General features: G+C 40.1%; 5 protein-coding genes across 5 annotated transcripts; 4 read left to right on the top strand and 1 right to left on the bottom strand.

Moving 5' to 3' along the window:
• Positions 1-9,516: 9,516 nt before the first annotated feature.
• LOC127560166 (keratin-associated protein 4-4-like) lies at positions 9,517-42,526 on the bottom strand. Its single transcript, XM_051994519.1, has 2 exons — positions 42,242-42,526; positions 9,517-10,367 (listed from the first exon to the last, which is right to left on the bottom strand). Exons 1-2 carry the CDS (start codon positions 42,508-42,510, stop codon positions 9,965-9,967), a joined length of 672 nt encoding a protein of 223 aa, XP_051850479.1. The 5' UTR covers positions 42,511-42,526; the 3' UTR covers positions 9,517-9,964.
• Positions 17,267-18,554, top strand: LOC127560171 (keratin-associated protein 5-5-like). Its single transcript, XM_051994523.1, has one exon. The coding sequence runs from the start codon at positions 17,432-17,434 to the stop codon at positions 17,810-17,812; it is 381 nt and encodes a 126-aa protein (XP_051850483.1). The 5' UTR covers positions 17,267-17,431; the 3' UTR covers positions 17,813-18,554.
• On the top strand, positions 27,281-28,089 carry LOC127560170 (keratin-associated protein 5-5-like). Its single transcript, XM_051994522.1, has one exon. The coding sequence runs from the start codon at positions 27,281-27,283 to the stop codon at positions 27,722-27,724; it is 444 nt and encodes a 147-aa protein (XP_051850482.1). The 3' UTR covers positions 27,725-28,089.
• A 7,177-nt stretch (positions 42,527-49,703) lies between the features above and the next one.
• LOC127560167 (keratin-associated protein 4-3-like) lies at positions 49,704-50,674 on the top strand. The gene has a single exon (XM_051994520.1). The coding sequence runs from the start codon at positions 49,704-49,706 to the stop codon at positions 50,178-50,180; it is 477 nt and encodes a 158-aa protein (XP_051850480.1). The 3' UTR covers positions 50,181-50,674.
• A 4,674-nt stretch (positions 50,675-55,348) lies between these two features.
• Positions 55,349-56,440, top strand: LOC127558793 (keratin-associated protein 5-4-like). Its single transcript, XM_051992103.1, has one exon. The coding sequence runs from the start codon at positions 55,512-55,514 to the stop codon at positions 55,944-55,946; it is 435 nt and encodes a 144-aa protein (XP_051848063.1). The 5' UTR covers positions 55,349-55,511; the 3' UTR covers positions 55,947-56,440.
• The last annotated feature ends 15,483 nt before the right edge of the window (positions 56,441-71,923 follow it).

Here is a 71,923-nt window from a genome sequence, read left to right on the forward strand (position 1 = left end):
CTAATTGATCAATAATGAACAGAATCAGCTATGACACCCAGAGAAAGAACACTGGGAAATGAATGTGGACTACTTGCATTTTTGTTTCCCCCCCCCCCCAGGTTATTTTAACCTTCTAAATCCTATTGTTCTCATGCAACAAGAGAACAGGAGTGCCCATAAAATGGAGCCAGCGGAAGTTAGCTGTGGGAAAGAATCAGGAAATAAACAGGAAGACGAAGGAGGTGGATGTGATGAAAAAGGAAGAGGTAGTGAGGAAGAAGCAGGAAGTAGATATGATGGAATAGGAGGGGGCAGGGATAAGATGAGTAATGAGAAAGTACACAGAGAGACATATGACCTTGAGGAAAAGGACAGTGATAAGACAAGGGAGGAGAAAGCGAACAGAGGGAAGGTCATCTCCATTTCCAAGGCATGGACTTCTCTCTCATCCCCCACCCTCCCTAAGGAGATATGTCTCCCGTCCACTCTCTCTGCACCTCTTTGTGAAGGCTTTGAAAATTCCCAGACAAGTTTAGGACAAATAATACACAAAGCTGGAAAGTATAAAAGAAATGAGGATCAAATGCAATATGATGCAGCAGTATATGCAGCTATGTCCCAATGTGCTCAACAAGAATTTAACAAAATTCAGGCTTCTGGAAAGCAGAAGCTTTCAATGACTAGGTTTAAACAGGTCCCAGATGAACCTTTTCCTGATTTTGTGGTCTGCCTACAGGCAGCTATTGAGAGGTCAGTGGGCAGAGGAGAAGCCTCCAGCCTCCTTATACAGAAATTGGCAGGGGAGAATGCTAATACTAACTGCCAGAAGACCATGCTTACTGTAGATGGGGAGGCTGACCTGGAAGAGATGCTAAAGAGATGTGAGAATGTTGGCTCCGGTTCCTTTCAAATGGATGCCCTTGTGGCTGCTATATCTAAAGGGGTTACAGCAGAAGACCTGCCCTGGCAGTTTGCAGACAAACAGGGGGTATTCTGACTCCTGGTAGTCACAGGTCTCAGGTACAATCTATGGGGCAGGAACATATTGAAGGCTTGTGGGGCCTCAGTTTTTTACCACCTCCACAGGATTTTTAATTGGGGTTATTGGGGGTTTGGGCACCACCTTTCACATCACGCCCACACTATTAACATGGAAATCTAACTCCCCGGTTTGGGTGCCCCAGTGGCCTTCCTCAGTTTATAAAGCCCAACCCTTACATGACATTATGCAACAACAGTTTAAGGCCGGATATATAGAACCAATATCCAGTCCATGGAATAGCCCTATATTTATTATGAAGAAAAAATACGGGAAATCCAGAATTCCAGTGGACCTTAGGGCCATTAATGCTGCTATTGAACATATGGGAACTCTACAGCCTGACATGCCATCTCCTAAGCTAGTATCCACCAGCTGGCCAGTTACAGTAATAGACATGCAAGAGAGTTTCTTCTCCATCCCTCTGGCCCTAGAGGATAAGAAAAGATTTGCTTTTACCATTCCTTCTGTAAACAATGCGGGGTCTGATCTGTACTACCATTGGAAAGTTCTCCCCCAAGGGATATGTTGTAGTCCCACTTTGTGTCAGATGTACATAGAGCAAGTGATAGAATCAACTAGGAAGGTGTGGCTTTGTGCCATGATACTGCACTATATGGATGATATACTGTTATTAATGAGCAGTGGGAAAGATCTCTCTGCTCTGCTCAAAGAGACCATGAGTGTTCTTGCTCCACATGTACTGGTGGTAGCCCCAGAAAAGATCCAACATAACTATCCCATCATTTATCTGGGACTCCACAGGGGGACTTCTACAGTTACTAATCAGAAATTTACCTTACAATTAGACAAGGTGAATACGCTGAACCTCTTTCAAAAACTCTTTCAAAAAAATTGGACAAATTCAATAGTTAAGGGCTCATGCCCTTATTCCTATTTCTTTGATGCAGCCTTTATATAACATTTTAAAAGGATGTAAGAGATACCCAGAGCCCATTAACATCATATCAGACAGCTTATATGCTGTCCGAGTGCTCAGAAGCATTGAGGATGCTGTCCTACAGCCTCAGAATCCTTCAATTGCTGACCTCCTTGCTGACTTGCAGCTGATTTTACAGACTAGGAAACATCCCATTTACATCTTTCATGTATACTCTCACCAATGCTGTGCAGGAGGCATATTTACTGGCAATGAGGTGGCAGGCTGTGCTTTACAATGCTCCCTTCTCAGGGTCACCACACCCCCTGAACATGCCCATGATATTTTCCACTTAGCCGCTAATTTTCTATGTCCCCTTTAGGACCTCACCAGGGAACAAGCCCGACAGATAGTGAAGCAGTGTGTTCAGTTTTTCCCTCCTCCACCCAGTAAAGGCATTAATCTCCAGGGTTTATTCCCCAATGATTTGTGGCAAATGGATGTGACACACGTGGGCTATGTGGCCATCCACGTCTGTATTGACACATTTTCTAGATTCCTTTGGGCCACAGTGGCCTCCCGTGAGAACATTCCTTCAGTCATTAAACATTTGTACAGTTGCTTCTCCTCTCATGGAGTTCCTAATATCATAAAGATTGACAATGGTCTAGCTTATATCTCTAAGTAGATGGCCACCTTCCTCGCCACATTCGCCATTAAACATGTTACGGGAATTCTCTACAACTCACAGGGTCAGGCCCCAGTGGAATGGGCCCATCATACTCTGAAGGCCACCTCTTAAACAGAAAGGGGGAGGAAGTAGACAGAACCCCTAATGGCCCACACAGGTGGATGTGGATAAGACTTTGTATCTTTACAATTTTTTGTGCCTGGATAGGGATACCAGTCCTTTCCAGGAATAATACATTTGGCACAATCTTATAGATAGGACAGAAAACTAAGCTCCATGAAAACTGCGCTTCAAGCACTGGAGAACATTCAAAAGGTCCTTTGGAAGGATGTGGAAGGACATTGGCAAGGTCCATCCTTAGTACTTTGGAGAGGGCCAGGATATTTCTGTTTTGCTGATCCTGATGGGGAAGGCTGCTAGATTCCAGAAAGAAGGATGAGGAAAGTTGCCCTTATTAAGATAGGGACTGAAGAAGAAGAGAAAGAGATGACCTAAGAGACGCCTGAAACAGTGCCATAGCAGAGAGATGACTAACCTTGCCAGATTGGCTTAGTGATTGGATCCAACATACTTCCTTTCCCATCCCCTTCTATTGTATCCCATGGGCTCTATGTAGCTATTTTGTACTGTTGCTTCTTTTGCTTTTGCCTACTTTTCTAGGATGCTTTATACATATTCTTTAAAAAAATTCTTTAAAGGTGCTTATGGAAGAGCTTCTCATTCATCAATATGAGACCATGTGGTCTTATTAAAAAAAAGAGGGGGAGATGTAAAGGTTAAAAAGCCTCTAGAAGCAAGGAATGCAGCTCAAGGCATGTGGGAGGACGTGAGGTACCAGAGGTAGCAAGGCACAGGCGAGTCCTACGTGGAGGTGGGGCTTAGCATCAGGAGGTGGTGTCTGACCCCAGGTATCACGCCTCCCTCCTTAGCATCCTCAAAGCCTAGCATGCCTCCCTCCTTCTTCTCAGGCCAATCCCATTATGCCAGGTTCCTAGAGGACCTCCCTTTCCTCCAGAACCTCAGGGGGGTATAAATATGTGCTATCTAAGAATAAAGTTCTCTTTTGCTTCACCCCTACCTCCTGGTGCTCTGTCTCGGTGGGATCTGTGTTGGTGCCCGAAGATGGGTAAGTGTGGCCTAGCTGTGCTGTCAATGAATGGGCATTAAGAGTAGTTCAAAGCAAAAGGTTTGGCAATTGGACTTCCTGTTAAGATGGCGGAGAGGAGGCACATAGCTGTGTAGCTCCGCGCTTTCTCTCACTATCCATTTCATTACAAGCCTCTGAATTAATGCTTGACTGAAAAAAAAAAACCCACAAATAGTTACCAAGAGAAGCCATCCTTGAGATTCGCCAAGAAAGGTCTGTTTCTACTGGAGGGCTGGGACGGTTTTAGATCGGGCGCAGGCTGAGGGCAGCGGCAGTGAGAGCACGGGAGCAGAGCTGAGAGGGGGTGGGGAGTGATCGCAGCCATCTCTGCGGGGAGAGCTTCGCTACAGGACTGGATACTTTGCTCCGGCAGCAAGTCAGCAGCCCAGCAGAGAAGCTAAAAACACGGAGGGTGAAGAATACAACCCCAAACAGCTGGAGTCTCTCGGGACCTGGCCACTCCCCTCCCCCCCTCTCCCCCCACAGTGACTCAGCACGCTCTGGGATCTCAGAGCGCAGGCGCAGCACAGTAGGGCTAGTTCCTCACTGCTGCCCCCCCCCCCCCAGTCTGTAAAGGAAGCTCGGTAATACCACCCAGCCCCTCCCCCAAAGAAAGACTTCAGTTTTTTCTTCTTTTCTTTGCTAGTTTGTCTTTGATTATTAGACAGAATGAGCAAGAAACTGAAGAGGACTTTAACCCTTGACAGCTTCTATACAAATAGAGAGCAGACTCTAAATCCTGAGGAGACTAAAAACAGACAGTCTCCAGGTGAATCCCCAAAGGAGGAGATCATCTGTTCCTCAACACAGATGAATCTCATGGAGGAAATTTAAAAGGCTCTCACAAGGGAGCTAGAAGAAAAATGGCAAAAGAGCCTGGAGAAGTCAGTTAAAGAGAGAGTAGATAAAGAAATAAAATCCTTGAAAAATAGGATTGGTGAACTGGAAACAGAAAATAGCTCTCTAAAAAACAAAATTGGCGAAATGGAAAAAAATTCCACAGAACAAAAGAACTCAATGGGACAATTAGAAAAAGATTTTAAAAGAGTGAGTGAAGAAAATACTTCACTGAAAATCAGAATCGAACAATTGGAATTGAATGACTCGAGGAGACAAGAAGAATCAGTCAAGCAAAAGATTATTTTTTTCTAGGTCATTAAAATAGTTTCTTGGGAGTCTGCTGTTGGGAGTTATTGTAGTATTGTCATCTTTATTATATTCGCTCGGCCTATCCAAGAGCACTTAATATTTTTCCAGTTATTTAAATCTGACTTTTTTGTGTGTGGAAAGTGTTTTGTAGTTTTGCTCATACAATTCCTAACTTTCCTTTGGTAGATAGATTCCCAAATATTTTATGCTATCGACAGTTATTTTAAATGGAATTTCTCTTTGTATCTCTTGCTGTTGGATTTTGTTGGTGATGTATATAAATGCTAAGGATTTATGTGGATTTGTTTTGTATCCTGCAACTTTGCTAAAGTTGTGGATTATTTCTAATAGCTTTTTAGTAGAATCTCTGGAGTTCTGTAATCCCATATCATCTGCAAAGAATGATAATTTGGTTTCCTCATTACTTACTCTAATTCCTTTAATCTCTTTCTCAACTCTTATTGCCAAGGCTAGCATTTCTAATACAATATTGAATAGTAATGGTGATAGGGGTAATTTTGTTTCACTTCTGATGTTATTGGGAATGGTTCCAGTTTAATCCCCATTAAATATGATGCTAACTGATGGTTTTAAATAGATGCTTCTGACTATTTTAAGGAAAAATCCATTTATTCCTATACTCTCAAGTGTTTTTATGAGGAATGGATGTTGTATTTTTTATCAAATGCTTTTTCTGCATCTATTGAGATGATCATATGGTTTTTGTTAATTTGATTATTGATGTAATCAATTATGCTAATAGTTTTCCTAATATTGAACCAGCACTGTATTCCTCGTATATATCCTACTTGATCATGTTGTATTATCCTGGGGATGATTTTCTGTAATCTTTTTGCTAATATTTTATTTAAGATTTTCGCATCAATATTCATTAGGAAGATTGGTCTATAATTTCCTTTCTCTGTTTTCAACCTATCTGGTATAGGTATCAGTACCATGTCTGTGTCATAATAGGAATTTGGTAGGACTCTCTCATCCCCTATTTTTTCAAATAGTTTATATAGCATTGGAGTTAATTGTTCTTTAAATGTTTGGTAGAATTCACATGCAAATCCATCTGGTCCTGGGGATTTTTTCTTAAAGAGTTGATTAATAGCTTGTTCTATTTCTTTTTCTAAAATGGGACTGTTTAACCAATTTACTTCTTTCTCTGTTAATCTGGGCAAGCTACATTTTTGAAGGTATTCTTCCATTTCATTTAAGTTATCGAATTTATTGGCATAATGGGCAAAATAACTTCTAATTATTGCTCTAATTTCCTCTTCATTAGTGGCAAGTTCTCCGTTTTCATTTTTAAGACTAACAATTTGATTTTCCTCTTTCCTTTTTTAAATCAGATTTACTAAGGATTTATAATTTTTTTTTCATAAAACCAACTCTTAGTTTTTATTAATTTATTAGTTTATTTATTATTTATTAATTCAATAGGTTTTATTTTTTTAACTTTCAATTTTATTAATCTCTCCCTTTATTTTTAGAATTTCAAGTTTAGTGTTTGACTGGGGGGTTTTAATTTGTTCCTTTTCTAGCATTTTTAGTTGCAAGCCCAATTCATTGATCTTCTCTTTCTCTATTTTATGCAAGTAGGCCTCGAGAGATATAAAATTTCCCCTTATTACTGCTTTGGCTGCATCCCACACATTTTGGTATGATATCTCATTATTGTCATTTTCTTGGATAAAATTATTAATTATGTCTACGATTTGCTGTTTCACCCAATCATTCTTTAGGATGAGATTATTTAATTTCCAATTATTTTTGGGGTCTATTTTTCCCTGGATTTTTACTGAATGTAATTTTTATTGCATCATGATCTGAAAAGGATGCACTTACTATTTCTGCCTTTCTACATTTTAATTTGAGGTTTTTATGTGCTAACATAGCGTCAGTTTTTGTATAGGTTCCATGAATTGCTGAGAAGAAAGTGTACTCCTTTCTGTCTCCATTTAGTTTTCTCAAAAGATCTACCATACCTAACTTTTCTGGTATCCTATTTACCTCTTTGACTTCTTTCTTATTTGTTTTGTGGTTTGATTTATCTAATTTTGAGAGTGCAAGGTTGAGATCTCCCACTATCATAGTTTTGCTGTCTATTTCTTCTCACAGCTCTCTAAATTTCTCTTTTAAGAATTTAGATGCTACACCACTTGGTGCATATATGTCTAATATTCATATTGTTTCATTATTTATGCTACCCTTTAGCAAGATATAGCTTCCTTCCTTATCTTTTTTAATTAGATCAATTTTTGCTTTTGCTTGATCCGAGATAAGGATGGCTATCCCTGCAGAGTAAGATGGATTTCTATACCCCTATTGAGTATGTATGTTATTTCCTATTTGATCCAATTCTGATGAGAGTAAGGTTCACTCATTCCCCCTCTTCTCTCCCTCTTCTTTTCCACTGTAAAAGCTTTTTCTTGCCTCTTTTTTTAAATGACAGATAATTTGCACCATTCCACTTCTTCCTTTCCCTTTCCCCTAGTACATTCCTCTTTTATCCCTTAATTTCATTAAAAAAAATTATCCCTTCATATTCAACTCACTCATGCCCTCTGTCTAAATATACTCCTTCTAAATGCCATAATAATAAGAATGTTCTAATGAGTTACAAATATCATCTTTCCATGTAAGAATGTAAACAGGTAAGCCTTAAGACTATTATGCTATTATTTTCCTGATTATCTCCTTATGCTTCTCACAGTCCTGTATTTGCAAATCAAAATTTCCATTCAGCTCTGGTCTTTTCATCATAAACACTTGAAAATTCTTTGTTTCATTGAATGACCACCTTTTCCTCTGAAGGATTATAATCTGTTTTTCTGGCGTAGGTGATTTTTGTTTGCAAACCTAGTTCCATTGCTCTCTGGAATATCATATTACAAGCAAGCCCTTCAGTCCTTGAATTTAGAAGCTACTAAATCTTGTGTTATCCTGACTGTGGTTCCACTATACTTGAATTTTTTTTTCCTTTCTGATGCTTGCGATATTTTCTCTTTGATCTGGGAGTTCCAGAAATTGGCCATAATATTCCTGGGAGTTTTTATTTTGGTATCTTTTTCAGGAAGTGATTGGTATATTCTATTTTACCTCTGGTTCTAGAATGTCAGGACAGTTTTCTTTGACAAATCTCTTCTTTTTTTTTTCTTGAGGCAATTGGGGCTAAGTGCCTTGCCCAGGTCACAGAGCCAGGAAGTGTTAAATATTAAGACAAATTTCTTAAAAGATGATGTACATGTTCTTTTTTGCATCATGACTTTCAGGTAGACAAATAATTTTTAAATTATCTCTCCTGGATCGGTTTTTCTTTTTCTTTTTCTTTTTTGTTTTACTTTATTGTATCTTGATTTTTCATAGTCATTAGCTTCCATTTGCTCAATTCTATTTTTTTTCCCCTCAGTGAACTTTTGTACCTCCTTTCCCAATTAACCAATTTTGCTTTTGAAGGTATTCTTATCCTTATTAGCTTTTTGTATATTCTTTTGCACTTTTTCTCAATTCTTTCTTTAATCTTTCCTCTCTGTCTCTTAACTTCATTTTCAAAATCTCCTTTTAGCTCTTCGATTGCTGGAGCCAAATTTGTTGTTTTCCTGGAGGCTTTGCATGTAGGAGCCAAAGGTTATCATCTTCCGACAGTGTATTTTGATCTTCTTTTGTCAACATGTTAACTTTCAATGGTCAGAAACTTTTTTGACTTTCTGCTCATTTTCCTAGTTTATTACTCTGCTTTTAACTGTTTGTTAGAGTAGGCTTCTGTTTCCATGGTGGAAGGTGCACTGCACTTCAGGGGTTTTGTGCAGCTGTTTTCAAAAATCCTTCTAGGAATCGGACCACAAGCACTCCTTTCTGCCCTCTTGCTGGTAGGTATTACAGCCCACTGTAGCTGTAAGATCTAGTGTGCTGGCTGGGGTTGGAACTCCACTGGCCAGGGCTGGGGCTCCACTAACTGGGGTGGTGCTGAAACTGCACATCAGATCCCCACCTCATTGCCCTAGATCGTCTCCACTAACTTTGGACTTCCCTGGTGTTCCAGGCTCAGAGGTCCAGAAGCCTTCAGCACTGCTGCTGATTCAGAGGTCAGGACAGGACAGACTGGGGCTGTGCTGGGATTACACACTGGGCTGTGGTTCCTATTTTTACTGATCTTCCAGGGTCACTTTGGTGTCTCTAGCCTGAGAATTCTGGAAGCTACCAGTATTGCTGCTGATCCAGGCTAGGGCTGAGTTAGGGGCTGTACGAGTCTGTCCTGCCACAAGATACCCACCCTAGTATCACAGAGCTTTTCTGCTGAGCTTCTAAGTTGCCTTTGACTAGAAAATGTTCTACTCTATCTTTTGGGTAATCTGAAGTTCTAAAAATGTGTTTAAAAGTAATTATTTAAAGGAATTTGGAGCAGTTTGGTAAACTTGTACTTCACCATCTTGGCTCCACCTCCAAAACTTTATTTTTTAAAAGTGAAGGTCTTTGAGTAGAGGAATTAAATGGGTGCTAAGGATACTTTGAAATCTGAAGTCCCGTGACTATGTGAGTCTGTGAATTGCCCATGTACTAAGAAAGAACACAAAGTACAAAAGAATTAGCAAGGCCACTTTGCTTTTTTGTTTGCTTGTTTATTGCCAGGAGACCTGAGTTTTATTTAGAAATTGCCAAGCATGAAGGCAATGGAAAATCAGCATAAGAGGGAATCGAGGAAGGAAACATTTTTGGAATCTCAGTCCTAAAATCGTAGAGTGAGAGCAGTTAATTTTCTTCTCATAACAGCATAATCTGGTGAATTGAAGGCCAAGAAGAAAGACAGAAGGTTGGAGGATCAGATTAGAGTTTGACTTGGGAGGCTTAAAATTAAATTAAAAGCTGTTGATCATGCAAGAGGAAAAGAAGAACAGAGAGGTGATGGCTTGCACTGAAGAAGGAAACACTGATGGAGGTTTCCAAATGGATCTCTTGTGATCAGCTTATAATTGGCTGATTGTACAAACTTTACTCATACTGAGTCACATCAGTAAAGGAACTGATACCTCTCTGGAATGGGGTGAAAATAGTGAGCAATCCATACATTTAGCAGCAAGAGGAACCACAGCAGGCTGGGCGGCAGCAGGTAGTTCTACAGCAGGTGGTTTGGCAGCAAGTAGGGCGGCAGCAAGGCTGACAGCAGCTGGACCCACAGCAGCTGGACCCGCAGCAGGGCTGGCAGCAACTGGACCCGCAGCAGCTAGGGCGGCAGCAGGGCTGGCAGCAGCTGGAAATACAACAGCTAGGGCGGCAGCAGGGCTGGCAGCAGCTGGACCCACAGCAGGGCTGGCAGCAGCTGGACCCGCAGCAGCTGGGGCGGCAGCAGGGCTGGCAGCAGCTGGGGCGGCAGCAGGGCTGGCAGCAGCTGGATCCGCAGCAGCTGGGGCGGCAGCAGGTGGACACAATGCAGGTGGGCCTGTAGCAGGTGGTCCTGCAACAGGTGCTCTGGTAGCAGGGAGGCCGGAAGCAGCAGCAAGTTCGGCAGCAGCAGGGGGTACAGCAGCCAGAGCCACAGCTTTGGCCACAGCAGGTGGAGCCACAACAGGACATGGTGTTGGTGGATTGAGTGTCTGGTTTGTTTCCAGGTGAGTGAATGACTTGTTTTTAAGTCTCCTAACCCTACAGGGCTCTTTTATACTATCCTGAATGACAGTCATCATCACCAGTAATAGCTTATTTCCTCATTATTGTTTAGCAAGAAGGGGAAAATGAGCCTCAAATTGGCTAATTTCTTTAATGAGGGGAAAAATTATTTCCTCTAACCTGTTAGGATTCATCCACTTTTCTCTATATCAGTTTAAATCCATACCACTGGGTCACAGAGAATATTAGAATTGGACGTGACCTCACAGGCCATTCTCCCCATCTATTTCTGAACATGTGATGTGAGCTTTTCTTTTGAATCAAGTTAAGGCTATCACCTCTGTTTATTTTTTCCTGCCTCCAACTTCTAGTGCTCATGTGACAGACAGCCATAGGCCAGCCTTTGATGTCACTCTCTCCTGTCTATGTATCATCCTGTGACTCACAGACAGATATAGTTCATATTTGGTGAAGATACTTTTAGGAGGTGTTCCTGAAAACATGAAAATGTTCCTAGTAAGTTGTTCCTTGTTTCTAGAGCTAAATGGACTTGAGAAAAGTCTGGATTCCCCTAAATTCTAATGCCTACCCCTCTTGTCCCTTAATTCCAATTTACATATAGCTTGTTTTTGCATAATTGATTTATGTGGTGTCTCCATTATTTGTATCCCCAGGGCATAATATTGTACCTGGAACATAATAATCGCTTCATACATATATTGAGCAATTCACTGACATTTCACGTACAATTAAAGTAATGAATAGATATGGGGACAGTGGGCTTCCTGGCAATCCTTTCTGAGTCATTGATGATCATTGATGGACAATGGAGTTCAGCTTGACTGAGATTTCTATTGGTCATAGAAACAACTGACTGTGTGAGCTCCTTTCTGCTTTTCATGTTAAAAATAAACATTAGGGGGTGGCAGCAGCAGTGAATAAAACAGTTCCTCCAAGTCCCTTGCATGCCACAGAGTAAGCAGTGATGATGACTCCCTAGAACCTTCAAGGATCAGCAAAGTGGGACTGGAAAAAGACTGAACCAGCCATGTCAGAGGTGGTCTAAAACCTTTTTCAGCACTGAACACCAGCTCCAGAAGCAGTGCTGACATTGATTCCTGGAGTTTGCTGAGGGAGGTGATAGAATAGTAGCAGACATCAGCAAGACATCTTCAGAAAAATTCTCGGGCTGGACACAATAAATAGGAATTCGCAGAAGAGCAAAAGGAGATCACTGGTAAAGTTTCAACATGCTCAGAATTACAAAGGACAATTGTACAGTCCACACTGATTCAAGATGACTTAAAACAGGAGGACCTAAAAAGTCTGAAACCAATTCCAGAGAATATTTTCTTACTTTTAATTTTTAAAAAAATGTCCTTTGGTGGTCAGCATGTCCCATTCAGAGTAATTTTAATGCCTGCTGAAGAGGAGAATTTGAAATTTAAGGATGCTCATGAAGAGCATGGTGCTAGAACAGTCACCAGACTCCTTCTCTGCTAAAGTTCCAATAGGAAGGACACAGATTTAACCCTTTTTCAAGATACTCTTGTGGCTTTAAGGCGGGAGGATCCATCTATCCATGCATCCATCCATCCATTCAGTTACCCTCCCTACTTCTGTCCATCCATCCATCTATTCATGTATCATCTATCTATCTATCTTTTCAAACTAACTAGCTAGCTAGCTAATTATTCATCTATCTATCTACCTACCTGTCTACCTGCCTACCTATCTATTTCTATAGGAGAGATACAGATTTACTTAAGGTGAACTTTGAACCTTCAGGAAAAAAAAAAAAACATTTAAAATATGACCAAAGGTGTCATTATTTTCTTTGAATTCAAGCAGTCTAAGAAAAGTTTTCATGGTACCAAGTATTTTTCTTTCATGGAAATGGGTAAAATTAAACCTGGGCTAAGTGTAACAGTGTCATACTAGGAATTCAGTGACTTCAAAAGAAAGAGATTATAGTTGTTGACCAAGAAACCACTTAGTTGTCCCCTCCATTAATCTTTGTACAAAGAATGACTATATAGCACGTACATCCTGGAACTTTTGTGAACTGAACAAGTCACTACAATTCAAGTCATGGTAGCTCTGTGTTGCACATTTATCCTTGAATATGCAGGAAAACAGGCCTACTCATGCCAATAAATAAAAAGTGAGATCATTCCACATCTACTGCACAGAAATGTTCAGGGTCCAACACATTCATTCCTCCTTTTGAACACAGCTTGTTCCAGAGATTTTTTGAAGTCTTTGACTTGTGAATAAATTGTGTCCATGGTAGAGTTGGAGGTTTGAATTAACTTACTATCACAAATCATGCTGGAATAGCTAGTAAGTACTCATCTTTCAACTGGAAGCAGCAATAAGAATTCATATTAAGATTTACTTAGCCTATTCACTTCTGATTCCCCTCAATCCTTTGTGTACCAGTGCTTTTATTTCCAGGTACATCATGTCTGAAAGATTTGGCCAACTTGTACAATGCTTATCAGATTTGAGCTCACCAAAGGCAAGTTAAAAAGGCTTTCCAGGGATTCCTGAATCTTGGCAGAGAATTCCATGTATGGAAATGTCCATTTCATTACTTTTAAACTTCTTTTATTCATGATTTTGAGGTGATCCAGAATATATAAAGGTTATGCTAGTAGAGTTTCAAGCTTAGTAAGGTCTATCACTATGGTTGGGCCTTGTTGACCTTACCTGGACTTATTCTTTTTCTCACTGGCCAAAGTACCCAGGGAAGGAATAAGAAGTATACCACCTTGCCTCAAGTACTGAAGCAAATTCTTCCACTTGTTCAACTTTCATGGAAGCTAATGTCCTCAACATTAGAGTCCTTATACAGTCCTGTTTGCTGTATATCATTCTGCAACTTATGACATTCCTTTATTCACAATACATAAGGATTCTTTCAGAGCTAGAGTAGGAAATTCTAAACTGAAAGATATGCAGTACCCATAGAATAAGTGCCTAGATGCTAGGATGTGATCCCAAAAAGGAGAACAAAGCACAATGACTGTCTTCTATGAATCAGGACACAGTCTGCTTTCTTCCCAGAGCTGTTAGCTAGGAAAGAACAAAATGCCTCCTGAGGTTTAACAGTGCTGATCTACTCCATCTTCCTCTCAGGTGGAAAATACTACCCGAGGCAACAGAAAGCATCTCTAGGATTCCAGAATCCTCATCAAGAAGTCTCTGGGTTCCTATGCTTGCATCCCATATTTCTTGATGACTAATGGCAGGAACTTCAACCAAGGATGACTTGTTTATGTTTGCCTCCTGAAAAGATTTGTATGAATGGATCTTTCCACTGACCCATCAGTCAAACTATCAATTTTGAAAACTTACTCATTTATTTGAGGAAGGAATCAATGAAAATTACACTTCTGGAATTCCTTTGTTCTCATATCATCAGGGAGAGTGTGAACTCTCCCCAGATTTCCTCATCATATTATTTCCCAGGCAGAATCTCTACTAGTTGGACCCTCAGCCATACCATATGGCTGAATAGCACCTGAAAGAGTTTGGAAACGAGTGTGCAGTGCCAATTATTTCCCCAGATCAGAAAAAGACACTCAGAACTCAAGGCATGCCTCTTAGGGAAAGTGAAACTTTTTTTTCCCTCATATGTTTTTTTTAAATAACTTTTTATTGATAGAACTCATGCCAGGATAATTTTTTACAGCATTATCCCTTGCATACACTTCTGTTCTGATTTTTCCCCTCCCTCCCTCCACCCCCTCCCCCAGATGGCAAGCAATCCTTTACATGTTGAATAGGTTACAGTATATCCTAGATACAATATATGTGTGCAGAACTGAACAGTTCTCTTGTTGCACAGGGAGAATTGGATTCAGAAGGTATAAATGATCCGGGAAGAAAAACAAAAATACAAGCAGTTTATATTCATCTCCCAATGTTCTTTCTTTGGGTGTAGCTGCTTCTGCCCATCTTTGATCAATTGAAACTGAATTAGCTCTCTTTATCGAAGAGATCCACTTCCATCAGAATACATCCTCATACAATATCGTTGTCGAAGTGTATAATGATCTCCTGGTTCTGCTCATTTCACTTAGCATCAGTTCATGTAAATCTCGCCAGTCCTCTCTGTCTTCATCCTGCTGGTCATTCCTTACAGAACAATAATATTCCATAACGTTCATATACCACAATTTACTCAACCATTCTCCAATTGATGGGCATCCATTCATTTTCCAGCTTCTAGCCACTATAAATAGGGCTGCCACAAACATTTTGGCACATACAGGTCCCTTTCCCTTCTTTAGTCTCTCTTTGGGGTAAAAGCCCAGTGGAAACACTGCTGGATCAAAGGGTATGCACAGTTTGATAACTTTTTGAGCATAGTTCCAAATCGCTCTCCAGAATGGCTGGATGTGTTCACAATTCCACCAACAATGTATCAGTGTCCCTGTTTTCCCACATCCCCTCCAACATTCCACATTATCTTTCCCTGTCACTCTAGCCAATCTGACAGGTGTGTAGTGGAAGTGAAACTTTTTTTAAATTAACAATCACATAAGCTAGAGTATCCTAACAAAGTGATGATTTGGAGAAATGTAGAATTTTCTCTTTCATAGATTGTCTTGGTTTGTTGTCAAATGCTGGGAGGAAGGTTTCTGAGCTTCTCCATTGCGACTTCACTCTAACTTTGTAATGCTAGTCAGAGGTCACAGATATCTGTAAGTGGGCTCCAGGAGGAGGAGAAAGAGGTGCATTCAATCTTTGGAGCTCTTCCATGGCCTGAGACCAATGAAAAGCTTTTCTGCTGAGACTTTGAAAGTTACCGTTTTGATTTGGTTGTCTTCTTCTGAGTTTGGATCTTGCCTGTTACCCTAGTAACTTTCTACTTAGGTTCCTTTTCTGTGTTTGCTCATTTCTCCATCCTATCCCTCAGCTTTTAACCCTAGGCTAATGTGGGACTCTGCCAGCAGAGTGGAAGGAGCAACCTTCTAATTTTCAGGATTTGTGGGTGACATTTTTCTGAGGCACTTACTGGCTCAGTTTGAGTGTTTGGTTCTTCCAGAATGGTATGATTTCAGGAAAGCCATGTTTATTGCTCTTAGGGACTATGCTCTGGACTATGAGTTGCTGCAAACATCGTCACATATCCTACAACTAACTATGTGCAGCACCCAGCTCCCCTGATGGCACACGTTATACTACACCAATCCTCCGCATTGTCCTGAGCCTGAGGTCTAAGAGTGAGACCCAGATCCAAGGATTGACGCTAGTCCTACACTAGGAGTCAGCAAATGGTCCCCTGTCATCACCTTCTACCCACTTGTCTGGATCCTTTTCCCTCTTTGCCTTAGAAGTCCAGGAACCATCACTTCTACCAGAGATTCAGTTGCTCCCAAGGACAACAGCAAGCTTTCTAGGACATAGCCAGTCCTGAATTGTAGTTCTCTTTTACTTAAGTAATTAGACTTTTCTTCTCAACCTGCAAAATTGTCTTGGGTAGGAAATTGTGTTTTTTCCCTTTTTTTGGTATGTTCCGCCATTTCTCAGTTTGTGTGGCAACATTACTGGAAACTGATTGCAATGAGGTAGGGCAGAGTTCAGGGTGCACCTTGCATTGTCTCTAGAAACATGCCAGAACTTAAAAGTTTACAATTTGACTTGCTATCTCTTGAATCAACATCACTCATAAAAGGACTTCCCTCTTTCTGTATATATAATTGGAAATCTCAAAGAATAAAAATCAAGAGAAAAAAGACAGTGGTCATCAAAATTAGGAAACCGTAGATCAGAGTCATACCCATTTTCCACCATATCTACCATGAGGCAAGGGAGGTGGATTTTTGTCTTCTCTTTGCTATCCTTTTCTTACCTTTATCACTCTTCCCTCTACTCCCCTCATCTATTCCAAATTCTTATTTATTCCCTCACAATCCTTCCCCTTCCCAGCAAATCCCCTCCCTTCCATTTCCTAATCTTTTGACGCCTTTCTTTTCAGTTCTGTCAGCTCCCTTTCTCACATTTCCTGCTTTTCTGTGGTCTTCCTTGAACTTCCTATGTCCTCTCCTATGCTCTGCTCTTCTGTACTTTTGTCTGCTCTTTTCTTCTTTGCTCTCATATAGCTCCCTCTATTTTGGCATATCTTAAGACCACAACCAGTTGTTGGACAGTTATCTCAGTCACTTCCCTGATATTGACTTCGAAGCAAGTTCCAGATCAATTATGTTCATCTCAATTTATAACCAGCAAAGCACTAGTTATTCTTTCCGAGTCTATTCAGGTCCATTTCCTTGGTTGGAGCACACAACCTCTCTATCATCAACCACTTGTGTCCTTACTAGGAAGTTTTCCTGTACTTTATCCAATGAGAAAAATCTTCCTCAATTGGTCAGCCTTCTTGTGGGCATCAACCCAAAAACAAAAGAAGGAGAGAAATGTTTTCATCAATTTCTTTACCCAAGATAAGGCATTGATGGTCCCTGAGAAATCTTTATGATGCTTAAGCCAACTGCCATGCTAAGGCCGGGAAGCAGGTTTGTTCTCCCTGGCCGCAGAGGACAAAACCAGGGTGATGAGCATGAAAAAAGCATCTTTAAGCTTCAGAGAAGGAAAAAGCTTTCACATGAGAGCTGTCCGAATAAGGATCAAATGCTTTAAGGCAAACATCACAGAGGAGGGGGTGATACAGCAATAAATCATACATTGGAAAATCATAACGGGAAAAGTCATTACAATAAAAACATTTCAACTAAAAATTGGCACTGACTAATTTGGTCATCATGTTTTCCTCGAGAAAAAAATTAAGGAAATAAACAGGACCTGGCACCAGCAACTGCTGAAGAAGTGGGTATAAAAGAGGTCTCTGAGATCAGGGGACATCCAAACTCAAGAACCTCCCCTCACCTGCCAACCAACCCAGAACCTCAAACCACCAACACCATGGTCAGTTCCTGTTGTGGCTCCACCTGCGGTGGCCAAGGCTGTGGCTCTGGCTGTTGTGGCTCCCGCTGCTGCTGCCAGCCATGCTGCCGCCCCTGCTGCTGCATTTCTAGCTGTTGCCAACCCTGCTGCTGCCGCCCCAGCTGCTGTTCTAGCTGCTGCCGCCCCTGCTGCTGCCGCCCCAGCTGCTGTACTTCTAGCTGCTGCCAGCCCTGCTGCCGCCCCTGCTGCTGCCAGCCCTGCTGCCGCCCCTGCTGCTGCCAGCCCTGCTGCTGCCGCCCCAGCTGCTGCCGCCCCTGCTGCTGCCGCCCCATCTGCTGCCAGACCACTTGCTGCAGAACCACCTGCTGCCGCCCAACCTGCTGTGGCTCTTGCTGCTGAGCTCCGCTGACCTCTGTCTGCATATGCCCACCTTCCCCATGTTCTCTCAGACTGGCAGCATATCATTTCTTCCACTGATTTAATTCAAAACCACCTTCTTCAGGGCTAACAGTATCTCACATTCATCCACGTGAGACCGTTTCCAATGAACACTACCTACTCAGCATCCCAATGCCATCGTTTTCTTGCCTTCATTCTCTTACTTGGACACCAAATTCTTATTTAATATATATCCATGCAATACAATTCTTCACAATTCCCCCACATCCTCACTGTCACTGACGAAGACAATATCGACCATGTGTTTAGCTCATAATCACCTTTTATTACTCAGCTTGCAATGAGGTTTCTTTCTCAATTTACCCATCATGTGGATTTGCCTTTGTCTTAGTTTTTATCCAATTCCAAATAAAGCTTCCTGGAAATCAATGGAATCCAAAGCCTTGGTGAATTCTCTCTATTTTTGTCTTCTTTGTCAATGATAGAGCACCTCTCACAATCACAGAATTGCCCATTTCAAAGGGTCTCCAATGGCCTATCAATTTAACCAAGATCCCAACAGAATATTCACTATCATAGATTTCATAAATGCTCATCCTGTCTTTGCATCCTATCATGTGTTTTGTATAAGGAAACCAAAATGCAAAAAAAAAAAAATTTCTCTTCTCCCCTACTCATTCCAAAACAAAGAAATCTTATTCAGATACATATTATGATTCTTCTCAGGAAGAGAGCTAGCCAAGTGATTGAATGACTTACGGTCTTCTGTGGACCATTTTCTCATGTCTTTGTGTCAGTCAGTCAGGGACAAACTTAGTGAATGTTCATTGGGGATTGCTATGATCAAAAAGGAAAGAGGATCATTTCAGAATGACAAAATTCTGATGTGTGTAGGACAGAAAAAAATAAGTTATTCTGCTTCACATAAGACCACTGGATGAGAGTCTGGCTCAAACAGAGTATGGAGAATCGGGGAATCAGAATTCACAGGACATTCCAAGTTGGCTTGATTGATAATTCCCTGTATTGCTTGCCTTTGAGAATGTTGTCATGAAATCACTATGGCTTCAGAATAGGGCTTAGACCCTGTGTAGAGGCCACAAATGAGCTCCTAAAATACATCATTTAGGTTGGATGTGAGAATATCAAGTCACATAACTTTAAGAGTAGACAAGTTCACCCTTCCTGCCAGGCAGATATTTGCTGGGTGACAATCACTTTTCTATTTTTCTTTCTTTTTTTTTAATCAAAGCTTTTTTATTTAAAAAATATATGCATGAGTAATTTTTTAACAGTGATTCCTGCAAAGCTTTTGGTTTCAAATTATCCCCTCCTTCTCCTTCGCCCTCCTCTAGATGGCAGTTAGTCTAATACATGTAAAGTATGTTAAAATATATGTTATAGCCAATATACATATACATATTAATACAGTTATCTTGTTGCAAAAGAAAACACAAATCAAGCAGGAAAAATGGGAAAGAAAACAAATAGAAGGAAACAACAACAGAAAGAGTGAGAATGCTATATTATGATCCACACTCAATTCCCATCATCCCCTTTCTGTGTGTAGATGGCTCTCTTCATCACTGAACAATTGGAACTGGTTTGAATCATCTCATTGTTGAGGAGAGCCATGTCCATCAGAATTGATCATCATAGACTTGTTGTAACTGTGTATAATGATCTCCTGGTTCTGCTCGTTTCAGTTAACACAAGTTCACTTAAGTCTCCACGGGCGTCTCTGAAATCATCCTGCTGGTTGTTTTTTATAGAACAATAATATTCCTTAACCTTCATATATCATAATTTATTCAGCTATTCTCCTGTTTTTTATTTTTATTAAAGATATTTATTTACAAAGCATATGCATGAGTAATTTTTACAACATTAACCCTTTTGTTCCAAATTTTTCCCTATTTCCCTCATCCCATCCCCTAGCTAGCAGGTAGTCCATTACATGTTAAATATGTTGAAATACATGGTAGATCCAATATATGTACACATATTCATACAGTTATATTGTTGCACAAGAAAAATCAGATCAAGAAAGAAAAAGAAAAACAGAAAGACAACAAAATGCAAGGAAATAACAACAGAGAAAGTGAGAGTGCTATTTTGTGTTCCACACTCTTCATCACTGAACAAGTGGAACTGGTTTGAATCATTTCAATGTTTAAGAGAGCCACGTTCACCAGAATTGATGATCATATAGTCTTCTTGTAGCCGTGTATGATGATCTCCTGGTTCTGCTCATTTCACTTAACATCAGTTCATGTAGGTCTCTCCAAGCCTCTCTGAAATCATCTTGCAGGTCGTTTCTTACAGAACAATAGTATTGTTCATATACCATATATTTATTCAGCCATTCTCCAGTTGATGGGATCCACTCAGTTTCCAGTTTCTTGCCACTACAAAAAGGACTGCCACAAACATTTTTGCACATGTGGATCCCTTTCCCTTTTTTAAGATCTCTTTGCAATGTGATCCCAGTAGAAACACTGCTGGATCAAAGGGTATGCACAGTTTGATAACTTTTTGAGCATCGTTTCAAACTGCTCTCCAGAATGATTGGATCCATTCACAGTTCCGCCAGCAATGTATCGGTGTCCCAATCTTTCCACATCTCCTCCAACATTCGTCATTATCTTTTCCTATCATGTTAGTCAATCTGACAGGTGTGTAGTTGTAGAGGGCAGAAACTCTGAAAAAGTGTACTTGAATCTGAGACAGCAGAGCACTTAAGGCTAATTACGTATTTGATGTGAGATAATGGTTCTATATACATATATTTAGATGAGATGGTGATGTGATGGCTCTCCTCACCATTGGTGCTTGCTGAATGTGTGGTAGGGAGGTAATCATAGGCAAGGATTGGAGAGCTGAGGGAGAGAGGTTTAGGAAGAGAGAGACTTTAGGCTCTGGACTCCAGAGTCCAGACTTCATCTTTGGCAAGCCACGTAGCAGCTTGCCTGCCTGCTTAAACTTCTCTCCCTAACACCAAGGACTTTGATTGATCCTGACCCTGACTGATCCTGAGGCCCTCCAGAGAGCTAGCCTGGACATTAAATGTAGTCATATTTCCGAGTTGTCTTAATTTGCATTTCTCTGATCAATAGTGATTTGGAGCACCTTTTCATATGGCTACAAATAGTTTCAATTTCATCCTCTGAAAATTGTCTGTTCATATCCTTTGACCATTTATCAATTGGAGAACAGCTTGAATTATTATAAGTTTGAGTCCATTCTCTATTTATTTTACATATGAGGCCTTTATAAGATCCTTTGGCTGTAAAAATGTTTTCCCAGTTTATTGCTTCCCTTCTAATCTTGTCTGCATTAGTTTTATTTGTATAAAAACTTTTTAACTTAATATAGTCAAAATTATCTATTTTATGATCAATAACGATCTCTAGTAGTTCATTGGTCACAAATGGCTTCCTTCTCCACAAATCTGAGAGGTAAATTATCCTATGTTCTTCTAATTTGTTTATAGTATAATTCTTTATGTCTAGATCATGAACTCATTTTGATCTTTTCTTGGTGTACAGTATTAGGTGTGGATCTATGCCTACTTTCTGCCATACTACTTTCTAATTTTCCCAATAGTTTTTGTCAAATACTGAATTCTTATTCCAAAAGGTGGGGCCTTTGGGTTTGTCAAATACTAGATTGCTATAGTCATCAACAATCTTATTCTGTGAACTTAAGTTATTCCACTGATTAACTTTTCTTTTTCTTAGCCAGGACCAAATAGTTTTGATGACTGTTGCTTCATAATCTAGTTTTAGATTTGGTATAGCTAGGCCACCTTCATTTGCTTTTCTCTTCATTAATTCTTTTGAAATTCTTGACATTTTTTCTTCCAGATGAAATTTGTTGTTATTTTTTCTAGGTCAGTAAAAAAGTTTCTTGGGAGTTTGATTGGTATAGCACTAAATAAATAGATTAGTTTAGGGAGTGTTGTCATTGTTATTATATTTGTTCAATCCATGAGCACTTGCTATTTTTCCAATTGCTTAGATCTGACTTCATTTGTGTGGAAAGTGTTTTTTAGTTTTGCTTATATAGATCCTAACTTTCCCTTGGCAGATAAATTACCAAATATTTCATATTATCAACAGTTATTTTAAATGGAATTTCTCTTTTATCTCTTGCTGTTGGATTTTGTTAATGATGTATAAGAATGCTGATGATTTATGTGGATTTATTTTGTATCCTGCAACTTTCCTAAAGTTATGGATTATTTTTAATAGCTTTTTAATTGATTCTCTGGGGTTATCTAAGTATGCCATCATTTCATTTTCAATGAGTGATCATTTGGTTTCCTCTTTACCTACTCTAATTCCTTTAATCTCTTTTTCTTCTCTTATTGCCAAGACTAGCATTTCTAATACAATATTGAATAGCAATTGTGATCGTGGGCAACCTTTTTTCACCCCCCCCCCCATCTTAGTGAGAATAGTTCTAGTTTGTTTGTCACTATTGCATATGATGCTTGCTGATGCTTTTAAATAGATGATACTGACAAGTTTAAGGAAAAGTTCATTTATTCCTATACTCTCTAATGTTTTTAACAGGAATGGGTTTGGGATTTTATCAAATGCTTTTTCTTCATCTATAGAGATAATCATATGACTTTTGTTAATTTGGTTATTGATAAGTCAATTATGCTAATATTTTTTCCTAATATTGAACCCACCCTGCAATCCTGGCATAAATCCTACTAGGTCATGGTGTATTATCCTGGGGGTGATTATCTGCAATCTCTTTGCTAATATTTTATTTAAGATTTTTCCATCAATGTTAATTAGGGAGATTGGTTTATAATTTTCTTTCTCTGTTTTCATCCTACCTGGTTTAGTTATTAGTACAATGTGTGTGTCATAAAAAGAATGTGGTAGGAGTACTTCATTGCCTATTTTTTCAAATAGTTTATATAGTATTGGAGATAATTGTTCTTTAAATATTAGGTAGAATTCACATGTAAATCCATCTGGTCCTGGGGATTTCTTTTTTCAGGGCATTAATTAATAGCTTGTTCTATTTCTTTTTCTAAAATGGGACTATTTGAGTAATTTATTTCCTCTTCTGTTAATTTGGGCAATCTATATTTGTGTATGTATTCCTCCATTTCACGTAGGATGTCAAATTTATTGGCATAAAGTTGGGCAAAGTAACTCTTGATAATTGCTCTAGTTTTCTCTTCAGTGGTGGATAGTTCATTTTTGAGAATAACAAATAAACAATAACATGATTTGGTTTTCCACTTTCCTTTTTCTAATCAAATTAACTAAAGATTTAACTATTTTGTTGATTTTTTTCATAAAACCAACTCTTAGTTTTATTTAATAATTCAATATATTTTTTGCTTTCAATTTTATTTTTAAAATTTCAAGTTTGGTATTTGGTTTGGGGTTTTTTAATGTGTTCTTTTTCTAGCTTTTTTAGGTGCAATCCCAATGTATTTATCTTCTCCCTCTCTATTTTATGCATGCAAGCATCTAGAGATACAAAATTTCCTATTATTACTGCTTTGGCTGCATCCCACAAATTTTGCTATGTTGTCCCATTGTTGTCATTCTCTTGGAGGAAATTATTGATTGTGCCTATGATTTGCTGCTTCACCCATTCATTCTTTAGGATAAGATTACTTAGATTCCAATTACTTCTTGGTCTATTTCCCCCTAGCCCTTTATTGGATGTAATTTTTATTGCACAAATGATCTAGAAAAAAATGCCTTTTCTATTTCTGCCTTTCTGCATTTGATTTTGAGGGGATTTTTTAATCCCCTAACACATGGTTTACTTTTGTATAAGTTCCATGAACTGCTGAGAAAAAAGTAACCTCCTTTCTGTCTTCATTTAATTTTCTCCAAATATATAGCATACTTAACTTGTCTAACATTTTGTGTACCTCCTTAATTTCTTTCTTATTTATCTTGTGGTTTAATTTATCTAGTTCTGAGAGAGGAAGGTTGAGATCCCCCACTAGTATTTTTTTTGCTGTCTATTTTTTTCTTGCAGCTCTCTTAACTTCTCCTCTAGCAATTTCCATGCTATACCACTTGGTGCATGTATGTTTAGTATTGATATTGCTTCATTTTGTATGGTACCCTTTAGTAAGATATAGTTTTCTTCCTTATCTCTTTTAATTAGATCTATCTTTGGTTTTATTTGATCTGAGATCAAGATTGCTACCCCTGCTTTTTTTCTTCACCTGAAGAATAATATATTCTACTGTAGCCCCTTACCTTCACTCTGTATGTATCACAATGCTTTAAATGTGTTTCTTGTAAACAACATATTGTAGGATTCTAGCTTTTAATCCAATCTGTTATCTGCTTCCATTTTATGGGGGAGTTCATCCCATTCACATTCATAATTAAAATAACTAATTCTGTATTTCCTGCCATCTTATTTACCCTAGGTTAAGCTTTTCTCTTTCCTATCTCCCTTCCTTTTCCCCAAGTATTTTGTTTTTGATGACCATCTTCCTCAAACAGTCCTCCCCGTTTAGAGTCCCCCTGCCTTGTTTACATCTTTCCCCAATTCTTCTGTTTTTCCTTCTATTAGTCTTTTCCCTTCTTTGCCTCCTTTCACTCCTACTTCTCTATAAAGTGAAATAAATATTTTTGTGATACCAAATATGTCTGATATTCTTTCTTAGAGCTAAATCTGATGAGAGTAAGATTCACACACTGTTCACCCCCCTCCCTTCTTTCCCTCAATTACCATAGATTTTCTTTGCCTCTTTGTGAGATGTAATTTCCCTTATTTTACCTTCTTTTTCCTCTTCTTCCAATATGATCTCCTTTCCACCTCTAGTTTCTTCTTCATATCATCACAATAAAATTAAATTATACCCCCATTCTCTAAGTATATCCATAACAGAAATATAGTTCTCAAGAGTTTTTTTTTCCTTTTTATTTTTATTTTTTATGCTTCTCTTGAGTTCTGTGTTTGGAGATCTAATTATTATTTTTTTGGTTCAGTACTGGTCTTTTCATTAGAAATAGATGAAATTCACCTATCTCATTGAATGTTCAACTTTTTCCCTGAAAAATAATGCTCATTGTAGCTAGATAGCTTATTCTTGGCTGTAATCCCAGTATCTTTGCTTTTCAGAATATCAGATTCCACGCCCTTTAATCCTTTAAGGTGGAAGCTGTTAGGTCCCGGGTAATTCTTATTGTGGTTCCTCAGTATTTTAATTGTTTCTTTCTGGCTGCTTGCAATATCTTTTCCTTGGTAGGATAGCTCTGAAATATAGCAACCCTATTCCTTGGAGATTTAACTTTGGGTCTCGTTCAGGAGGTGATTGGTGCATTCTTTTGATTTCTATTTTACTTTCTGATTCTAAAATATCAGGGCATTTAAAAAAATATTTCCTGAAGATAATATCTAGGTTCTTTTCTTCATCATGGGTTTCAGGAAGCCCAATAATCCTTAGATTATCTGTCCTAGATCTATTTTCCAGGTGAGTTGTTTTTCCTAAGAGATATTTCCTATTTTTTATTTTTTGTTTTTGTTTGACTGATTCTTGATGTCTTATTGAGCCATTCACTTCCATTTGTTCCATTCTAATTTTTAGTGTATTATTTCCTTCAGTTTCCTTTTTTAGCTCCTTTTGCAATTGGCCGATTAAATTTTTTTGTTCCTTGCAGTCATTTTCCATTTTTTTCCCTTCCTTCTTGAAATGATCTTATTTCATTTCCCCATTTTTCTTCAAACTCTCTTTTAAGATCCTTTATGCAATCTTCGAAGAAAACCGTGTGAAAAGAGAACTAGGTCATGTCTCTTTTTAGGACTTCTTCTATAGTTGATTTGTCTTTAGAAACTTCAGAATTTGGGGTCTGTTCTCTCTCTTTCTCTCCATAAAAGCTGTCACGGTAAGATTCTTTTTTGTTTTTTATTCATTCTTTGAAGGCTTGACATCTGTTTAATGACAAAGGAGTAACAGCTGTTTTAATATTCCTGAGGCAGTTCTGCTCATTGATTTCAAGTGCTGGGTAATGGCCGGTTATGTCCCTCTGGGGCTCAGTGGTTTACAATTTGTCTTTGACAAAAGGTAAACCTGACAAACCACCTGCTTGCCCCTAGGACAGAGTGGCCTAAGAGGCTCACAAAAGTTTTCCAGGTGCATTGAAGCTACAACATTCTGACTCCCAGCCCCAGCTTCTTGCCCTGACCACCCTATGCTGTGGTTTGAGTTTGGCAGGCTATCCCCCTGCCCAATTGAAAAAGACCAACTCTGAAGTTCTTCCAAGGTATCTTTTTCTAGAAATGTGTTGTACTCCAAATATTTGTTGATTCTTTGACTTCAAAACCAGTTTAGAAGCTTAATCTGCTGTCATTTTGAGAGAAGGTTAGAGGAGGTTACAGAGAGTCTTGTCTGCTCTCTGCCATCTGGGCTTGGCCCCTGAAAGAGCCCAACTTCTTATTTCTTCCCTCACATATCTTTTCCTTCCCTGCAAATCTTCTCCCTTCCATTATCTAATCTTCTTTTTACTTCTTTGCTTTCAGTGCTGTCAGCCCCGTTTCCCTCATTTCCAGCTGTTCCCCTGTCTTCCTTGACCTCTCTATCTCCTCTCCTCTGCTCTGCTTGGCTCTTCTGTTCTTTCATCTGCTCTTCTCTTTTCTTTTCTCTCATACAACTCCCTCTATTTTGGCCTATCTTAAGACCATAATCAGTCTTTGGACAATTATCTCTCTCACTTCCCTGATATTGACTACAAACTAAGGTGCAAACCAATTATGTTCAACTCAGTTTGTAACCAGGAACCACTATTCATTCATTCTGGGCCTTCAAGCCATTTCCTTGGTTGGAGCACAAAACTTCTCTGTCATCAACCACTTGTGCCCCTATTAGGAACTTTTCCTGGTCTTCATTCAATGAGAAAAATCTTCCTCAATTGGTCAGCCTTCTTGTGGGCATCAATCCAAAAACACAAAAAGGAGAGAAATGTTTCCATCAATTTCATTACCCAAGAGAAAGCATTGATGATCTATGAGAAAACTCTTCGATGCTAAAGCCAACTGATAGGCTGAGGCTGGGAAATATATTTGTTCTCCCTGGACCCAGAGGACAAAAACAGGGAGATGAGCATGAAAAAAAGCACATTTAGACTTCAGAGAAGGAAAAAGCTTTCACATGAGAGCTGTCCAAATAAGGGTCAAATGCTTTAAGGTGAACATCATAGAGGAGGGGTGACTCAGCAATAAAACATACATTGGAAAATCATAATGGGAAAAGTCATTACAATAAAAAACATTTCAATTAAAAATTGGCGCTGACTAATTTGGTGATCACATTTTCCTTGAGAAAAAAATTAAGGAAATAAACAGGACCTGGCACCACCAACTGCTGAAGAGGTGGGTATAAAAGAGGTCTCTGAGACCAGGGGACATCCAAACTCAAGAACCTCCCCTCACCTGCCAACCAACCCAGAATCTCAATCCACTAACACCATGGTCAGCTCCTGTTGTGGCTCCACCTGCGGTGGCCAAGGCTGTGGCTCTGGCTGTTGTGGCTCCCGCTGCTGCTGCCAGCCTTGCTGCCGCCCCTCTTGCTGCATTTCTAGCTGCTGTCAGCCCTGCTGCTGCCGCCCCAGCTGCTGTACTAGCTGCTGCCGCCCCTGCTGCTGCCACCCCAGCTGCTGTACTAGCTGCTGCCGCCCCTGCTGCTGCCGCCCCAGCTGCTGTACTAGCTGCTGCCGTCCCTGCTGCTGCCGCCCCAGCTGTTGTTCTAGCTGCTGCCGTCCCTGCTGCTGCCGCCCCAGCTGCTGTTCTAGTTGCTGCCAACCCTGCTGCCGCCCCTGCTGCTGCCAGCCATGCTGCCGCCCCATCTGCTGCCAGACCACTTGCTGTAGAACCACCTGCTGCCGCCCAACCTGCTGTGGCTCTTGCTGCTGAGCTCAGCTGACCTCTCACACCGATCTGCAAATGCCCATCTTCCCCATGCTCTCTCAGACAGCTAGCACAGCTTTTCTTCCACTGATTCCCTTCAAAAAGCCCTTCTTCAGGGCAAACAGAATCACACTGTCAGCCAGGAGTGACCATTTCCAGTGATCACTATCTACTCAACACCCCACTGCCATCTTTCTCTTGTCTTCATCCTCTTACATGGACACCAAATTCTCAATTAATTTATATCTATGTAACACGATTCTTCACAATTCCCCCACATCCTCATTGTCATGGAGGAAGACAATATCAACCATATGTTTAGTTCTCAATCAGCTTTTATTACTCAGCTTGCAATGAAGTTTCTTTCCCAATTTGCCCATCATCCGGATTTGTCTTTATCTTAGTGTTTGTTCAATTCCAAATAAAACTTCCTGGATATGAATGGAATCCAATACCTTGGTGAATTCTCTATCTTTTGTCTTCTTTGTCAATGTTACAATACCTCTCACAAGCACAGAATTGCCCATTTCAAAGGGTCTCCAATGGCCTATCAGTTTAACCACTACCCCTACAGAGCATTCTCTTATCTTAGATTTCATAAGTGGTCATACTGCCTTTGCATCCTATTATATGTTTTGTATAAGAACACCAAAATTCAATTTTTTTCTGTTCTCCCCTACTCATTCCAACACAGGAATCTTCTTCAGACATCCATTATTATTATTCACAGGCACAGAGCTATCCAGGTGATTGAGTGACTTACAGTCTTCCATGGACCATTCCCTCATGTCTTTGTGTCATTCACGGATAGACTTAGTGAATGTTCATTGTGGATTGAAGAACCTTGCTATGATCAAAAGGGAAGGAGATCATTTCAGAATAACAAAATTCTGATGTGTGTAAGACAGAAAAGAATAGGTTATTCTGCTTCACTTAGGAATATTTGAGGAGAGTCTAGCTCCAATAGAGCTAGGGAATCAGGGAATCAGAATTAACAGGATATTCCATGTTGACATGATTGCTAATTCTCTGCAATGCTTGCCTTGAAAATGTCATCAAGGAATCACTATTGCTTCAGAACACGGCTTAGATCCTGTGTAGAGAAAACAAGGGATCTCCTAAAGCACAAGATTTAGGTCGGGTTTGTGAGAATATCAATTCACATAATTTTAAGAGTAGACAATGTCACCCTTCATGCCATGCAGATATTTCTTGGGTAACAAGTACTTTTCACAGGCTGCCTTTGGGATTCGGGAGAGAGATGGACAGAGACAGGATCTGAGCCAGGAAGGGAAATGTAATTGATCAGAAATTCTGCATCTGTTGATGCAAATTGAATTGATGCAGAGGTTTCTGTGACTTATGTTTGCTTACCATCAGAAACATTAGGATGGTCAATGAGATTTCCCCCACTTCCAAAAGAACACTGAAAATGTTATAGCATTGGCAGCAGTAGAAATAATTTCATTTATACCCAGTGAATCATTAATCATTGCCATGACTTCACCCCCAAATTCACCTCTACCCTAAAGCAATTGCATATTTCTCTCCTGATACATGGATTGTTCTGTGTCCTCAGGTACCTGTGGGTTGCCATGAGCATAATGCAAAAATTGCCCATAACCACCCATCAGAGGATTATTAGATTACATGAAAATCCACCAGAAGATAGCTCCATTGAGCGCACTCCTAGTGGCTGCATCCCAGTTGAGTTCCTCCCCATTCCAACTCTACCTGGCTCTTTTTCTCCCTACCACTATGCCTAATTCTCCTTAGAAATAGTTTCTTCCAATCTCTTGACTCCACCCAAAAGGGGAAAGTGTCTAAAGATTTTCTTCTTTTTGGCAACAGTTTCCACATAGTCTTGTCCTGTGGTCTTGAGGGCATACATGTTACTCACCCTAGGGGAACAGATGCTCACAAATATGAGGTTGGCTCTATATTTGCAAGGCATTTTCTCAATGCAGAGAAGGTACACATGTACTCAATCTATAATTGTGAGTATAGTTCACAGGTTAGGCAGTAAATCAGTAACAGAGCCCATTGCCTTCAGGGAAGAAACACATTTTCACCTTTTTCTTCTGTATGAGTATTATGTCTTTGCAGATCAATGTATTTCAGCAGCAGTTATTGGAGACCTCTTTTGAACCTCTATATTCATATCTCTGCATTAAATGCCATGCTGCCTATGAACCTGGCCTTTCAAAAACTGTAAAATGTCTGCCTGGCAATTTTTATATCCAGATTGTCATTGGATACAAGATAATTAGAAAGTTAAACCCCCATTGAAATATGTTTTGAACTGACAATATCATGATCATTCATCATCACAGATGTCATAAAAGGAGAAGTGAAAACGAATCAACAAAACTATTTTTACTTTCAACAGAATAACATGACTGTCCATAAATCCTTCAGGAGCTAAGAGAGTTAGTCCCTGCTTTGGAGATGACCATCATTTCAAGAATATAAACCACTTTCCATTTTGCAAAAAAGAAAGAGAAAGTGACAGAAGCATTATGGTCCTTTTTGGTCTTTTTCATGACTGAATATGTATCCTGGGCTTCCAAGAGGCTTCAGTAGAGCCTTTTGTGACATGAATTTGTACAGAAATGAACCGAAAAGCTAATGAATCATTAAGCTTGGCTCATCAGTAGCAGGAATGAATTGTTATAAAAGTTATCAGACTGTGTATACCCTTTGATCCAGGAGTGTTTCTACTGAGTGTATATCCCAAAGAGATCTTAAAGGAGGAAAAGGGACCTATGTGTGAAAACTATTTATGGCAGCCCTTTTTGTAGTGGCTAGAAACTGGAAACTGAGTAGATGCCCATCAATTGGAGAATGGCTGAATAAATTATGGTATATAAATATTATGGAATATCATTATTCTATAAGAAACTATCAGCAGGATGATTTCAGATAGGCCTGGAAAGACTTATATGAATTGATGCTAAGTGAAATGAGCAGAACTAGGAGATCATTATACATGGCAAGAATAGGACTATACAATAATCAATTCTATGGATGTGGCTCTCTTGAACAATGAGATGATTCAAACCAGTTCCAATTGTTCAGTGATGAAGAGAGCCATCTACATCCAAAGAGAGAATGATGGGACCTGAGTTTGGACCACAACATAGCATTCTCACTCTCTCTATTGTTGTTTGCTTGCATTTTGTTTTCTTTCTCAGTTTTTTCTTCCTTCTTTATTTATTTTTCTTGTGCACCAAGGTAATTGTATAAATATACAATTTTTGTATATTTATTGTATTTAACATATATTTTATATTGTTTTTAACATATATAATGTATTGGACTACCTGCCATCTAGGGAAGGAGGTAGGGGGAAGGAGGGGAAAATTTGGAATAGAAGGTTTTGCAAGGGTCAATGTTGAAAAATTACCCATACATATATTTTGTAAATAAAAAGCTTTAATAAAAAAAAAAGAAAAGAAAACATACTTTTTTTTTTCAGGAAGAAATCAATGAAAACTTGCTCTTCTGCAATTCCTTTTTTCTCATGTCATGGGCAGTGATTTAAATCTCCCCAAATTTCCCCATCATATTATTTCACAGGAAGAATCTCTGCTGGTTGTAACCTCTGTTAATCAGGTTTTGTTCTCCCACACCAAAGAAACTGAACAATAGCACCTGAATGGGTTTGAAAATGAGTGTGCAGTGCCAACTGTTTCCCAAAATCAGAAGAAGACATTCAGAACTCAATACATGTCTCTTATGGAAAGTGAAAGTTTTTTTTTTAAACTAACAATCACATAAGTTAGAATACTGACAAAGTATGATTTGGAGAAATGTAGAATGATTATTTTCTCTTTCATAGATAGTCTTGGTTTGGTATCTGACTTCTGAAATTTGGGGAAGAAGGTTTCTTATTCTGAGCTTCTCCATCACGACTTTGCTCTAGCTTTGGAATGCTAGTGAGAGGTCTCAGATATCTATAGGAGGGCTGAGAAGGAGGAGAAAGAGGTGCATTTAATCTTTTGGAGCTCCTCCATGGCCTGAGACCAATGGAAAACTTTTCGAGTGAGGCTCTGGATATTGCCGTTTTGATTTGGTTGTCTTCTTCTGAGTTTTGATCTTGTCTGTCCCCCTAGTAACTTTCTATAGTTAGGCTCTTTTTCCGTGTTTGCTCATTTCTCCATCCCATCCCACAGCTTTCAAATCTAGGCTAAAGTCGGACTCTGCCAGCAGAGTGGAGGGAACACCCTTCTGATTTTCAGGATTTGGGGGTGACTTTTTTCTGAGCCACTTCTTGGGACCTGGGAGTGCTTGGTTCTTACAAGGTGGTATGATTTCAGAAGAATCATGTTTATGGCTCTCTGTTTATGGGACTGTGCTCTAGTCTGTGAGTTACTGCAAACACTGTTATACATCCTACAATTAACTATGTGCAGGCTCCCAGCTCCTCTAAGGACACACATTATACTATACCAATGTTGTGCATTGTCCTGAGCTTGAGGTCCAAGACTGACAGGCAGATCCAAGGATTGGCGCTGAAATGGAGTCTTGCACTAGGAGTCAACAAATGGTTCCTCGTCATCTCCTTCTATCCATTTGTCTGGATCCTCTTACCCTCTGTAACTTAGATGTCTAGGAATCCCACAGATTCAGTGGCTCCCAAGGAAGACCGCAAGCTTGCTAGAATACAGTCAGTTCTACATTGTAATCTTCTTTTACTTGAATACAGTAGACTTTTCTTCTCAACCTTCAAAATTGTCTTGGGTGGGAAATTGTGTTTTTTCCCTTCTTTTGGTAAGCTCTGCCATTTCTCAGTTTGTGTGGCAACATTACTGGAAACTGATTCCAATGCTGTAGTGCAGAGTTTGGGGTGCCTCCTGCTTTGTCTCTGGAAACATGCCAGAATTTAAAAGTTAAAAATTTGACTTGATATCTCTTGAATCAACATCACTCATAAAAGGACTTCCCTCTTTCTGTATATAATTGAAAATTTCAAAGAATAAAAATCAAGAGAAAAAAGACAATGGTCATTAAAATTGGGAAACTGTATGATCAGTTTCCTACCCATTTTCCACCATATCTACCAAGAGAAGAGGGAGGGGAATTTTGCCTTCCCTTTGCTATCCTTTTCTTCCCATTATCACTTTTCCCTCTACTCTTCTCACCTGTTTCAATTTCTTATTGACTTTTCCTTTATTGAGGGAAGCCTTACATACCTTCCCCTTCACCTCAAAACCATTCCATTCCCTAATCTTTTGACTCCTTTCCTTTCAGTTCTGTCAGCTTCCTTTCTCACATTTCCAGTTGTTACCCTATCTTCCTTGACCTTCCTATCTCCTCTCCTCTGCTCTGTTTCACTCTTCTGTACTTTTGTCTGCTCTTCTCTTTTTTGTTCTCATATAGCTCCCTCTCTTCTGAAATATCTTAAGACCATAATCAGTCTTTGGACAATTATCTCACTCGCTTCCCTGATGTTGACTCCAAAGTATGTTCCAGATCAATTATGTACATCTCAATTTGTAACCAAGGAATAACTACTCATTCCTTGTATGTTCATTTAGGTCCATTTCCTCGATTGGAGCACAAAACTTCTCTGTCATACCACTTGTGCTCTTACTAGGAAGTTTTCCTGTTCTTTATCCAATGAGAAAAATCTTCCTCAATTGGCCAGCCTTCTTGTAGTCATTGACTCAAAAACATAAGAAGGAGAGGAGTGTTTTCATCTGTTTCTTTACCGAAGAAAAGGCATTGACGATCCATGAGAAATCTCTTCCAGAGAACAAAACCAGGGGGGTGAGTTTCAAGAGAAGCATCTTTAGGTTTCAGAGAAGGAAAAAAGCTTCCCTAGGAGATCTGTCTAAATGAGGATGAAATGGTTTAAGGCACACATCACGGAGGAGGGGTGATTCAGCAATAAACCATACATTGGAAAAATCATAACAGGAAAAGTCATAACAATGAAAACATTTTAGGTAAAAATTGGCACTGACTAATTTGGTGATCACGTTTCATTGAGGAAAAAAAATAAGAAAATAAACAGGACCTGTCAACAGCAACTATTGAGAAGGTGGGTATAAAAGAGGTCTCAAAGACCAGGGGACATCCAAACTCAAGAACCTCCCTCACCTGCAAACCACCCTAGAAACTCAATCCACCAACACCATAGTCATTTCCTGTTATGGCTCCACCTGTGGTGGCCAAGGCTGTAACTCTGGCTGTTGGGGCTCCAGTTGTTGCTGCCGTCCCTGCTGCTGCATTTCTTGCTGCAGAACTACCTGCTGCAGCCCAATCTGTTGTGGCTCTTGCTGCTAAGCTCTGCTGACCTCTCACATCCCCATGCTCTCTTAGACAGACAGAACAGCTTTTCTTCCACTGATTTAGATCAAAAAATATTCAGGGCAAACAGAATCACACATTCATCCATGTGCAACCATTTCCAGTGATCACTATATACTCAACATACCAATGCTATCTTTCTCTTGCCTTCATCCTCTTACGTGGACACCAAATTCTTATTTAATATATATCCATCCAGTATGATTCTTCACAATTCTTCCACATCCTCATTGTCACTGAAGAAGACAATATTGACCATGTGTTTAGCTCACAATCGACTTTCATTACTGAGCTTGCAATATGTTTCTTTTTCAATTTACCCATCATACGGATTTTTCTTTGTCTTACTTTTTGTCCAGTTCCAAATAAGGCATCCTGGAAATTAATGAAATTCAATACCTTGGTGAATTCTCTCTCTTTCTTTTCTTCTTTGTCTATGTTATAACACCTCTTACAAGCACAGAATTGCACATTTCAAAGGGTCTCCAATGACCTATCAGTTTAACCATCGCTCCAACAGAATATTCACTATCACAGACTTCATAAATGCTTATCCTGCCTTTGCATCGTATCATGTGTTTTGTATAAGGAAACCTAAATTCAATTTTTTTTCTGTTCTTCCCTACTCATTCCAACACATAGGAGTCTTCTTTAGACACCCCTTATGATTCTTCTCAGGCAGAGAGTTAGCCAGGTGATTGAATGACTTACAGTCTCCCATGGATCATTTTCTCATGTCTTTCTGTCAGTCAGTCAGGGATAAACTTGGTAAATAGTCATTGTGGATTGAAGACCCTTGCTATGATCAAGGAGCAGAGAGGATCATTTCAGAATGACAAAATTCTGATGTGTGTAGGACAGAAAAAAATAGGTTATTCTGCTTCACTTATATATGAGAGTCTTGATGAGAGTCTTGTTCCAACAGAGAATGGAGAATCAGGGAATCAGAATTCACAGGACACTCCAAATGGGCTTGATTGCTAATTCCCTGCAATGCTTGCCTTGAAAATGTTGTCAAGGTATCACTCTTGCTTCAGAGCAGGGCTTAGACCCTGTGTAGAGAACACAAGGGATCTGCTAAAGCACAATATTTATGCTGACTTTGTGAAAATATCAATTCACATCATTTTAAGAAAAGACAAGTTCTCACTTTGTGCCATGCAGAATTTGTTGGGTAACATTCACTTTTCATAAGCTGCCTTTGGGATTTGGGCCACAGATGGAAACCTGTTGATGGAAATTGAATTGATGCAAAGGTTTCTGTGACTCTTGTTTGCTTACCATCTGAGTCACAAGAATGGTCAATTAGACCTACCCCCTTTTCGAAAGAACTCTGAAGTGTCATGGCCTTGGCAGCAGTAGAAATACTTTTGCTTATACCAACAAATCATTAATTGTTGCTATGACTTCACCCCCAAATTCAGCTCTACCCTAAAGAGATCTGATGTTTCTCTTCTGGTCCATGGACTGTTCTGTGTCCTCAAGTACTTGTGCATTGCCATGAGGATAATGCAAAAGTTGTCCCATAACTACCCCTCAGAGAATATTAGAAGAAATGGGAATCCACCAGAAGGAAGCTCCACTTTACCAACTCTCATGACTGAATCCCAGTTGAGTTCCTCCCCACCCTGATTCTGAATGGTCCTTCTTCTCCTTACCACTACAAATTCTTCTCCTTAGAAATAGTTTCCTCCTATCTGCTGGCTCCACCCAAAAGGGGCAAGGGGCAAATGTCTAAAGATTTTCTTCTTTCCTGCAACAATTTCCATATGGTCTTGTCCCATGGACTTGAGGGCATATATGTTATTCACCCTGAGGGAATGGATTACAAAAATATGAAGCTATCTCTCTGTTTGCAAGGCATTTTCTCAATGTATGAGCAATGGGAGCAGGGAAGGTACAGATGTACTCTTTAGTCAACTATTGTGAGTACAGATCACAGGGCAGACATTAAATCAGTGAACAGGGCACATTGCTTTCAGGGAAGAAACATATCGTCACACTTTTTTTCTGGATGACTATGATATGTTTGCAGATCGATGTAATTCAGGCAACAGGTGTTAGACACTGAGCCACTACATTCATGTCTCTGCATTAAGTACCACGCTGCCTGTGAACTTGGCCATTCAAAGACAAAAAAAAAATCTGTAATGAAAGTTTTATATCTGCATCATTATTGGAAAACAGATTATTAGAAAGATAAGCCCCATTAAAATATGCCTTGAACCACTGACAAAACCATGACCATATACCACCAGAGACATCATAAAAGGAAGAGTGGAAATAAATCAGCAAAATTCATTTTTACTGTCAACAGGAGAATAACATGATTGTCCATAAATTCTTCAGGCCAAAATGGTTAGGCCTTGTTTTGGAGATGGCCATAGTTTCAAGAACATAAACCACTTTCGGTATTGCCAAAAAAAAAAAAAAAAAAAAAAAAGGAAGAGAATGTGAAAGAAGCACTATCATGACCAAATATGTATCCTGAGTTCCTAAGGGGCTTCAGCAGTGCATTTTGTGGCATGAATTCTGATAGAAATGAACCTAAAAGCCAGTGAATCATTCAGGTTGATACATCAATGGCAGATATGAATTGCTGAAGAGGAAACTAAAGGGAAACAAGTGAAGTATAACTGAAGTACTTATATTCGCTCAACTAATGGTCATCATGTCTTTCCCAACCTCTACTACACAACTTTTGTCATGCAAGATTCATCGCCTCCATCTACACTACTAAAAAGGAGAATTAAGTGCCCAGTTTCTAAGTTGGAGAGAGTTGTTCAATAGAAGACTTATGGTACAGGAATTTCAAGTGAGTTCACCAAAGGAAAGTAAAAAGGCTTTCCAGGGATTCTGGAATCTTGGCAGAGAACTCTGTGCATGGAAATGTCCATTTCATTGTTTTTAAATTTCCATTGTTCGTGATTTGGAGGAGATCCAGGCTATATAAAGGTTATTATGCTCGTGGAATTTCAAGCTTAGTAAGATCTATCACTATGGACTGGCCTTGTCAGTCTTATCTGGACTTTTTTCTTTTTCCCATTGGCCAAAGTGGGCAGGAAAGGAATAGGGAGTGTACCACCTTTGCCTTAAGTACCAAAGCAAATTCCTCTGCTTGCTTGTTCAACTTCCAAGCAATCTGGCCACATCTTGTCTTCAACATTAGAGTCTTTATACATCCCTGTTTCCTGTATGTCATTCTGCAATCCATGACATTCATTTATTCACAAGACATAAGGATTCTTTCAGAGCTGGAGTAGGAATGTCTAAACTGAGAGCTATATGGTCCCCACATCCAAACTCAAGAATCTCCCTCACCTGCAAACCAACCCAGAACCTCAATCCACCAACACCATGGTCAGCTCCTACTGTGGCTCCACCTATGGTGGCTAAGGATATGGCTCTGGCTCTTGTGGCTCCTGCTGCTGCCGCCAGCCTTACTGCCACCCATGCTGCTTCATTTCTAGCTGCTGTTGCTCTTTCTGCTGCCAGCCCTGCTGCTGCCAGATCACTTACTGCAGAACCATCTGCTGCTGTGCAACCTGCTGTGGCTCTTGCTGTTGAGCTCTGCTGACCCCTCACCCTGGTCTGCAAATGCCCATCATCTCCATGCTCTCTCTCAGACAGGCACCATAGCTTTTTTTCACTGATTTCATTCAAAAAGACCTTTTTCAGGGCAAACCAAATCACACATTCATCTACGTGAGGCCGTTTCCAATGAACACTACATCCTACTGTCATTTTACTCATGTCTTCATCCTCTTACATGAATACCAAATGCTTATTTAACTTTTATCCATCCGATATGATTTGTCCCAATTCCCCCCCCCCACACCCACACCCTTATTGTCACCGAGGAATACAATATTGACCATGTGTTTAGCTCACACTAAGCTTTTATTACTCAGCTCAATTTACCCATCATACGGAGTTGTCTTTGTCTTAGTGTTTGTCCTATTCCAAATAAAACTTCTTGGAAATTAATGGAAACCAATGCCTTGGTGAATTCTCTCTTTTTTCTTCTTTGTCAATGTTAGAGCAACTCTCACAATGACAGAATTGCTCATTTCAAAGGGTCTTCCACTGCCTTTCCCTTTAATCACTACCCCACCTGAATATTTGCTATCATACATTTAATAAATGGTCATCCTACTTTTGCATCCTATCACATGTTTTGTATAAGGACACCAAAATTCATTTTTTTTCCTCTTCTCCCATACTCATTTCAGCACATAGGAACCTTCTTCAGGCACCCATTAGGATTCTTCTCAGGCAAAGAGCTAGCCAGGTGATTGAGTGACTCACAGCCTTCCATGAATCATTTCCTCATGTCTTTGTGTCAGTCAGTCAGGGATGGACTTGGTGAGTGGTCATTATGGATTGAAGATCCTTGCCATGATCAAGGAGGGAAGAGGATCCTTTCAGAATAACAAAATTCTGATGTATATAAAACAGAAAAGAATAACTTATTCTGCTTCACTAAGGAACACTGGATGAGAGTCTAACTCCAACAGAGTATGAAAATCAGTGAAACAGAATTCATGGGACATTCCATGTTGGCTTGATTGCTAATTTCCTGCAATACTTACTTGCCTTGAAAATGTTGTCAATGAATCACTACTGCTTCAGAACAAGGCTTAGACCCTGTGTAGAGAACACAAGGGATCGCCTAAAGCACAAGATTTAGGTCAGGTTTGTAAGAATATCAATTCACATAATTTTAAGAGTAGACAAGGTCACTTTTCATGCCATGCGGATTATTTATTGGGTAACAATCACTATTCACAGGCTATCTCTAGGATCTGGACCAGAGATGGACAGAGTCAGGATCTGGGACATGAAGGGAAATGTGGTTTATCAGAAACCTGGCATCTGTTGATGCAAATTGAATTGATGCAGAGGTTTCTGTGATTCGTATTTGCTTACCATCAGAGACACCAGGATGGTCTACTAGACCTCTCAACCTCCCTTGTGAAAGAACTCTGAAAGTCTTATGGCATAGGGGCTTCAGCAGAACCTTTGGTAGCATGAATTTGGAACCTAATGAATGCTAATGAACCTAAAAGCTAGTGAATCATTCAGCTAGGCTCATCAGTGGCAGGAAAGAATTGCTGAAGAAGAAGCTAAAGAGAAACAAGTGGAGTACAATTGAAGTACTGGTGTTCCATCAACCAATGATCATCATGCCCTTCCCAACCTCTACTACACAACTTTTGTCATACCAGATTCATCACCTTCATCTACACTACTCAAAATGAGAATGATTTGCTGAGTCTCTAAGTTGGAGAGAAATCATTCCATAGAAGACAAATGATACAGGGATGTCAAGAGAGTCTCCCATAGGGAAGCAAAAAAGGCTTTCCAGGGATTCTGGAATCTTGGCAGAGAACTCCATGCATGGTAATGTCCATTTCATTATTTTTAAACTCCTATTTTTCGTGATTGGGAGGTGATCTAAGTTACATAAAGATTATGCTAGTAGAGTATCAAGCTTAGTAAGTTCTCACTATGGATTGGCCTTGTCAGCCTTACCTGGATTTTTTCTTTTTCCTGCTGGTCAAAATTGGTGGGGAAGGAATAGGGAGTATACCACCTTGCCTTAAGTACTGAAGCAAATTCTTCTGCTTGTTCAACTTCCAAGGAATCTGGCCACATCCTGTGCTCAACATTAGAATCCTTATACGTTCCTGTTTCCTGTACATCATTCTACAATCCATGACATTCATTTATTCACAAGACATAAGGATTTTTTCAAGAACTGGTGTTGGAAACTCTAAACTGAGAGATATGTGTTATCTATCATTGTCAATCTAATACTAATAATCTTAATGATAGCACATACAATTTAACTTACTACTTCACAAATAACTAGTTGGCATGGAAAGTGAACTTGTCTAGTCTTAAAAATATATGCATTAATATTCACACATCTCCTATCTAGGTCTTGTCTCAGGAGATCCCTTGGCCTATTTATGGAAGGTGTAATCTCTGCTTAGAAGAGCAGACAACATCCTCAATTACATTTGATATCAAGAATGGGAAGAAATTGTCAGTGAAGCCCAACTTGGAATGTCTTGTGAGTTTTTATTCCTTGATTTGCCATACTCTGTTGATCATATATGGGCTACACTTTGTTTCATTGTTCACAAGTAAACCTTAATAATCTATTTTTCTGTCATTTCCCTATCAGAATACTGTCTTTCTGAAATGATCTTTCTCCTCCTTGATAGTAGCAAGGAGGTTCAACACAAAATGATCATTAACTAGCTCTATCCATGAGGTGACACAAAGACATGACAAAATAATCCATGGAAGACTGCAACCCACACAATTAAATGGATAGCTCTCTGCATAAGAAAGCATGTTTAGGACAATTCTCAGATGAAGAAATTGAAACTATTTCTAGCCATATGAAAAGATGCTCCAAGTCATTATTAATCAGAGAAATGCAAATTAAGACAACTCTGAGATACCACTACACACCTGTCAGATTGGCTAGAATGACAGGGAAAGATAATGTGGAATGTTGGAGGGATTGTGGGAAAACAGGGACACTGATCCATTGTTGGTGGAATTGTGAACACATCCAGCCATTCTGGAGAGCAATTTGGAACTATGCTCAAAAAGTTATCAAACTGTATGTACCCTTTGATCCAGCAATGTTACTACTGGGCTTATATCCCAAAAGAGATTTTAAAGAAGGGAAAGAGACCTGTATGTGCAAGAATGTTTGTGGCAGCCCTCTTAGTAGTGGCCAGAAACTGGAAACTGAGTGGATGCCCATCAATTGGAGAATGGCTGAATAAATTGTGTATTATGAATATTACAGAATATTATTGTTCGGTAAGAAACAACTAACAGGATGATTTCAGAAAGGCCTGGAGAGACTTACATGAACTGATGCTGAGCGAAATGAGCAGGACCAGGAGATCATTATATACTTCAACAACAATACTATATGATGATCAATTCTGATGGACATGGCTCTCTTCAGCAATGAGATGAACCAAATCAGTTCCAATGGAGCAGTGATGAATTGAAGCAGCTATACCCAGGAAAGAACTCTGGGAGATGACTATGAATCACTACATAGAATTCCCAATCCCTATATTTTTGTTCGCCTGCATTTTTGATTTCTTTCACAGGCTAATTGTACACTATTTCAAAGTCCTATTCTTTTTATACAGCAAAATAACTGTTTGGACATGTATACATATATTGTATTTAATTTATACTTTAACATATTTAACATGTATTGGTCAATCTGCCATCTGGGGGAGGGGGTGAGGGGAAGAAGGAGAAGAAAAATTGGAACAAAAGGTTTTGCAATTGTCAATGCTGTAAAATTACCCATGCATATAACTTGTAAATAAAAAGCTATAATTTAAAAAAAAAGAAAGCATGTTTAGGATAGTTTTGTTTGAGAATGAGTCGCAGGCAAAAGAAAAAATGTTGAAAATGTTTGACTGTATACAAAAAACCTTGTAGTATGCAGAGACAGGATAAGCACCTACTAAGCTTGTGAAAGTATTCTATTGGGGCATGGGTTAAACTGAAGGGCAACTGAAATATGCAATTCTGTGATTTTCTGAATTGCTTTAGTATTGGCAAAGAAGACAAAAAGAGAAAGAATTCATCAAGCCAGTGGATTTAGTTAATTGTCAGGAGGTTTTATTTGGAATTGAAGGGACACTAAGTCAAAAAGAAATCCATGTGATGGAAATTTGAGAAAGAAACATCATTGCAACCTCATTGTTAATATCTCAATGTTAACTAAACCCATATTCAGTATTGTTTTTTTCAGAGCAAAACTTGGTGATGGAAGGTCAGGAAGAAAGACAGAGAAAGTATGGGGGAATGTTGTCCAGTTTGATTTGATGGATTCAAATTAAATAAAAACTTGGTGTCCACATAAGAGAATGAAGGCAACAAAAAATGATAGTTGGATGTTGAGTTGCTGATGATCACTTCAAAATGGGTCTCACATAGATGAATTTGTTACTATTTGTTGTGAACAAAGTCTTCCTCTACTGAAGTAGAGGAAGAAAAGACCTTCTGCCTGACTGCCACAGCATGTGAATGGTGGGCATTTGCAGACAGGTGTGAGAATTCAGTAGAGCTTAGCAGCAAGAGCCACAGCAGGCTGGGTGGCAGCAGTTGGTTCTACAGCAAGTTGTGTAGCAACATGGCTGGCAGCAGCAGGGGCAGCAGCAGGGTTGGCAGCAGCTAGAAGTACAGTAGCTGGGGCGGCAGCAGCAGGGTTGGCAGCAGCAGGGGCGGCAGCAGCTAGAAATACAGCAGCTGGGGTGGCAGCAGCAGGGGCGGCAGCAGCTAGAAGTACAGGAGCAGGGCTGGCAGCAGCTGGAAATGCAGCAGCAGGGGTGGCAGCAAGGCTGGCAGCAGCTACGGGAGCCACAACAGCCAGAGCCACAGCCTTGGCCACCACAGGTGGAGCCACAACAGGAGCAGACCATGGTGTTGGTAAGTTGAGCTTCTGGGTTGGTTTGCAGGGGTGTGAGTTTCTTGAGTTTGGATGTCCCCTAGTCTTAGAGACCTCTTTTATATCCACCTTCTAAGCAGATGCTGTTAACAGATAAACAATTATTTCCTTATTTTTTTTTAAGAAAAAAAAGGATAATCAAATTAGTCAGCATAATTTTTTACTTGCAACAGTTTTAGTTATACTTTTCCTGTTATTATTTTCCAATGCATTTTTTATTCCCGAGTCACTGCTTGCTCTTGTCCATTTATTATGTACATCTTAAAGCGTTCCATCATTATGTGGACAGCTCCAACTGGGAATATTTTCCTTCTCTCAAGCCTAAATCTGCCTCTTTTCAACATCTTTCCAAAGCTTCTCTTTCTGGCCTCTAAGGCCAAATAGAACCAACAAAGCTCCTGGCTTCAACATGTCAATTTTTTTCAACATGGAATCCTTTTCATGGATTCCCCAGTGCTATTCTCTGACAAGGATATGTATTGATCAGTTCTGATGGATGTGGCTATTTTCAACAATGAGATGATTCAAACCTGTTCCAATGATCTTGTGATGAAGAAAGCTATCCATACAGTGAGAAAGGACTATGTGAACTCAATGTAGTTCACAACACAGCAGTTTCACTCTTTTTGTTATTGTTTGCTTGCATTTGATTTTCTTGATAATTTTTTTCTGTTTGATTTGATTCTTCTTGTGCAGAAAGATAATTGTATAAATATATATGTATGTATATATTGGATTTAACATGTATTTCTACCATGTTTAACATATACTTGTCATCTAGGGGAGGAGGTGAGGGAAGGAAAGGGACATTGAAATACAAAATTTTGCAAGAGTTAATGTTGAAAATATATCCATGTGTTTTGAAAATAAAAAAGCTTTGATTAAAAAAGAAAACAATTTACAACTTTAGCAAAGTTGCAGCCTGCAAAATAAATTCACAGAAATCATTAGCATTCCTATATGTTACCAACAAAGGCCAGCAGCAAGAGATAGAAAGAGAAATTCCATTTAAAATTATTATAGATAATACAAAATATTTGGGAATCTACCTGCCAAGATGAAGTTAGGAAATATATGAACATAATTACAAAACATTTTCCACACAAATAAAGTCAGATCTACTCAACTGGAAGAGTATCAAGAGCTCATAGGTAGGTTGAGCTAATATAATAAAAATGACCATTTTACCTAATCTACTTATTCAGTATCATACCAATCAAACTCCCAAAAAATTATTTTACAGAGCTAGAAAAAAATAATAACAAAATTCATGTGGATAAACAAAAAGTCAAGAATTTCAAGGGAATTAAGGTAAAAATGCAAATGAAGATAGATTCACTGTACCAGACCTATAACTATATTAAAAGGCAGCAGTCATCAAAACTATTTGATGTAGGCCAAGAAAAAGAATAGTCAGTCAGTGGAATAGATTAGGTTTGTAAGACATGATAGTCAAGGATCATCATATTCTAGCATTTAGTAACACCCACCCCCCCACACCCCATGCCCTATGATAAAACCTCACTATTTGTTAAAAATTGCTGGGAAAATTAGAAATTGGTATGGGAGAAACAAGCCATTGACCATCATCTAACAGCCTATACTAAGACACAGTCAAAATGGTTCATGATTTAGATATAAAAAATGGTACTATAAACAAATTAGAAGGACAAAGGATAGTCTGTCTCTCAGATCTGTGGAGAAGGAAGGAATTTGTGACCAAAGAAGAGCTAGAGTGCATTATGAAAGGCAAAATGGGTAATTTTGATTATATTAACTTTAAAAGTTTTTGTACAAACAAAACAAATGCAGACAAGATTAGAAGGGAAGCTGTAAATTGGGAAATAATTTACATCCAAAGGTTCTGATAAAGGCTTAATTTCTCAAACATATAGAGAATTCACTCAAATTTATAAGAATGCAAGCCATTCCACAGTTGATAAATGGTCAAAGGATATGAACAGACAATTTTCAGATGAAGAAATTAAAATCATTTCTATTCATATGAAAAAAATGCTCTCAATCACTGTTGATCAGAGAAATACAAATTAAGACAGGTACCACTATATATCTTTCAGATTGACTAAGATGACAAGAAAAGATTATGATGAATATTGGAGGGGATGTGGGAAAACTGGCTCATTAAGACATTGTTGGTAGAGTTATGAACTGATCCAATCATTCTGGAGAACAATATGGAACTATGTCCAAAGGGCTATTAAATTGTGCATACCCTTTGATCCATCAGGATCTCTACTGGGCCTATCCCAAAGAAATCATAAAAAAGGAAAAATGACCAAATGTGTAAAAATGTTTGTAGCAGACCTTTTTATAGTGGGAAGAAACTGGAAACTGAGTGGATGACCATTAGTTGAAAAATCACTGAATAAATTATGGTATATGGATGTTATAGAATATTATTGTTCTATAAGAAATGATCTGCAGGATGATTTCAGAAAGGCCTGGAGAGACTTATGTGAACTGATAGTAAGGAAAAGAGTAGAATGAAGAGAACATTGTATACAGCAACAGCAAGGGTATATAATGATCAATTTTGATTGATGTGGCTCTTTTCAATAGTGAGGTGATTCAGGTTAGCTCCAATAGTCTACTTATAGAGAGAGCCATCTGCTTTCAGAGACAGAATTGTGGGGATTGAGTGTGGATCACAACATAATATTTTCACTTGTTGTTTGTTTGCATTTTATTTTCTTTCTCACTTTTTTCCTTTTTGATCTGATTTTTTCTTGTGCAGCATGATAATTTTGAAGATATGTATAGGAGAATTGCACATGTTTAACACATATTTGATTACTTACCATCAAGGGGAAGGGTAAGAGTAAAGGGATGGAGAATATATTTGGAACACAAAGTGTTGCAAGGATGAATGGTGAAAATTACCTATGCCTATGTTTTGAAAATAAATTTAAACAGTCATCAATACCATTTGATACTGGCTAAAAATAGAGTAGTCAATCACTGGAATAGATTAGGATCACAGGACAAAATAATCAACTATAGCAATCTAGTATTTGACAAACCCAAAGACCCCAGCTTTTGGCATAAGGACTCACTATTTGACAAAAACTATTGGGAAAATTGGAAACTAGCATGGAAAAAAAATTAGGGCTTGACCCACACCTAACACCACATACCAAGATAAGATCTAAATGAGTTCATGATTTAGACATAAAGAGTGATATTATAAGCAATTAAAAGAACATAGAAGATTTGTAGAGAAGGAAGAAATTTGTGTCCAAAGAAGAAGTGGAACTCATAATTGAACACCAGATAGATAATTTTGATTATATTAAGTTAAAAAATGTTTTTATACAAACAAAACTAATGAAGACAAAATCATAAGGGAAACAATAAATTGGGAATCATTTTTACATTTAAGACTTCTGATAAAGGCCTCATTTCTAAAATATATAGAGAATTGACTCAAATTTATAAAAATTCAAGCTATTCTCCAATTGATAAATGGTCAAAGGATATGAACAGACAATTTTCAGATGAGAAAATTAAAACCATTTTAATCATGTAAGAAAGTTCTCTAAATCACTATTGATCAGAGAAATGCAAATTAAGAGCTCTGAGATACCACTACATACCTCTCAGATTGGCTAAAGTGACAGGAAAAGATAATGACAAATGTTGGAGAGGATGTGAGAAAACTGGGACTCTAATACATTGTTGGTGGAACTGTGAATGGATTCAGCCATTCTGGAGAGAAATTTGGAACTATGTTCAAAAAGTTATCAAACTGTGTATACTCTTTGATCTAATGGTGTTTCTATTGGGCCAATATCCAAAAGGGATCTTAAAGAAAGGAAAGGGACCCAAATGTGCAAAAATGTTTGTGGTAGCCCTTTTCATAATGGCAAGAAACTGGAAACTGAGTGAATGTCCATCAGTTGGAGAATGTCTGAATAAGTTATGGTATATGAGTGTTAAGGAATATTATTGTTCTATAAGAAATGATCAGCAGGATGATTTTAGAGATGATTGGAGAGACTTATGATGAACTGATGCTAAGTGAAATGGGCAGAACCAGGGGATCATTATACACAGCAACATAAATGTTACATGACATTCAATTTTGATGAACGTGTTAATCAGTCATCAACAATGAGATGACTGATGTCAGTTCCAATGATCTTGTGATGAAGAGAGTCATCTTCATCCAAAGAAAGGACTATGGAAATTGAATGTGGATCACAACATAACATTCTCACTCTTTTTGTTGTTGGTTTCTTGCATTTTCTTTTCTTACTCATTAACTTTCATTTTTTGATCTGATTTTTCTTGTACATCAAGAGAATTGTATACATATTTTATGTATATTGGATTTAACATATATTTTAACATGTTTAACCTATATTGGATTTTTCAACATCTAGGGGAGGGAATAGGGGGAAGGAGGGGAAAATCTTAAACACAAAGCTATTCAAGGGTCAATGCTGTCAAATTATCCATGCATATGTTTTGAAAACAAAAAGCTTTAAAAAGAAAAGAAAAGAAAAAATAAAAAGTTTAAAAAATTTAAAATACCTTAAAAAAGAACTGAATTTGCTGTCTTCTTCCTCCCATTCCTCTGCCCCATTTTGTAAATGAGTTGGTTAGAGCTATACTGGCAAAACTTTTCAATAGTCAACAACAAGATGAATTGAGCTTAGGGATTAGACCTATCCTCAGTAGCAAGAATTCTTATAAAAGCTTCCTCAAAACCTGCTGTCAAATGTAGCATCTTTTGGTCTTGTTTCAAAGTAAGGATATCTGCATGAGCCTTTTTAGGAGGAACCCACCATTCACTTCTATCAGAATTATTACCCAAAAACAAAAAAAGAAAAGATTTCAGGCTCTCTGTCGTCTGCATAATAAATGAAATTTTAGAATGGAGGAGGCTTTTTTGTACATTGCTAAAGCATCTAGACCACCAGCACTTTTTTTGATCTTTCAACTGTGCTATACCCCAGCTTTCTTGAGGGAATAAGTTATGGTACAACAGTGCTCTTCATAGTCCTGAGGCTGAGGCTCAAGAGTATAAGCCATTTGCAAAGGTGAACACTGAAAGACATTCCAGCCCCAGCTGTCAGCCAATGGACCCTTATTAGCTTCTTCAGACCAGTTATCTGTATCTCCTTACCCTTTGTGCCTCAGAAGCCCAGAAACTGTATTGTCATCATGGATTCAGTTGCTCCCAAGTACTACTACTAGTTTGTGGAGTAGCGTGCTAGATTGCAGTCCACTTTAAATTGGGTACAGGTTTTTCATGTCAACCTTCAAATGTGTCTTGGGTGGGAAATTGTTTTATCCTTTTCTTTTCTGGGTTCTGCAATTTCTCATTTAGTCTAGAAGCATTATTGAATTGAATTTAAAGAAAGGCTTTAGAGGCGACCTCAGGAGACCTTTTCTCCATCAACATGCAAGAACTTAACCTTTTATATATTCTTCTTTATACATATTGGATTAATTTCATTTACAAGTTGAGTATGACCTTTTAATGTACTTAATTGTCTCTTGCTTTTAAAGAAAAAATAAAAATGGAGATTCAGAGCACATCCCCTTCATAACAAGTCTCTTCAAATTCCATTCAGCTTTCTTCCCTTCCATTCCTTAAACGTCATTTTTACTCACTACCTTTCAGTTCAGTCAGCTTCTTTTCCTATATTACATCTGTTCCTTTACCTTGTTTGATATTCCAATTTTGGTTCTTTTCTCTCTTCATTTCTCTGCTTCTCTCCTTCTCCCTACTCTGTTCTTTTCCTCTGCTCTTTTTTCTTCTCTTCTCTTCTACTATACTCTTTTATACTCTTCTCTTCGTAGTATGACACACTTTCAGTATCTTAAAATTTTACAAATTTATCTTGATATTTCTGGATGAACATCACTTATAAAAGGACTTCCCTCTTTCTGTACATAATTGAATATCTCAAAAAATAAAAATGAAGAGAAAAAAACAATGATCATCAAAGTTAGGAAACATATTGATCAATTTCACAGCCATATTCCTCCATATGTACCAAAAAGGGGAGGGAGATGAATTTTTGCCTTCCCTTTGCTTTCCTTCTTTTGACCTTTCATACATATTCTTCTACTCCCTTTACATATTTCTACTTCACATTTCCTCTTTCACATACTTTCCCTTTTATTGGAAATGCCCTCCCATTCCATTGCCTCTATTTTTCTTTCATATTCAAATTTTATTTTTATCCCTTTCTTTTCAGTTCTCTCAGTTACCTTGCCAACATTTCCAGTTGTTCCTTTGTCTTCCATAACCAGCAGATATCAGCATCCCTTGTCTTCCCTGTTCTTCATTATTCTACTATTATTTCATCTACTCTTCCCTTCTTTAATCAAGTATCATCACTCCCTTTATTTTGGCATCTTTTAACATCATAATCAGCCTTAACATAATTATGTCTCCCACTTTGATGTTGACTCCAAAGCAATTATGTTCAACTCAGTTTGTAAACAAGGAAAGACTATTCATTCCTTTTAAGGTTCAAGAAGATTTCCTTCATTGGAGCACAAAATCTCTTTGGAATCAACCACTGGTGTCCTATAGGAAGTTTTCCTGTTCTTCATCCAAAGAGAAAAATCTTCCTCAATTGGTCAGCCTTCTTGTGGGCATCAACCCAAAAACACAAGAAGGAGGGGAACAATGGATTTATCAATTTATTTATGCAAAAGAAAGCATTGGCGATCCATGAGAAATCTCTCTAATGCTGAAGCAAAGTGGCCCGGTGAGGCCGGCAAGTAGCTCTGTTTTCTCTGGCCCCAGAGGCCAAGGCTAGGGCGATGAGCTGGAAGAGAGGCATCTTTAGGCTTTAGAGAAGGAAAAAGCTTCCCCAGGACAGCTGCCCAAATAAGGATGAAATGATTTAAGGCGCACATCACGGAGGAGGAGTGACTCAGCAATAAACCATACAGTGGAAAATCATAACGGGACAAGTCGTTACCATAAAAAACATTTCAGGTAAAATTTGACACTTACTAATATGGTCATCACGTTTTCTTGGAAAAACAAAGAAATAAACATGGCCTGGCACCAGCAACTGCTGAGAAGGTGGGTATAAAAGAGGTCTCTGAACCCAGGGGACATCCAAACTCAAGAACCCCTCTCACCTGCCAACCAACTCAGAACCTCAATCCACCAACACCATGGTCAGCTCCTGTTGTGGCTCCACCTGCGGTGGCCAAGGCTGTGACTCTGGCTGTTGTGGCTCCCGCTGCTGCTGCCAGCCTTGCTGCCGCCTCTGTTGCTGCATTTCTAGCTGCTGTCAGCCATGCTGCTGCCGCCCCAGCTGCTGTACTAGCTGCTGCCGCCCCTGCTGCTGCCAACCCTGTTGCTGCCGTCCCAGCTGCTGTTCTAGCTGCTGCCAGCCCTGCTGCTGCCGCCCCTGCTGCTGCCGCCCCAGCTGCTGTTCTAGCTGCTGCCGCCCCAGCTGCTGTTCTAGCTGCTGCCGCCCCAGCTGCTGTACTTCTAGTTGCTGCCAACCCTGCTGCCGCCCCTGCTGCTGCCGCCCCTGCTGCTGCCGCCCCTGCTGCTGCCAGCCATGCTGCCGCCCCATCTGCTGCCAGACCACTTGCTGCAGAACCACCTGCTGCCGCCCAACCTGCTGTGGCTCTTGCTGCTGAGCTCTGCTGACCTCTCACACTGGTCTGCAAATGCCCACCCTGCCCCCATGCTCTCTCAGACAGCCAGCACAGCTTTTCTTCCACTGATTCCCTTCAAAAAGACCTTCTTCAGGGCAAACAGAATCATACTGTCAGCCAGGAGCGACCATTTCCAGTGATCGCTACCTACTCAACACCCCACTGCCATCTTTCTCTTGCCTTCATCCTCTTACATGGACACCAAATTCTCAATTAATTTATATCTATGCAACGCGATTCTTCACAATTCCCCCACACCCTCATTGTCTTCCTCGCTGACTTGGGTCACAAACTTTTGCTCCTTGAGAAGAGCAATATGGACCATGTGTTGAGCTCACAATGAGCTTTTCTTACTGAGCTTGCAATGATGTTTCTGATTGGGCTTTGTCTTAGTGTTTGTCCAATTCCAAATAAAGTTTCCTGGAAATGAAAGGATTCCAGTGCCTTAGTGAATTCTCTCTCTCTTCTCTCTTCTCTTTTTTTTCTTCTCTCTCTCTTTCTCTCTCTCTCTCTCTCTCTCTCTCTCTCTCTCTCTCTCTCTCTCTCTCTCTCTGTCTGTCTTCTTGGTCAATGATAGGGCAACTCTCCAAAACCACAGCATTAAATTAAGACAACCTCTGAGATACCACTACACACCTGTCAGATTGGCTAGAATGACAGGGCAAGATAATGCGGAATGTTGGAGGGGATGTGGGAAAACAGGGACACTGATCCATTGTTGGTGGAATTGTGAACACATCCAGCCATTCTGGAGAGCAATTTGGAACTATGCTCAAAAAGTTATCAAACTGTGCATACCCTTTGATCCAGCAGTGTTTCCACTGGGCTTGTACACCAAAGAGAGACTAAAGAAGGGAAAGGGACCTGTATGTGCCAAAATGTTTGTGGCAGCCCTGTTTGTAGTGGCTAGAAGCTGGAAAATGAATGGATGCCCATCAATGGGAGAATGGTTGAGTAAATTGTGGCATATGAACGTTATGGAATATTGTTGTTCTGTAAGAAATGACCAGCAGGATGAATACAGAGAAGACTGGCGAGACTTACACGAACTGATGCTGAGTGAAATGAGCAGAATCAGGAGATCATTATATACCTCAACAACGATACTGTATGAGGATGTATTCTGATGGAAGTGGATGTCTTCGATAAAGAGAGCTAATTCAGTTTCAATTGATCAAAGATGGACAGAAGCAGCTACGGCCAAAGAAAGAACACTGGGAAATGAATATAAACTGCTTGCATTTTTGTTTTTCTTCCCAGGTTATTTATACCTTCTGAATCCAATTCTCCCTGTGCAACAAGAGAACTGTTCGGTTCTGCACACATATATTGTGTGCATATATAGGATATACTGTAACCTATTTAACATGTAAAGGACTGCTTGCCATCTCGGGGAGGGGGTGGAGGGAGGGAGGGGAAAAATCGGAACAGAAGTGAGTGCAAGGGATAATGTTGTAAAAAATTAGCCTGGCATGGTTTCTGTCAATAAAAAGTTATTTTAAAATAAAAATTAAAAATAAATAAATAAAATTTTAAAAATGAAAAAAAAAATCACAGCATTGCAAATTTCTAAGGGTCTCCCACTGCCTTTCTCTTCAATCATTGCCCTGACAGACTTTTCACTATATTCATCACCACTGTCTAAGTGGTCATCCTGCGTTTGCCTCCTAACACGTGTTTTGGATAAAGACATCAAAATTCCATTTTGTTTTTGTCCTCGCCTACTCATTCCAACACAAAGAAATCTTTGGGAATCCCTTATGACTCTTCTCAGGCAGGGAGCTAGACGGGTGAGTGAGTGACTTACAGACTTCCATAAATCATTTCCTCATGCTTTTGCATCAGTCCGTCAGGGAGAGAGTAGAGGAATGGTCGCTGTGGCTTCAAGGATGGAAGAGGATCATTTCAGAATGACAAAATTCTGATGTGTGTAGGAGAATTGATATTCTGCTTCAATGAGGAACAATGGATGAGAGTCCAGCTTCATATATGACCAACAGAGTATGGAGAATCAGGAAATCAGAATTCACAGGACATTCCAAGTTAGGCTTAATTGCTAATTCCCTCCAGTGCCTGCCTTGAAAATGTGGTCAAGGAATCACTATGGCTTCAGAACAGGGCTTAAACTTGTATAGAGAACATAAGCCATCTCCCAAGGCACAACTTTTAGGAGGGATGCGAGAATATGGATTCACGTAAATTTAAGGTAGACAACTTCACCCTTCATGCTGTGCAGATATTTGTTGGGTAGCAATCACATTCCTTGGGCTGTCTTTCGGACAAGGGAAAGAGATGGACAGAGACTGGAACTGAGACAAGAAGGGAAACATGGTTGATCAGAAATCCTGAATCTGTTGAATCCTCAACCAAATTGGAATCGCTGCCAAGGTTTCTAGGACTGATGGTGCCCTACCATCAAAGAATCATGGAAGATCAACTAGACCTGCCCGCCTCTCATGAAGGACTCTGTATTGGTTGCCATGACTTCAACCCCAAATTGAACTCTAGCCTGAAGAGACCTGATGTTTCTCTACTGGTCCACGGACTGTTCTGTGTCCTCAGGTACCTGTGGCTTTCCATGAGGATAATGCAAAAGTTGCCCTTATCCTCCCTTGGAGAATGATTAGATGCGCACCATGAGAGTCCACATACATCCCTGTGTCCTGATCATCACTCTGCTATCCATGAAATTCCTTCATTCACAAGACTTAGGGATTCTTTCAGAGCAGGCGTAGGAAACTCGAAACTGAGAGATAGATGGTACCCATACAGTAAGTGCCTATAGCTTTTGTGTTATCTCTAAAAGGAGAACGTACAACAGTGGCTTACTTTGATGAATTATGACACAGTCAGCTTCAGTCCCAGAGGTGTTCGCTAGGAAGGAACAAAAGGCCTACCGGTCTCGACATACTCCAGCTACCCTCTCAGGTGGAAAAGAGCACCCAAGGAAATAGAAAACCTTTCAGGGCTTCGAGGATCCAGATCAAGAACTCTCTGGGTGAATTTGCTCTTGTTGCCATGCACAGGTGCTGCCTTTCTTGATGACAAATGGCAGGGACTTCCACCATGGATAGCTTGTTTATGGTTGTCTTGGAATAGATTTAAATGAATGGATCTGTACTTGACCCATCAGTCAACCTATCAGTCTTGAAAATTAACTCATTTTTTCAGGATGAAAAATAACTTATGAAAACTTACTCTTCTGCAATATCTTTTTTTCTAAGGCGTCGGGCAGTGTCAACACTGCATATTGTTTCACAGGCAGAATCTCTGCTGGTTGGCTTTTCAGCTAATTTGATTTCTTTCTCCCATACCAAAGAGACTAGAGAATAGCCCTGACAGGGTTTGGAAATGAGTTTGCACAGGAAATTGTTTCCCCAAATCTGAAGAAGACTCTCAGAACTCAATACATGTCCCTTATGGAGAGGGAAAGGTTGTTTATTGTTATTATTATTATTATTATTATTATTCCCAACCACATAAGCTATAGTACCCTGACAAAGTGATGGTTTGGAGAAATGTAGAATGCTTACGTTCTCTTTCGTAGACTGGCTTGGTTTGGTGTCTGATTTGTGGAATGCTGGAAAGAAGGTTTCTTACCTTGAATTTTTCCATCATGACTTTGCTCCAGCTTTGGTACTCTATTGAGAAGTCACAGATATCTGTAGGTGGAAACGGTCCAGAAACCACCACTGCCACGACAGGTACAGTTGCACTCAAGGATGACTGCTAGCTTGCTGGGCTATAGCCAGTTCTGGATCATCATCCTCTTTTACTTGGGTACATTAGATATTTCTTCTCAAACATCCACCTTGTCTTGGGTGTGAAATTGTTTCTTTCCCGCCCCTCCCCCATCGTTTTGTGGGTTCCCCCCGTTCTCAGTTTGTGTAGGAACATTCCTGGAAACTGATTGCAGGGCTTCAGGGGAAAGCTCAGGGTGCACTCTGACTTGTCTTCAGCAACAGGCCAGTACTTAAATGTTTACAAATGGGCCTTGCTATCGTTTGTGTCAACATCATTTAAGAAAGGACTTCCCTCTTTCTGGACTTAATTGACCATCTCAAGGAATAAAAATGAAGAGGCAACAGACAGTGGTCATCAAAATTAGGAAACCTAATGATCCCTTTCACAGCCATATTCATCCACCTCTACCTAGAGGAGAGGGCAGTGAGTTTTTGTCTTCCCTTTTCTCTGCTTTTCTAACCTTTCTGTCCTTCCCCTCTATTCCCCTCCCCTGTACTTCCTTCACATTTCTTCCCTCACAAACCTTCCCCTTCCCCACAAATCTCCTCCCATTCCGTGGCCTCATCTTCCTTCCTTTCCATTCCCTAAACTTCTTTTTACTGCATTCCTTGCAGTTCTGTCAGCTACCATGCCCACATTTCCAGCTGTTCCCCTGTCGACCTTGATCTTCCCATCGTCTCGCCTCTACTCTGCTCTGCTCTTCCGGATGCTCTGCTTCTTCTTTCTTCGGCGCTTGCCTTCTCTGCTTTCATATAGAACCATTTATTTTGGCATATCTTAAGACCACAATCAGTTGTCGGACAATTATCTCGCTCACTTCCCTTATGTTGACTCCAAAGTAAGTTCCAGGCCAATTATGTTCAACTTAGTTTGTAACCAAGCAACCACTGCTCTTTCCTTCTGGGCCTCAGGTCCACTTCCTTGGTTGAAGCACAAAACCTCTCTGTCATCAACCACTTGTGCCCTTACTAGGAAGTTTTCCTGTTCTTCATCCAAAGAGAAAAATCTTCCTCAATTGGTCAGCCTTCTTGTGGGCATCAACCCAAAAACACAAGAAGGAGGGGAACAATGGATTTATCAATTTATTTATGCAAAAGAAAGCATTGGCGATCCATGAGAAATCTCTCTGATGCTGAAGCAAAGTGGCCCGGTGAGGCCGGCAAGTAGCTCTGTTCTCTCTGGCCCCAGAGGCCAAGGCTAGGGCGATGAGCTTGAAGAGAGGCATCTTTAGGCTGTAGAGAAGGAAAAAGCTTCCCCAGGACAGCTGCCCAAATAAGGATGAAATGATTTAAGGCGCACATCACGGAGGAGGAGTGACTCAGCAATAAACCATACAGTGGAAAATCATAACGGGACAAGTCGTTACCATAAAAAAACATTTCAGGTAAAATTTGACACTTACTAATATGGTCATCACGTTTTCTTGGAAAAACAAGGAAATAAACAGGGCCTGGCACCAGCAACTGCTGAGGAGGTGGGTATAAAAGAGGTCTCTGAACCCAGGGGACATCCAAACTCAAGAACCCCTCTCACCTGCCAACCAACCCAGAACCTTAATCCACCAACACCATGGTCAGCTCCTGTTGTGGCTCCACCTGCGGTGGCCAAGGCTGTGGCTCTGGCTGTTGTGGCTCCCGCTGCTGCTGCCAGCCTTGCTGCCGCCCCTGTTGCTGCATTTCTAGCTGCTGTCAGCCATGCTGCTGCCGCCCCAGCTGCTGTACTAGCTGCTGCCGCCCCTGCTGCTGCCAGCCCTGCTGCTGCCGTCCCAGCTGCTGTTCTAGCTGCTGCCAGCCCTGCTGCTGCCGCCCCTGCTGCTGCCGCCCCAGCTGCTGTTCTAGCTGCTGCCGCCCCAGCTGCTGTACTTCTAGTTGCTGCCAACCCTGCTGCCGCCCCTGCTGCTGCCGCCCCTGCTGCTGCCAGCCATGCTGCCGCCCCATCTGCTGCCAGACCACTTGCTGCAGAACCACCTGCTGCCGCCCAACCTGCTGTGGCTCTTGCTGCTGAGCTCTGCTGACCTCTCACACTGGTCTGCAAATGCCCACCCTGCCCCCATGCTCTCTCAGACAGCCAGCACAGCTTTTCTTCCACTGATTCCCTTCAAAAAGACCTTCTTCAGGGCAAACAGAATCACACTGTCATCCAGGAGCGACCATTTCCAGTGATCGCTACCTACTCAACACCCCACTGCCATCTTTCTCTTGCCTTCATCCTCTTACATGGACACCAAATTCTCAATTAATTTATATCTATGCAACGCGATTCTTCACAATTCCCCCACACCCTCATTGTCTTCCTCGCTGACTTGGGTCACAAACTTTTGCTCCTTGAGAAGAGCAATATGGACCATGTGTTGAGCTCACAATGAGCTTTTCTTACTGAGCTTGCAATGATGTTTCTGATTGGGCTTTGTCTTAGTGTTTGTCCAATTCCAAATAAAGTTTCCTGGAAATGAAAGGATTCCAGTGCCTTAGTGAATTCTCTCTCTCTTCTCTCTTCTCTTTTTTTTCTTCTCTCTCTCTTTCTCTCTCTCTCTCTCTCTCTCTCTCTCTCTCTCTCTCTCTCTCTCTCTGTCTGTCTGTCTTCTTGGTCAATGATAGGGCAACTCTCCAAAACCACAGCATTAAATTAAGACAACCTCTGAGATACCACTACACACCTGTCAGATTGGCTAGAATGACAGGGCAAGATAATGCGGAATGTTGGAGGGGATGTGGGAAAACAGGGACACTGATCCATTGTTGGTGGAATTGTGAACACATCCAGCCATTCTGGAGAGCAATTTGGAACTATGCTCAAAAAGTTATCAAACTGTGCATACCCTTTGATCCAGCAGTGTTTCCACTGGGCTTGTACACCAAAGAGAGACTAAAGAAGGGAAAGGGACCTGTATGTGCCAAAATGTTTGTGGCAGCCCTGTTTGTAGTGGCTAGAAGCTGGAAAATGAATGGATGCCCATCAATGGGAGAATGGTTGAGTAAATTGTGGCATATGAACATTATGGAATATTGTTGTTCTGTAAGAAATGACCAGCAGGATGAATACAGAGAAGACTGGCGAGACTTACACGAACTGATGCTGAGTGAAATGAGCAGAATCAGGAGATCATTATATACCTCAACAACGATACTGTATGAGGATGTATTCTGATGGAAGTGGATGTCTTCGATAAAGAGAGCTAATTCAGTTTCAATTGATCAAAGATGGACAGAAGCAGCTACGGCCAAAGAAAGAACACTGGAAAATGAATATAAACTGCTTGCATTTTTGTTTTTCTTCCCAGGTTATTAATACCTTCTGAATCCAATTCTCCCTGTGCAACAAGAGAACTGTTCGGTTCTGCACACATATATTGTGTGCATATATAGGATATACTGTAACCTATTTAACATGTAAAGGACTGCTTGCCATCTCGGGGAGGGGGTGGAAGGAGGGAGGGGAAAAATCGGAACAGAAGTGAGTGCAAGGGATAATGTTGTAAAAAATTAGCCTGGCATGGTTTCTGTCAATAAAAAGTTATTTTAAAATAAAAATTAAAAAATAAATAAATAAAATTTTAAAAATGAAAAAAAAAATCACAGCATTGCAAATTTCTAAGGGTCTCCCACTGCCTTTCTCTTCAATCATTGCCCTGACAGACTTTTCACTATATTCAGCACCACTGTCTAAGTGGTCATCCTGCATTTGCCTCCTAACACGTGTTTTGGATAAAGACATCAAAATTCCATTTTGTTTTTGTCCTCGCCTACTCATTCCAACACAAAGAAATCTTTGGGAATCCCTTATGACTCTTCTCAGGCAGGGAGCTAGACGGGTGAGTGAGTGACTTACAGACTTCCATAAATCATTTCCTCATGCTTTTGCATCAGTCGGTCAGGGAGAGAGTAGAGGAATGGTCGCTGTGGCTTCAAGGATGGAAGAGGATCATTTCAGAATGACAAAATTCTGATGTGTGTAGGAGAATTGATATTCTGCTTCTATGAGGAACAATGGATGAGAGTCCAGCTTCATATATGACCAACAGAGTATGGAGAATCAGGAAATCAGAATTCACAGGACATTCCAAGTTAGGCTTAATTGCTAATTCCCTCCAGTGCCTGCCTTGAAAATGTGGTCAAGGAATCACTATGGCTTCAGAACAGGGCTTAAACTTGTATAGAGAACATAAGCCATCTCCCAAGGCACAACTTTTAGGAGGGATGCGAGAATATGGATTCACGTAAATTTAAGGTAGACAACTTCACCCTTCATGCTGTGCAGATATTTGTTGGGTAGCAATCACATTCCTTGGGCTGTCTTTCGGACAAGGGAAAGAGATGGACAGAGACAGGAACTGAGACAAGAAGGGAAACATGGTTGATCAGAAATCCTGAATCTGTTGAATCCTCAACCAAATTGGAATTGCTGCCAAGGTTTCTAGGACTGATGGTTCCCTACCATCAAAGATACATGGAAGATCAATTAGACCTGCCCGCCTCTCATGAAGGACTCTATATTGGTTGCCATGACTTCAACCCCAAATTGAGCTCTAGCCTGAAGAGACCTGATGTTTCTCTACTGGTCCATGGACTGTTCTGTGTCCTCAGGTACCTGTGGCTTTCCATGAGGATAATGCAAAATTTGCCCTTATCCTCCCTTGGGGAATGATTAGATGCGCACCATGAGAGTCCACATACATCCCTGTGTCCTGATCATCACTCTGCTATCCATGAAATTCCTTCATTCACAAGACTTAGGGATTCTTTCAGAGCAGGCGTAGGAAACTCGAAACTGAGAGATAGATGGTACCCATACAGTAAGTGCCTACAGCCTATGTGTTATCTCTAAAAGGAGAACGTACAACAGTGGCTTACTTTGATGAATCATGACACAGTCAGCTTCAGTCCCAGAGGTGTTCGCTAGGAAGGAACAAAAGGCCTACCGGTCTTGACATACTCCAGCTACCCTCTCAGGTGGAAAAGAGCACCCAAGGAAACAGAAAACCTTTCAGGGCTTCGAGGATCCAGATCAAGAACTCTCTGGGTGAATTTGCTCTTGTTGCCATGCACAGGTGCTGCCTTTCTTGATGACAAATGGCAGGGACTTCCACCATGGATAGCTTGTTTATGGTTGTCTTGGAATAGATTTAAATGAATGGATCTGTACTTGACCCATCAGTCAACCTATCAGTCTTGAAAACTTACTCATTTTTTCAGGATGAAAAATAACTTATGAAAACTTACTCTTCTGCAATATCTTTTTTTCTAAGGTGTCGGGCAGTGTCAACACTGCATATTGTTTCACAGGCAGAATCTCTGCTGGTTGGCTTTTCAGCTAATTTGATTTCTTTCTCCCATACCAAAGATACTAGAGAATAGCCCTGACAGGGTTTGGAAATGAGTTTGCACAGGAAATTGTTTCCCCAAATCAGAAGAAGACCCTCAGAACTCAATACATGTCCCTTATGGAGAGGGAAAGGTTGTTTATTGTTATTATTATTATTATTATTATTATTATTATTATTATTATTATTCCCAATCACATAAGCTATAGTTCCCTGACAAAGTGATGGTTTGGAGAAATGTAGAATGCTTACGTTCCCTTTCGTAGATTGTCTTGGTTTGGTGTCTGATTTGTGAAATGCTGGGAAGAAGGTTTCTTATTTTGAAATTTTCCATTACAATAATGCAAAAGTTGCCCTTTTCCATCCTTCAGCGAATGATTAGATCTGATGAGAATCCACCAGAATGTAATTCCCAGCTGCCCACTCCCAATGGCTGAATCCCAGATGAGTTCCTCCCCACCCCAACACTACCTGGTTTTTCTTCTCCCTACCACTACACCCTTAACTCCTTAGAAATAGTTTCTTGCTGTCTGCTGACTCCACCCCACAGAGACAAGTTTCTAAACATTTTCATCTATTCTGCAACAGTTTTCACATGCTCTTGTTCCATGGTGTTATATTCACCCTAGGGGAAAGGATACCAAAAAATATGAGGCACTCTCTGGATTTGCAAAGCATTTTTCAATGTATGATCCTTGGGAGTGGGAAAGGTACAGATGAGTTCTTAACACTTATTCCCTTACTAGGAGGGTTTCCTGTTCTTCATCCAATGAGAAAATTCTCCCTCAATTGGTCAGCCTTCTTGTGGCATCAACCCAAAAACACAAGAAGGAGAGGAATATATCCATCAATGTATTTAACCAAGAGAATGCCAGAGACCATGCTCTTGAAGATATGCCAGAGACCACTCTTGAGGATATGCCAAGAGACCATGTCCTTGAACATTGCCATGTCCTTGGACGCAGGAGACAAAGAGCTAAGATTAGCATACACCCTAAATTCCTGAAGATAATGTGTGTCCCAAGAAATCGGTCATCTCCGCCCAAAATCTAGATAACAGTATACTCTAGGATTTCCGCCACACCTATGGTCCGACATTCTTCTCATTGTAACCCCCCACTCTGAAATCCTATTTAATTAAACTCTCTTCATTCATTAAACAGAGACATTCACCATCTTAAATCTTGAGTTGCCTCTCTGTCTCTCCGATCCTGTCCCCAAGCTGTAGGCTTTACAGACTGATTGTCTTACAGCACCTTTGCTCCCCTTCGGCCCTGGCTCCACTCGATGACCCACTGTTATTGTCCTGCCGGACAGGACAACTGGCGCCCAACGTGGGCCTCTAAGTGGACCTCGGCCCGACATCGCCCCCGAGCATTCCGGGAGAGAATTCACGGTCTCTACGGAACCCCCGTAAGGGTAGAGGTAAGTTTTCGCGATTGTCGGTACTATGGGATCGTATTTATCTAAAAAACAAATATTCCTTAAAGATCTTAAAGGAAATCTTAAGGAAAGAGGCATAAAAGTAAAAAAGAAGGACCTTATAAAATTCTTTATATACATAGATAAGGTCTGTCCTTGGTTTATTGTAAATGGCCCTGAAATACACCCCGGGAAATGGCAGAAGGTTGGCCGAAACCTAAACAATTTGCTAAAACAAGAAGGGCCGAATGTTGTAAATGTTTTCCCCCTCTGGGCATTAATTAATGAAGTCATTGAAGGAGCCTCTAACAACGGCAAGGTTCGGCAATTACCCCCGGGTCCTCAGATAACTTGGGAAGACGCTGAGGGAAATACGGGCACTGTCCGCCCTTACATAGTTCCTAATCTATCTATTAACCTATGGGGAAAAGATATTTTCTCACAAATGGGTATTATTATGTACAGCCCCAATTCTGTAGTCACAAGACAAATGCTAAGCCAGGGTTTTCTCCCTCAACTAGGATTAGGGAAAAATAACCAAGGTATCAATCAGCCTTTACAAGTACAGCCGTACCCTGGCCGTGCTGGCCTTGGTTTTCAGAAGCATTTTTTATAAGGGCCACTGGTCCGCCCAGCCTGCAGGCGGACAAGATCAAAACACTCCAGTCTGGTTTGACCAGTGGCCCCTTTCCAAAGAAAATATGTTGCGCAGTCCATAGATCCTTTTCGCTTGAAATACCCCAAACCTGCCACTAGACCTTAACCCTAATTTCATTTAGGTACCCCAAAGCTAGACCTCAACATTTGCTTCCCTGACGAAACAAACACGGAAGCTAGATAATTTGGCGATCAAACTGGACCCCGACCTTTTCGGGGCACACTCAGAACCAATCTGGGTTTTGAGCTGTTCAAGCAGTATTCTTCCGGGAAGAATCTGCGTTCTTTCTTTGGTCTCACTCTATCTCTAAAGGTAGTGGGGAGAATATCTGTGTTTCGTCTCACTCTACTTCCATTTCAGGTGAAAAGGCTTCTTTGATCTAGACACTCCCCTGCCTCTAAAGTCTTTTCCTGGAGCAGATGCTTTGCTTGAAGAAACTCCCACTGACCAAATCCTTTAGAGAGAGAAAGGCCCTTCCTTTGCATCTCAATGCATTTCTAATCTTTTTTTCCTGTCACCAGATAGTCCTGCTCTCCAGCAGGAACTGTTGAGACACGAGAGGAAGTGTCTCTTTAACACCACCCCAGACCAAAGAGTGGTCATGTGGCCGTTCTGGGGACCTTACCCTTCTCGGGGGTCCCAGGCCAGCGCTCTCTTTGCTCTGTTCTGGGGAGATAGCCGGAGAAACGTAAGAGGAGCTGTGTTTGAACCCTTCTCCCACGCCACTGTTAAATGCAATGGAGTCTCTAATGGTCAGGCTGTAGCCACGAGGAGAAAGGTCACTAAATTGGGGTGAGTTTAGAGAATGTCTCTGCCCACGGCAGCTACTCCCTGGACAGGGGTAAGCAGTCTTCCCTTCAGGTTTTGCTCTCCCAGTAAGATTTGGGGACTTAGATGAGCTGCCCTGCCTTCAAGTTCCAGCGTGGAATCGCCAGAGGAGCCCTCGCCATTCAAGACGCACTGCGCTGGGTAAGATGGCATCTCTTCCTCCCCCACCCTCATTCTGGCCTTTTCTCCCCCTTCTTACATGGAGTGGGGAGTGTAGAACTCGAGGCCTGTTTCGGACCTCTCCCATGTGGCTTGGCAACCTGCCGTTTAAATGCTTCTATCCTGCCCCCTCCTTGGGGTTACTGTATAGTGGGGAGATTGGGGACTCAATCTTAATCTTCTCTAATCTCCGGAAAGGTTATCACCAACTTTTAAAATAGAAATTTGCTAGCAATTTGGACAAGTGGGCCGCGCCCCTTCCAGACATTTACCTGGCTTTTAAAGCCGCAGCTTCTAGCCCTCGGGACGTGTGCTCGTCCTATACATTTAAACGGGACTCAGTTTCCCTGATTTGGTCATCAAGGCTGTCTACAAAGATGGGATTTTAAACTGCTCTCGGTTTTTTTCTTAGCTTCAGGGCACTACTTAAAACTTTCTTAGCTGCTTATGGAGAGATAATCTAGGTAAGCCAGGCTAGGTCTGTCTGTCTCACACTTTCCTACCTAACCCTACAGGTGGGAACTCTTTTTTGCTCCTAACTTTCTTAGTCCTAAAACCTTTTGCTCTTAGCACACTTGGTTCTATTCTTTTCTGGATTGGCATTCTATGTCCCTGCCAACAAAGGGTTTTTTCCTGGGCTCCAACCCTGGCCAGGTTGCAGCTTCAAGAAAGACCTTTGGAATGATGGCTGGGAATGAAATTTTAGGTCAAGGCAAATTAAATTCTTTAAAAGATGGCTTTTTATTTCCTTTCTCCCCTCATTCCTTGACTGCAGCAAGAAATGAGTAAATGAGAGAAACTGAAGCCATTTAAGAATTCGGTGAATACCCTTAGGAAAGAAGTCTGCCTTTCCTGTGTGCTTTTCTATGTTCTCTAGACTTGTTCCCTGTTTTCCCTCCTCCATTCTTTGAGACGCTGAGGGACTAAGGTGGGATAGTTTACCTTCCTACTTAGATGGTGTGTTTTCTAGAGGTATTGGGTAATTTGTAACTGAGTTATGCCTTAAAATTTGTCATCTCTGTTGGGCAATAAGTTATATGAAGTTTGGTTCAGTTACTTGTGAACTTTAAGATCTGTGTAATGTTAAATTTAAAACTGTCTACTTAGATAAGAAAGATAGCTGTATAAGCTGTAAACCCTTTACTGTGATTCTTGAACTAGATTTTATCTGAAGTCCTAGATTAATGATAACTGATGTAGAAGATAAAATCCTTTGGGACTGCAGCTAATATTTACTGGGAGTTTTGAGTTCAAGTGTGATTGCATAGACCAGAAGTAGAACTGCCTTAAATAACTATTTTAATTTGTGGCCACACTATGATTGTTGCTAAGCTTTTTCCTGGGGCTAGAGTTTCTTTATCTAAAGGTTTACTTCGCCCAAGTACTTGGGGCCACTCCCACCTTGCCTTTTGAGAAAGATGACCGGCCTTTTACACTGTATGTTGATGGAAGGCAGGACTAGGCCCCTGACTTGCGGCTCAAATGCCCGGCCCAATTTGACCTCGCTGGGAAACCCTTGCAATCTTGGGGGGATTTGTCGCTCATAGGACTCTGTGAGGCCCTGAGTCTTAAACTCTAGGTCTCTGGACAGGTAGGCTTGGCTAGGCCTTCTAGGGTGACTGGAGTCAATTGGCGACAATTGGCGTGTTTGGGTGTTTTTGGAATTTAGATTCCGTCCAAATTCAATGGGTGTGGCCCAGTCCCAGCCAGCCCTCGCGGAGAGAAATGAGAAAAATGATCAGAGAATACCGGTAGATAGTCCCTTGGGAAACAAATTAAGTAATTTCCAAACTGCCAAAATATAAAGGAAAAAGCAAGAAAAAGATAAGGTATTGCTGCTTTGTCTGGGGTGACAAAGACATTGGTGGAGGCACTATTTGGCCTAAATTTGGCTCCCTTGAAGATTGGGTGTGCCAAATACTGAATTTGTGTGTTAATAACAAAGAACCTGTTAATCCAGAGGAGGTTCTATATGCAGGACTATGGCTTTCCGGGGCTTCTATAATGTTGAGTAAGAGTCCAAGTGTAAAGGACACGAAGGAGGAAACTTTAAAGACCCAGCAATGGGACCCATTGTTATCTCTCCCTCCTCCATACTTATCCCCACCCCAAGAAGAAGCCATGGTTTTAGGAAAGGGAAGGTGAGGACTTAATCCCATCAGCTCCTCCGGGGGCCCCTCAGGGTACGGGAGGATTTAATTCGATTGACCCCACCTGGACTCCAAAAAGAGTCATTCTCCTCTTTAAGGAAGGAATTAGATCAAATTCAAAGAAATATCCGAAATTATCCTTTGCCGAGAACTAAAACCCCAAGTCCTAAATTATATCCCTTAAGAGAGGTTCCTTCGGCCCAAGGAGGTATAGGATTTGTGAACGCTCCCCTGAGCACCACAGAAGTCAGGGCCTTTAAGAAGGAAATGAGGTCCTTGATAGAAGACCCCACTGGGCTAACAGAACAGTTTGATCAATTCATTGGAATTTGTCTCCTAGGACCTAACATGCTTCCTCCCAAACAGCTTGAAGGCGTTTGCAACCACACCATACCTGTCAACCTGACGTGGCAATATGTGGCCGCTCCTGACGGCTCTTATTTTGCCTGCTCTGCTGGCCTTACTACATTTCTGGATGCCCGATCTTTTATCAAAAAACGCGATTACTGCGTTTCTGTCTTTCTCTTCCCTCATATTAATATACACCAGGCCGATGATTTCCTTGATATCTGGGAAAGAAAAAGTACTGGCAATTTCAGGACCAGAAGGGAACCCCTTACTGAATTAACCCTGACCGTCCTCCTTGGCCTAGGAGCGGTAGGAACGGGGACGGGTATAGCCTCCCTCATACAAAATGATAAACAATATTCCCAATTGAGCGCTGCTATAGATAGGGATTTACAGGAATTGCAAGCAGGACCTAAACACCTTAAAGACTCAGTAGCATCCTTAGCTGAAGTCGTCCTGCAAAACAGAAGAGGCTTAGACCTTCTCTTCTTACAACAAGGAGGTCTTTGTGCAGCCCTCAAGGAGGAATGCTGCTTTTATTCAGATAAACTTGGCCTTGTTGAAAACAGCCTACAAAAAGTTAGGGACAGTCTGGAAAAAAGAAAACAGGAAAGAGAAAAAAAAAATGAATCCTGGCATAAGAACTGGTTCTCCACTTCCCCCTTGCTATCCACTTTTCTCCCTAGTATTCTCGGCCCTCTTGTGGGACTCCTTCTCCTCCTTTTGGCCCTTGGGCCTTTAATAAACTAACCACTTTCGTTAAATCTAAAGTAGATTCTGCGATCACAAAAAGACACATCTTTTATCATCAGTTACGAGACCAAGACACCTTGGAACCTGAAGAGAAGATCGAACCACTCAAATTCACTGAACAGCTCCTGAAACAGACAGGGTGTCAACGATTGAGAAAATTGTTGTTCTCATGTTTTAAAAAAAAAAAAATCTTGAATGTTATGGAATCTGTATAACTGTGTAGTCTGTCATATATGTTCCATGTTCTGTGTGGTTTGTCTGTTATGTTGTTGTTTGGAAAACAACGTTGCAACTGTACATAGTAAATTGGGGCTCCATGTTTGTGTGTGTCTGTGTTAAAAGTTAAAATAAGCTTGTAAGAGATAAGGATTCAGCCTCTGTGTTGCAGACTTAGAAAATATCAAGAAGTTTGAAAAATCTTTCTCTCTCTCTCTCTCTCTCTCTCTCTGTCTCTGGCTGACTGCAGCAGCCTGTGAGAAAAAGGGAGAGAAAAGAAAAAAAAAATAGATTGAAAGGGATTTGAAAGTTTGGAAAGTTAATATACAGAAGGAAAGACGTTTGAATAGAATATCTAGGCATTCTCTGTGAAGGCAGAGTAAAACACTAAATGGGCTTCCTTGGAAATTCACCGAAGCCGCTTTGGATTTTGGAATGGGAAAAGGGAATTCAAGGTGAAACATACTTCTCTCTGAGGGTGGGGAATCCTGGAAAAAGCCCCTAATCTGTTTTTGCTGATTTAAAAGCTTTGTTAAGTTTTAAGAACAATGATTAAGGATAATTTGCATGTCTTTAAGGAAAAGCCTGCTAGAGTAAAGAACTATAAAATTCAAGCTTAGCCTGGCCTAGGCAATAAATAGCTCTAGAGATAAGATGCTAATCTCTGTTAAAGAAAGGTGGTAGGAAAAAAAAAAAAAAAAAAAAACTTTGCTGTATTACTTTGATTCAGTTTGTTACCTTCTGAAATTTGTTAACACAAGTTAATACTTTAAAACCAGCTCTGCTAGACATGTGTGGATTTTTGGAGGTTTATTATTCACTATAGGGTTGAATCTTACAGGTTTTTGATGGGAAAAGGAAAGAGGAATGCAGGTGAGTTAGGAAGGACTGATTTGCAAGGGAAATTAAAGGTTCGATTGGTATCAGAAGGGTGAAAGAAAGACTTTTGGGAGTAGGTGAAGAGGTGGGGGAAGGAGTCACCCACCCCCACTGCCTTCTGCTACTTCACCAAAGGAGTATCTGGGAAGGAAAGTTCTTTAAGGAGATTGTTTAAGTATGTAGTCAGAAGGAAAGAGAAAGTTGGAAATGGGTGGATTTGGGAAGAAACCTGATATTGAGAAACTGATGGGTTAAATCTTGAAAAGGATCCCCATGTAGGAAATTGAGTGGGGAACCTGAAGGAAGTTTTTTCTAGGGGGTCAGGAGTGGGGGAAGGATGGCCATATGGAATCTTCTCCGCCCCTCACCTCCCTGAGTATGTTCCTGCCGCTTTTTTTCTTAACTGATTTACAGCCAGTGCAGCAAACTGTGATTTTTAAGGACATGCTTATTTTAGGTTAATTGATTGAATATTTGTTTCTTGATACATAAAAATTTTTGGTTAAAAGAAAATGGTCGTAAATGTGATCCATAAAATGTGATCCATACTTTGGTCTGAGTATTTCTAAAAGTTTAATTGCTATGTTCTTGAATTCTTTTATGTGGAATTGGGTTTTTTGTATAAGTTTAAATTGATTGTATTGGGTCATTCTAAGGTTATTTAAAGGGTCTCTGAACATAATAGTTTTTTCTCTTTGTCCTTTTGAAAATGTTTGTTATGGACAATATGCAATTTGGGATATTTTTCTATGTATTGGGTATTTTAAAAGCAAAATGATTTATATGTATAATGTTCACTCATGTAACATCTACCTAGATATGATATCATAATTGTTCTAAGTTGTGAACTTACTGAGACAAAATTGCTTTCTGTTATGACTTATAAGGATATGATAAATAATTGTTTAAGATTTATCCGAAATTTGATGACATCTGTTGTTGGAGTCTTTGGGCTTAAGAGTTAATTCGCTAATGCTATTTGGGAGTTTTAAAGCTCCACCCTGTGACAATTGATTGATAAGCTGTTAAAACTCAACCGCTTATGTTATGTTAATTATGCTCTTGAATTTTTCCTTCTGTAACTGATCTCTCTGATCAGAGCAATGGTCAATAGAACTGTTACTGCAATTCAATTATGTCATGCCTTGCTATTTTCAGTCTGGTTATATGTAATCATTGTATCCTAAATGCTTGGGCAACTATTTCGCCTAGTCAACTGTCTGTTACTGGATATTTGTGTTTTGTTCCTTTAAGGTTTCTACATGATAAGTGGACAATTAACAAGGGTCTGTAAGACTGCAGCCGTTTGCTTGGCCTGTAAAGCAAACTCGTCTCGTCACATAGGAAACTGCTGGCCAATCCATTTTGGCCTCCTCATGTTTTGCAACAGTCTGAACTGAGTCTTTCTATCTGAGACTGATCCAATCTTTATGTGTTAGATTTGTGTTTTTGTTTTAGATTTTGGTCAAATTACAGATATTGACTTGCTTCTGGAACCTGGATCAACTTTGATCAGCTTTGATTGTCACCACGGCACACACCCACTCTGCAAGGAATGAGAGCCTCCTATCACTTCACAGCCTGAAGCAGCAGTTTTAAAATGAGACCATGGACTTGATCCTGCATCGAGTGTACTTTGGACTGATATGAGGGACTTTGGGGATGGTTGATGACCGACTGTTAAACCTTACCTGGATCATCTATTACTGTGTGTTTAAGACTTGGGATGGGATTTGTTAAAACTATGTAATTATTGCTGTTATGTTTGAGGGCTTTGAAGGAAATGCTACTGTATTAGTCTGTTATGTATAGGGATTTTGATTTGCTCTTGGGATTTATATGAGGAATGGTCATTTGAAAAGGGGAGGTAGAGATAGAACATTGGGGAAACTGGTATAATTTTTCAATATACCTGAAAGAATGGGAACTCTTAGCTCCTATTCACTTTGCCTTAAGCACTCTTGCCCCACCTCCTCCTCATATCCATACAAGGTCTGGTCTCAGGTATTGCCCCCCCCTGCATTCAGTAAATAAGCTGTGGGTGAGCCAATGACGGGATTATTGTGGCCCCATATTTCAGGATCATCATACCCTCTGGCTGCAGGAACACCCAATGACGGGATTATTGTGGGCCCGGTTTCCAGAAGCACACCCTGGAAGTTTGATGCTGGGGTGCTGGGACGGATGCCGCCCACATAGCCTAAGACAGGGGTCCTGCCCTTTTCTGGCCTTTTAAGGTCGGATTACTTGGGTACTGAATATGGATGCCGGCCACATAGCCTAAGACAGGCCTCCCACCTATATATTAATAAAGAAAGGGGGATATGCCAGAGACCATGCTCTTGAAGATATGCCAGAGACCACTCTTGAGGATATGCCAAGAGACCATGTCCTTGAACATTGCCATGTCCTTGGACGCAGGAGACAAAGAGCTAAGATTAGCATACACCCTAAATTCCTGAAGATAATGTGTGTCCCAAGAAATCGGTCATCTCCGCCCAAAATCTAGATAACAGTATACTCTAGGATTTCCGCCACACCTATGGTCCGACATTCTTCTCATTGTAACCCCCCACTCTGAAATCCTATTTAATTAAACTCTCTTCATTCATTAAACAGAGACATTCACCATCTTAAATCTTGAGTTGCCTCTCTGTCTCTCCGATCCTGTCCCCAAGCCGTAGGCTTTACAGACTGATTGTCTTACAGCACCTTTGCTCCCCTTCGGCCCTGGCTCCACTCGATGACCCACTGTTATTGTCCTGCCGGACAGGACAAGAGAAGGCACTGACAATCCATAAGAAACCTCTTCAATGCTGAAGCAAACTGCTTCATGAATGTTGGCTACTCTACACTGGTCGATTAACAGACTAGGTATAAGACGTCCAACACATATTCAAAATTCAAATAGTGATCCCCTACTGCCAAAATTACAAGGGATCTGGCTTCGCCCATCCAGCCCCGGAAGTTAGTCAGCCCTGATGTAGAGCAGCTATTACTGCTTGTAGAGAATGTTTGGGCAATCTCCACCCTTCCCCAGAAGCACACCTCATGTTCAAAAAATGAGCAAAAACCACAAAAAGAACTCTGCCCATAGATAGCTTTGATGGGTAACAAGAAGGACAGATTTCAAAACTGAGGTCACCCAAAGCTGATCATTTTTAGGTAAACCCCCAAAGGGTGATATAAACTGGTCTCCATCTCACAAGACTCTCTTGGAAGAAATTAAAAAGCAACACAGAGATGGACAGAGACAGGAACTGAAAAATGAAGGGAATCATGTTTTATCAGAAATCCTAAATCTGTTGTATCCTAAACCAAAACTGAATTGATGCAAGGGTTTCTATGACTGATGGAGTCTTGCCATCAGAGACACATGGAAGGTCAACTAAACCTCTATCCTCTCTCCAAGGATGCTGAAATTGTCATGGCATTGGCAGCAGGAGAAATCATTTTGCTTGCACTGAAGGAATTGTTCATCATTGCCCTGATTCCAAACCCAAATACATCTCTAGCCTAAAGAGATCTGATGTGTTCTCTACTGGTTCATGGACTATTCTGTTTCCTCAGGTGCCTGTGGGTTTCCTTGAATATAATGCAAATTTGCCCTTAAGTACTACTTAGAGAATAGTTAGCTCCAATGAGAATCCACCAGAAGGTAGTTTTCACTCTCCTCAATCCCAGTGGCTTCATCCCAGATGAATTCCTCCCCATCCCAAGTCTACATGGCTCTACTTCTCTCTACCACTACAAGCTTAACCTCCTTAGAAATAGTTTCTTGCTGTCTGATGATTGCACCCCAAAAGGGCAAGTGTCTAAAGATTTTCTTCTTTCCTTCAGCAGTTTTAAGTGGTCTTATTTTGTGTTATTGATTGTACATATGTTATTCGCCCTATAGGAAAGGATGTATAAAAATATGAGGCTTTCTTTTGTCTGAAGGCACTTTGGCAATGTATGAGCCGTGGGAGTGGGAAGGGTACAGATAAATTCTTTAATACTTATGTCCTTACTAGGAAGTTTTCCTGTTTTTTATCCAATGAAAAAAATTATTCAATATATCAGCCTTTTGTGGTTATGGATCCAAAAACACAAGAAGTAGAGCAATGTATTTATCAGTTTATATAACTAAGAGAAGTTATTGGCGAACAGTGAGAAATCTCTTCAATGCTGAACCAAAATGCCTTCAATGAATGTTGGCTACTATACTCTGGCTGCAAACCATTCAATTAATAGACTATTATAAGTCATCTAACACAAATATAAAAATCAGATAGTGACCTCCAATGTTAAATTTTTTAAAGACTTGGCCTCACCCATCTAGCACAGGAAATTACTCCACCCTAATCTCCACCCTACCCTAAAAGCAGACCTCAGGTTTTAAAAAAATGAGCCAAAAAACACAGAAAGAACTCTGACTATACATAGCTTTTATGGGGAAAGAGAAGGACAGATTTCAAAAGTTGAGGACCCAAAGCACATTGTCTTCAGGTGAAGCCCCAAAGGTTGATATAAATTAGTCCTCATCTCACAAGACTCTCTTGGAAGAAATTCAAAAGGATCTTTAAAAAGAGGTAGAAGAAAAATGGGAAAAGGAAATTAGAAATTTTCAATAATATTTTGAAAAGGAAACAGAAAAATTATGTGAACAAAACTCCTTCCAAAATAGATTTAGTGAAATGGACAAAGCATATAACTCCTTACAAAATAGATTTGATAAAATGAAAAAAGAAAACAACTTTCTGAAAACAGAATTTATGAAATGGAAAAAGAAAACAACCCTCAAAAAAAACCAAATTTGTGAAATGGAAAAAGGAAATAACTTCTTAAAAAACAGAATTTGTGAAATGCAAAAGAAATTATATAACAAAACAACTCATTTAAAATTTCAATTGGTCCAAAAGAAAAAGAACTAAAAAACATTAAGTGAAGAAAATAATGCACTAAAAACCAAAAGTGAACAAAAATGAAATCAGTGACTCAATAGCACACCAAGAATCAGTCTAGTAAAACCAAAAAGAAAATATTAAAAAAAAATAAGAAAATTTAAAATACCAACTTGGGACAACGATATTGTATGAGGACATATTTTGATGGAAGTGGATTTCTTTGACAAAGAGACCTGAGTTTCAATTGATAAATGACAGACAAAAGCAGCTACACCCAAAGAAAGAACACTGGGAAACGAATGTAAACTATCTGCATTTTTGTTTTTCTTCCCGGATTATTTATACCTTCTGAATCCAATTCT

Source organism: Antechinus flavipes, chromosome 4, assembly GCF_016432865.1.
Source record: "Antechinus flavipes isolate AdamAnt ecotype Samford, QLD, Australia chromosome 4, AdamAnt_v2, whole genome shotgun sequence".
In the NCBI taxonomy this organism is placed as follows: domain Eukaryota; kingdom Metazoa; phylum Chordata; class Mammalia; order Dasyuromorphia; family Dasyuridae; genus Antechinus; species Antechinus flavipes.

Excerpts from the sequence above, each read along its gene's own strand:
- LOC127560166 (XM_051994519.1), bottom strand. The coding sequence starts at position 42,510 with ATGGTCTGCTCCTGTTGTGGCTCCACCTGTGGTGGCCAAGGCTGTGGC. Across the intron at positions 10,368-42,241 it reads TGCTGCCAACCCTGCTGCTG|CCAGAGCACCTGTTGCAGGA; the intron begins CCCCTGCTGCTG and ends GCCTCCCTGCTA.
- LOC127560167 (XM_051994520.1), top strand. The coding sequence starts at position 49,704 with ATGGTCAGCTCCTGTTGTGGCTCCACCTGCGGTGGCCAAGGCTGTGAC.
- LOC127560171 (XM_051994523.1), top strand. The coding sequence starts at position 17,432 with ATGGTCAGTTCCTGTTGTGGCTCCACCTGCGGTGGCCAAGGCTGTGGC.
- LOC127558793 (XM_051992103.1), top strand. The coding sequence starts at position 55,512 with ATGGTCAGCTCCTGTTGTGGCTCCACCTGCGGTGGCCAAGGCTGTGGC.
- LOC127560170 (XM_051994522.1), top strand. The coding sequence starts at position 27,281 with ATGGTCAGCTCCTGTTGTGGCTCCACCTGCGGTGGCCAAGGCTGTGGC.